The sequence below is a fragment of the Pseudomyrmex gracilis genome, unplaced genomic scaffold (genome assembly GCF_002006095.1).
Source record: "Pseudomyrmex gracilis isolate BER0280 unplaced genomic scaffold, ASM200609v1 scaffold_55, whole genome shotgun sequence".
Lineage (NCBI taxonomy): Eukaryota > Metazoa > Arthropoda > Insecta > Hymenoptera > Formicidae > Pseudomyrmex > Pseudomyrmex gracilis.
Window position 1 is genome coordinate 1 of NW_018020639.1, and position 56,749 is coordinate 56,749.

The 56,749-nt window shown below is 41.8% G+C and overlaps 4 protein-coding genes across 14 annotated transcripts; 2 read left to right on the top strand and 2 right to left on the bottom strand.

Moving 5' to 3' along the window:
• The first annotated feature begins 1,886 nt into the window (after nucleotides 1-1,886).
• LOC109853822 (eukaryotic translation initiation factor 3 subunit C) lies at nucleotides 1,887-7,087 on the top strand. Of its 4 annotated transcripts, none has more exons than XM_020426303.1 (15): nucleotides 1,887-1,992; nucleotides 2,607-2,712; nucleotides 2,784-2,916; nucleotides 3,004-3,288; nucleotides 3,372-3,469; nucleotides 3,590-3,717; nucleotides 3,809-4,225; nucleotides 4,335-4,544; nucleotides 4,630-4,783; nucleotides 4,866-5,081; nucleotides 5,150-5,429; nucleotides 5,532-5,725; nucleotides 5,839-6,042; nucleotides 6,137-6,275; nucleotides 6,385-7,087. In XM_020426303.1, exons 2-15 carry the CDS (start codon nucleotides 2,620-2,622, stop codon nucleotides 6,528-6,530), a joined length of 2,697 nt encoding a protein of 898 aa, XP_020281892.1. In that variant the 5' UTR covers nucleotides 1,887-1,992; nucleotides 2,607-2,619; the 3' UTR covers nucleotides 6,531-7,087. The 4 variants fall into 4 exon arrangements, with proteins under 4 accessions (XP_020281892.1, XP_020281895.1, XP_020281894.1 ...); XM_020426306.1 differs by lacking the exon at nucleotides 1,887-1,992 and adding an exon at nucleotides 2,164-2,196; XM_020426305.1 differs by lacking the exon at nucleotides 1,887-1,992 and adding an exon at nucleotides 2,211-2,255.
• On the bottom strand, nucleotides 7,066-21,230 carry LOC109853821 (phosphatidylinositol 4-phosphate 3-kinase C2 domain-containing subunit beta). 4 transcript variants are annotated; one of them, XM_020426301.1, is made up of 25 exons: nucleotides 20,213-21,230; nucleotides 19,338-19,573; nucleotides 18,978-19,190; nucleotides 18,628-18,868; nucleotides 17,887-18,142; nucleotides 16,549-16,769; nucleotides 16,349-16,457; nucleotides 16,099-16,254; nucleotides 15,780-16,009; nucleotides 15,610-15,709; nucleotides 15,098-15,517; nucleotides 14,822-15,023; nucleotides 14,553-14,726; nucleotides 14,152-14,433; nucleotides 13,863-14,051; nucleotides 13,552-13,777; nucleotides 13,282-13,428; nucleotides 12,959-13,207; nucleotides 12,444-12,880; nucleotides 12,167-12,323; nucleotides 11,090-11,325; nucleotides 10,766-10,966; nucleotides 8,575-8,771; nucleotides 8,120-8,370; nucleotides 7,066-8,037 (listed from the first exon to the last, which is right to left on the bottom strand). In XM_020426301.1, the coding sequence occupies exons 2-25, from the start codon at nucleotides 19,571-19,573 to the stop codon at nucleotides 7,864-7,866; spliced, it is 5,304 nt and encodes a 1,767-aa protein (XP_020281890.1). In that variant the 5' UTR covers nucleotides 20,213-21,230; the 3' UTR covers nucleotides 7,066-7,863. The 4 variants fall into 4 exon arrangements, with proteins under 4 accessions (XP_020281890.1, XP_020281887.1, XP_020281889.1 ...); XM_020426298.1 differs by having other exon boundaries at nucleotides 13,546-13,777; XM_020426300.1 differs by lacking the exon at nucleotides 20,213-21,230 and adding an exon at nucleotides 19,770-20,183 and having other exon boundaries at nucleotides 13,546-13,777.
• An 85-nt stretch (nucleotides 21,231-21,315) lies between these two features.
• Nucleotides 21,316-26,860, bottom strand: LOC109853823 (probable cytochrome P450 6a13). 5 transcript variants are annotated; one of them, XM_020426310.1, is made up of 7 exons: nucleotides 26,734-26,860; nucleotides 25,964-26,037; nucleotides 24,834-25,208; nucleotides 24,127-24,694; nucleotides 23,768-23,989; nucleotides 23,330-23,581; nucleotides 21,316-22,097 (listed from the first exon to the last, which is right to left on the bottom strand). In XM_020426310.1, exons 3-7 carry the CDS (start codon nucleotides 25,188-25,190, stop codon nucleotides 21,931-21,933), a joined length of 1,566 nt encoding a protein of 521 aa, XP_020281899.1. In that variant the 5' UTR covers nucleotides 25,191-25,208; nucleotides 25,964-26,037; nucleotides 26,734-26,860; the 3' UTR covers nucleotides 21,316-21,930. The 5 variants fall into 5 exon arrangements, with proteins under 5 accessions (XP_020281899.1, XP_020281900.1, XP_020281897.1 ...); XM_020426311.1 differs by lacking the exon at nucleotides 26,734-26,860 and adding an exon at nucleotides 26,338-26,685; XM_020426308.1 differs by lacking the exon at nucleotides 25,964-26,037 and having other exon boundaries at nucleotides 26,740-26,860.
• Nucleotides 26,861-29,260: 2,400 nt separating this feature from the next.
• On the top strand, nucleotides 29,261-37,887 carry LOC109853820. Its single transcript, XM_020426297.1, has 13 exons — nucleotides 29,261-31,344; nucleotides 31,772-31,960; nucleotides 32,258-32,493; nucleotides 32,756-32,967; nucleotides 33,092-33,168; nucleotides 33,320-33,516; nucleotides 33,615-33,775; nucleotides 33,928-34,096; nucleotides 34,174-34,367; nucleotides 34,470-34,599; nucleotides 34,675-34,864; nucleotides 35,126-35,268; nucleotides 35,499-37,887. Exons 1-13 carry the CDS (start codon nucleotides 29,589-29,591, stop codon nucleotides 37,479-37,481), a joined length of 5,637 nt encoding a protein of 1,878 aa, XP_020281886.1. The 5' UTR covers nucleotides 29,261-29,588; the 3' UTR covers nucleotides 37,482-37,887.
• Nucleotides 37,888-56,749: the final 18,862 nt, after the last annotated feature.

The following is a 56,749-nucleotide window of genomic DNA, read 5'->3' on the forward strand; positions in this document are numbered from 1 at the left end:
CGTGCGATTCCCTTTTGCGAGCGATTCCCATATGCGTGCGATTCCCTTTTGCGAGCGATTCCTACTTGCGTGCGATTCCCTTTTGCGAGCGATTCGTACTTGCGTGCGATTCCCATATGCGTGCGATTTCCTTTTGCGTGCGATTTTTACTTGCGTGCGATTCCCATATGCGTGCGATTTTCTTTTGCGAGCGATTCCTACTTGCGTGCGATTCCCATATGCGAGTGATGATTCTATGCGTGCGATTCCTACTTGCGTGCGATTCCCATATGCGAGCGATTCCCGAGGTTTTTTAGTGGGTTCGATTCCCACACTACCCTGATCTTTTTTCTGGGATATGGTGATCCCTCAGAAGAGATCAGGGTGTGCGCGGGCATTTTTCCTCGTAAAAAAAAAAAAAAAAAAAATTGCGGTTGTTTTATTTATGTGTAAAGGTTGTAGAAGTATATGTGGTGCAGCAGAAGCATATGTGCAATACGTGCATGCATTTTATGCACGATTGTGGTGGATGTAGTAGGTTTTAGTCGGTCGTGCACTATTCGAATGCGTGCATAAGGAGTACATATACGTACGCTCATGTGTAGTTGCGCATTCAGTTTATTGTGTGCGTGAAATAAGTATCTAATTTAAGAGTATGTTACTTAGAGGTTTTTTAGATCGGATATGTTACGTGACATATCAGTCACCTAGTCATGATGATAAGTTTTGTCTGTTCGCTTTCTTTGTAACGGTCTATTTTACAAATTTTGAAATATCGAGCATACAAGTTTAATATATTTCGTGGTTTAAAAGATAGTGATATATATGTAATAAAGATACACACATTGGAAATGCAAGGTGAAGTAATATAAATGTTTTTTTACAATAAGATTTTATAACAGGTAGTCTCAAAGTTTTCATTGAAAAGTAAAAAAGAAATAGGAAAGTTTGTATGTTTGGTGATAGTAAAATTAAAATTTTGAACAGTATGTTATATATCGAGAAAAAATGAATTTACCTAATTAGTTAGATTGTGAAAGTCACTTGTTCTCGATGTTTCAAATTCCATTAAAGCGACAGTTTTAGTTACCCTGTGTTCGTCAAAATTGACGCTTGAAGTGCGCCAGAAATTGCAAAGCTTTAGAATATCGTCATTATTGTGCGAAAGATAATAGACCTTAACTTTGTTTATTATCTTTAGTGTTTATTATATTATCTATTTTTTTCGTGTGTAGTATATTGTTTAGTTTGTTATATATATTTATTTGGTATTTTCTTTTCGTGTTTATTATAGTATCTATATCTTTTCGTGGTTAATTTTTTTTTGAGTTTGTATTTCAGCAGAGAGAAGACTGCGGAGAGCGGCTAGGGTCATTCATTCATGTCGTTGGACGTCACGCACACGGACACGGTTTCGTTTGTGTGTGTGCCTCCATCACCGATGCTCTTGATGGTTGGCAGTTCTAATTATCGACAGTAAAGTTCATGTAGCACGGATTCAAATTGAATGATAATGATCTTATCACAGACTCTAACCGAGATACATTTTTATCGTATGCGCCTGAAAGTGGAACTCGTTTCGTAGTTCTCGAGTTTCCACGCAAAGTGGAAGTCGGCGCTGAAAGTAGCGGCTGGAAACCGTCGTAAAAGCAACAATGGCATGGCCGCTCTTAGTCTTCTCTCTGCTCAGACTTCTCTCTGGCAAAAGTAAAGAAGTTCACTAGATTTTGTATGAGGTCATAGATGTCTAGTGTATTTTGAACGATCATCCATATTTGTTGCGCGTTCAGCAGAACAAGCTGCTTTCTAGCAATTGAACGTGATTGGGCTCATCCAGAAGCACGACCGCTCTGGATGCACCCATTGGTTCTTACATAGACAAGATGACAACTCAGCAATCGTTTTGCTGAACGCTTACCTGAGATTGGACGCGTGTTCTGCACGCCATCAACGCGGCTAACCATCATCCCCGTGGCATCTGGACGCGATCTGTTGTTTTATTAAAAAATATTGGTAAGAGGTTTTTAGTTTAAAAATTTTAATTTTTGACTACACAAGTGTCGTTCAACTCTGCCCTTCGGTAAACCTGATTTTTATTAACAATTATGTGCGCACTTTGCGTTAAATCGAAGGGATCGTTTACGTTACACGTGATCTGTGTGTAATGCCGGAAATTTTACGTCACGCACATTACTCGTTAAAGTAACAATATAGTTTGTAAGCGAGCTCGAAGCATTGTTATTTTTACATTTATTTTTACGGACTTGCATATTTACGTATGCTTATATATATATATAGTGTATTTCTATGTATACAAGTTTTAACCTTTAGAATACGAACTTTTAGAAGACGAACCGAGCAACACAACCGAGCGCTCTGTGAACGGCGAATGTTAAAAGTACAGTAATAAGAGTTGTAGCCGGAAGTTGCGGTAGCCTCTCGGCCATAGCGAACGTTCATTTCACACAAGCGAATATCTGTCTTTATGTCGTAGCGACGGTTTTTACAGACCGGATATATTCATTCACAGTATTCTAAAGGTTAATATTGTATAAACAATTATAGGTGATACACAATTGAGATTAACAGATGTAAATTTACAAACTTCAATATCTTACTTATTGCAGAAGATTTGCCATCATGAGTCGTTTCTTTGCAACCGGCTCAGACTCAGAGTCTGAAAGCGCATCGGAGGAGGAGCAGGTGCCAAGGGCGCCAGCAGCAACTTTTACTGTAGGTCTCACTGTACATGTGTTCTTTGGTTTTTTGTGAATCTGTAATATCGTAAACATTTATGTCGACAGTTCAGCGATGACGAAGAAGAAACAAAACGTGTTGTACGCTCTACAAAAGAAAAACGATATGAAGAGATAAGCAATTTAATTAAACTTATTAGAAATTACAAAAAGATCAAGGACATGAGCAGTATGTTGACTAGTAAGTGGCGTTTTGGTCTTGCAAAATTAAAAAACTCAAAGTTTGAATGTTTCTTTAAACATGTTTTCTTTTCAATTTTCTCTTTAGGTTTTGAAGATTTAATGCGAGCTTATCAGAAAGCTTTACCGGTTATTACTAAAGAAGAACTTGGACAAACTCCACGATTCTACATAAGATGTTTGGTAGAAATGGAGGATTTTATTAATGAGGTTTGGGAAGACAGAGAGGGACGTAAAAACATGTCCAAAAATAATTCAAAATCACTTTCAACTTTGCGTCAGAAGTTACGCAAATATAATAAGGATTTTGAATACGATATTATGAAATTCAGGGAAAATCCTGATTTGGATGATGATGAGGAAGAAGAAAAAGGTTCGATTACTGCAGGATTATCTGTCATAGATAATTCTTTAAATTTATAATTTGATCTTGAAACAATTCTTATTATTTTATAGCTGAAGAAATTATCGAATCTGAGGAAGAAGAGGACAGTGCGGTAGCTTTCAAGAAAGCAGGATCGGAAGCTAGTGAACCCGATGTTGCTAAGTTTAAGGTCTTTTATCATATATTGCTTATTAATAACATTAAAACTAACTGAACTTTTTAGTGGTTCAGAAACTTCAACAAATTGGCCCGATTTTTTTTCGTCACGTTTCTTTATATTACGTTACAGAAAGGTGCGACTGACGGTGAGGACGGCAGTGAGAGCGATTCTGATTGGGGCAGTGATTCCGAGAGTGAGAGCACAAGTAGCGACGACGAGGGACAGTATCAAAACATTCGTGAACGTTACATCAAAAAGTACAATCAATTTATACATTGCGATAAAAAAAGTGTCTTTTTTAAAAAAAACGGTATTTATATATATAATGTGATAAAATGTGTCAATTAGAGATAGACCCACAGCCCAGGAAGACGATGAAGATAAGGCTAAGAGGAAAGAACAGCGTAAAGAGCGAAAAGAAAAAGAGCGGAAGAAGAAACGCGATGAAGACGACGGCGAGGGAGAATGGGAAACGGTGAAAGGCGGCGTGGCGATACCGTCCGAAAAGCCGAAGATGTTCGCGAAAGACGCGGAGATCAACATTCCCGCGGTCAACAAGAAACTTTCCGAAATTATTGCGGCGCGCGGTAAGAAACGTACGGACAGACGCGAGCAGATCGAGTTGTTGCACGAGTTGCAGTCGATAGCCGACGCCCACAATCTTGGCTCGGCCATGGCCGTGAAGATCAAGTTTTCCATTGTGTCTTCCATATTCGATTATAATCCGAAAGTTTCCGACGCTATGAAGCCCGAGTATTGGTCCAAGTACGTATTTATTATTGATATGATAGATAACAAGCTTTTCCAACACACAAGACAATATTTATTTAAAAAACGTTAGATAAATGTTAAATGGACTCTAATTTGTTTCTAGAATATTGGAACGCATTACCGAGATGCTGGATATGCTGTTAGGAAACACCGATATGGTGATAGCGGAAACAATCGTGGAAGAAATGGAGGAGTTCGAAGTACCGCCTTATAAAATACACGGTTGCGTGTTAACATTGGTGGAGCGTCTTGACGAGGAGTTCACGAAATTATTGAAGGAATGCGATCCGCATAGCAACGACTATGTAGAAAGGTAACACGCGTGTTTTAAACAAATTTACGAATGATCGTGATTTGACTGTTGAATTCACGCGCAATGAAATTTCTGCCTGTCAAAGGTTAAAGGATGAGAAACAAGTTGCTGCCATAATTGACAAGGTACAAGAGTATTTGGAAAGGCAAGGAACCGTTTCCGAACTATGCCGCGTGTATCTACGCAAAATAGAACATTTGTATTACAAATTTGATCCGAATGTTCTCAAACAGAAGGAAGTAAGTTTTATCCACAAAGTACACGCGAGTGTGCAAAAAGATATTTCTTTGATTTTACATATTTGTCAAATGTACGCATTAGGGTGAACTAGGACCAGACGCGGTCACGTCGGTGCAAGTTATGGAGAAATTGTGCAAATACGTTTACGCGCACGACAATACCGATCGACTGAGAACACGCGCGATTCTCTCGCATATTTATCACCACGCGCTTCATGACAATTGGTTCCAAGCTCGCGACTTGATTCTGATGTCGCATCTTCAAGAAACCATTCAGCATTCCGATCCGGCTACACAGGTCTCAAATCTGCAGACAAATTTATCTTATTTAAAAAAAACACAGAATTAACCGTCGCGTCGTTTTAGATTTTGTACAATCGCACGATAGCTCATCTAGGGTTGTGCGCGTTCCGTCACGCGAATATAAAAGATGCTCACAATTGCCTGGTCGATCTGATGATGACCGGTAAAGTGAAAGAGCTCTTGGCGCAAGGTTTGCTGCCTCAGCGCCAGCACGAGCGGAGCAAGGAGCAAGAAAAGATAGAGAGACAGAGGCAAATGCCGTTCCACACGCATATTAATCTGGAACTTTTGGAATGTGTATATCTAGTCTCAGCTATGCTCATCGAAATTCCATACATGGCTGGTACATTTTACGTTTTTGACACAATTTTTTTTTATGTATATACATTCAATATTTTTCGCTTGTCAAGTTACTTCAGAGATTGTTACATGTTCAATTCTCTAGCGCACGAATTTGACGCAAGACGAAGAATGATTTCTAAGACGTTCTATCAACAACTAAGATCCAGCGAACGTCAGTCACTGGTAGGCCCGCCCGAATCCATGAGGGAGCACGTTGTGGCCGCCGCTAAAGCTATGCGAAATGGCAATTGGTCTGCCTGTAATTCATTTATTATCAATGAAAAGATGAACGCAAAGGTATAAAAAACAAAAGCAATAGTTTTATATTAGCAACTTTCAATAAAACTTTCAATTAAAAAAATTTAAAAAACCGAGAATGCAAGATAACAATCACTTGAAATATACGATAGGTGTGGGACCTATTCTATCAAGCAGATAAAGTGCGCGCTATGCTAACGCGATTGATCAAAGAGGAAGCTCTGCGAACGTATCTGTTCACGTACTCGCACGTTTACGACTCGATCTCGATGCCGAAACTGGCTGACATGTTTCAGTTGAAGCGACCAGTAGTTCATTCCATTATTAGCAAAATGATAATCAATGAAGAGCTTATGGTACGGTCGTATTATGTGTAAATGATGAAAAAGAAATGAATCTAATCTATAACTTCATGCGCTATTTTATAATTTTTGTTTACAAAAAATTCAGGCATCTTTAGACGATCCAACAGGAACTGTGGTTATGCACCGAAGCGAACCGAGTCGCCTTCAATCTTTGGCTCTGCAACTCACTGATAAAGTAAACAACTTTGTTGATTCGAACGAACGCATCTTTGAAATGAAACAAGGTAACGTATATCTTCTATGTACTTGTTTACATGATAGAGTGCAATACAGCGTGATTTGTTTTATAATAAAAAAAAAAAAAAAAAAAAAAATACAAATTCTTTTTTTCAGGTAACTTCTTCTCGAGAGGTAACCAAGGTAATTTCCGCGACCGTCAAAATTACAATCGACAAGGACAGGACTGGGGTCGGCAGAGGCGCGACCGTGACCGCGATCGCGATCGCGATCGTAATCGCGAAGAGAATCGAAATTATTAAATAAAGAAAAGTATTACTTATTGAACTGTAATCAGTGTTGACACGCATCTGTAAACATATAATATTAATTATATACTGATATACGATATTGGTATACAATTTTCTCTATATGCGCAATATTCGCGTATTATATTTGCACGTGTAAATAAGTAAAAAACAAAACATTTCTTATCCTAATATATAAGAAAATGAAAGCATATTTTATTCTCGAGAGAGAGATTCTTTATGTTTCTTTTTGCCTTTTTTACTACATACAAAAAATGCATAAAAAGCGTATCTTTCAAACTATATATAGGAGTATGATATGTGAAGAAAAGACATTCTCTTCTTGCAATTCAAAATAAAAATGGATTTATTACATATAATAAATCGTGTGTGTATATTTACATAATTTTATTATGTCGGTTTATCATAAATGACATTATACAAACAAGTAATTTTATGTAAATTCTCTTCTAATGAAATAACGTTATAAAAAGTTCTGATTCCCTCGCAAACATGGTTTTATAATATGTATATATAAAAGATTCAACTGTTTTTTTTTTTTTTTTTGTAAGTAGATATATATATATATGATAAGAAACTGCACAGTTCTGTTTTCGAATCAGAAATTGCTCTATAGATGAGAGTGAGACGGTCGATTAAAAATAAATTTCGTTTTTACCGCGCACATATACATATGATTATAAAATACATTCAATCTATATATACAATTTTTGTGGTCAATAGACGATAAAACGTGTGATATAAATAAATTATAAAGTGTACAAAATTTATATAAAAGAGTTAACTTCCAATTTATAAATCCATCGAAGTTGTGTGTTGAAATTTTTTCAATATTTTAACACTGTTAAAAAATATACACAAATATATGTATATAATTTAAAAATTTTGTAGCATATTTGCGTATCTTTTTTCTACTATTTACCGTTATGCAGATTGCTGTACATAGGCGTCTTTTTTTTTTTTTTTTTTTTAGATAATCGTGTATACCGTTAATCTCTTTATCTATTTCTGCTGAAGTTGACTCTCTTTCTACATGTACTTTTATTTCGTTTGATATCACAATAGGTTTAAGTGCTTATCATATATTGAAATTCGTAGAAAAAAAGAAAAAAAAATTGAACTACTAGAGATGCATAAAAACTATATAAATAAAATATTAGACTTTTATATGCCGTGAGAGAGAACAAGCGATAATTATTGCACTTGAATTGTGCAGAATGAAGAAGCTTTGATATTGTGCGCTAGCATTACGTTCCCTATGTATCTTAGTAATATATCTATGAGCATTGAGAGACTTTATGTTTCAAGGCAGTCTTTGTTAATCGTTTTACCGTACACTACCTAATGGGAACCATTCGCTGGTTTCGTTCGTCAAGTCGAGCCGTCCGAGCGGTAAACTTATACCACCTAGAAATTCATTCTCCTGTAAGGTATCGTGATTCCATATTGTCGCTTCGAGCGTTCTCTCTTTGATAACTTCCAACGGCATTCTGTACTCCAACTGGTGCAAAAAAAAATTGTGTTAACTAATGCGTCGTTTTTTTTTTTTTGTTTTGTAATAAATCCGAGAAACTCTATTTTACCATCTCCATGAATGACGGATGACAATTCTTCTTTATCACTTTTGTCTTCCGTTTTGTTGCCTTTGTGGGGTCAGGTTTGAGATACACCTTCACGTATGTATTAGGCTCTTGAGCGTTGGCCACCTTAGGCAGTGCTCGGGCGTGACAAACCATGACAGACAGAGTGCCGCGGGTATAATGAAGAGACAACTTGATCTGACCACTCTGTACGTTCTCTCTGACTCTTTTCTCGGCCCACCAATTATTTCCAACTATCGCACACGAATATTATACGATTACTCGTATAATCGACTTCGTTATCACTTGCATAAATACTCGAAAAAAAAAAAAAAAAAAAAAACTAAGCATTTAACGAGACAAACCTACATGTCGCACAAATACAAATTGTGTCGAAGCGCGAAAAACACGCTTTTTCGTGCAATTTTTAAAAAGAATTAAACTGTGCGTGTTTGTACCTTTGACTTTACGTAGATGAATATCGGGATTTTGCTGATCGCGTAACAGCGGATGGAAGAAAGTGTACACGAGATCGCTCTGGGATATCTCCGATGCCATCTTAAACAGACTCACAAGGAACTTCTCTATGTCCGAGCGCCGTTTATCGGCCACCTGTTTGATGTTGGAGCGTCCCACGCTTATGCCGCTCGGTAAACTGCGGAAACAAGAAAAAGTTACGTATATTTCTGAGAGAAGCACGCCGATTAACGGAACCGTTCTCCGTAATCATAAACATCCCTATTCGCATTCCCACTCGCATTCCCCCTCCCGAAGGATTAATGTATATATTTTTCCTTCTTCCTCTCACAACACATTGCCCGATAAGGTGTAATTACATCCACGTATGTTACCACTAGTAGTCGACGCATGAAGCAGATAGTAGAAAATATTGTGTCGAAGACAGAAGAAGATAAAAAATCAATTCGAAAAAGTTTTTAATGTGAGAAGAAGAAACGCTAATTAATTAATTTTGTTTCCTCGCGATATATTTGTGTCAAACAAATTTTACGCTCGCTATAATTAATGAGTGACTAAGATCGTTAAATATAAGGTCTGAGTAATATATATCGGATAATCTGAAGATAACACGTATCAAAAGGTGCGACATTTGTGCGCGTCGAGAGTATTTTGTGTTTGAAGATCTCTTCTTGCGTGACTGAGATACATGCCGGTATTCTTAGAGCGTATCGCGAAAAGTTTCTGTTTCGAATTGGATTCGAAGAAAGAGACGCGATCGTTTGCTTCTTCAACTCTGTGTGTTGTGATTTATTTATTTTTCGTGATTTAAAGTTTTTTTCGGTTAAAAAGAGAAAAAAAAAAATAAGAGTGACAGTTCGTTTTCCCAACAATCGCACAGAGTGAGTACAAATCACATTTCTTTGGTAGTGTAGTAATTTATATAAGAAATCTATTATTTTCGTAGACACACTTTTTGTTTATAAGAATTAAATAGGTAATTGATATTACAAGAAAAAAATACATAATACATTATTACATTATTTAAGATGTACATTGTACATTTGTTATGTAAATATGTTATTCAATATATAATTATTTCACTACGAAGCAACATCTTATCAATCAAATACAACCACAAGTGGTTGTATTTTCGTAAACAGTAATAAACAAAATTAAAAAAAAATTTCTTTTACAATATACATTTGGACTGTAATATTCTTAATATTATCAGCAAAGTGCGATAATATTGTGTTATCTGCAGAGATAATTAAGGAATTTATTTAAAATTGTTCGAATTGTTAAATGTAAAATAATCTGTTTTTTTTCTTCAAGGTCTAAAGATCTCTCGGAAGAAAATGGGTCTAAAGTCGTTTCGAGCACGTCTGTCGATGAACAACAAGAAGTCAAAAGTTCCGGAACTGACGGGCTTGTATCGGAGAGTCTCGTATTCCGAATCGGACGTGTCAACAATACAGAAGAACGCGCCTCTTTTCAGAAGAAATATCTTGGCAAAGGAAATTCATAATAATAACGAAACATCGCAAAACGACAGCTCGAAATCAGACGTTACGGATAAATTGTCGTCGTCGACGATTAACGAAATGGAAGAACGTGCTAACCAGACGGTCGAAAATGCGAAACTTTCCATCGATGATTCGAACGCACTTGAACAATCATTGACAGACGATAAGGAATTGAACAAAATAAATGAGAATCAAGACGATCACGCATCAGATACAAAGAATCGTATCTCTTCGGACAACGAGATGCTAATTTAACAAGAGAGAGAAATATTGAAGAAAAAAACTCCTAAGATATTTCGAACTTTGAAAATGAAGAGAAATGTGTTTGTGTCTCTCTTTCTTTGTTCAAATACTTTTTTGTAATGTGCATACTCTATCCTGTATTTTTACACAGCAAATAACACATGGTCCACACATATTACATATGTTCGTGTGTGTAAAGAATAATTTAGTATAAAAATGTACTAATAATCTATATTTATTTTGTAGCAAAAAAAGTATTTTTAGAGAAACATATATATATATATATAACTTATAATTTATATATTAATAATAAGAATTATTTGAGGTTCCTTACAAAAAGCATTTTGTAAAAAAGAAAATAATGATACTCAAACAACAGAGGGAGAAAGAATGCGCGTGCAACTACGCGCGTAATGTTTATTACCTGGCTACTTTAGCGAGTGGGAAGAGTATGCACAATTTCTGATAGAACTCGCAAAACTCTTTGTAAGTTCGGAACAGATACGTCGGATCCGCTTGGCCTTTTCGCTGCACCCGTAAGATGTACATGTAATACTTTTCCGGATCGTAACGCTTTTGATATCCGTAAACCTGCACGCTCGTTAACTGACCTTCCTGTTGCATTCTGTAAAACATATAATTGCAAAACTACAACACTTATCGTATATATCTTATATTGCAAAATGGAATTTCGCGTGACGCGAAAATCGTGTATTGCGAGACATTTTATCAATATAAAAGAACTCACGTGTATGTGCGCGGAATGAAGGACAACAGTTCCCCGTCGCTGTGGTCCCCGGAAAATCTGAGCTGCGCCAGATTGTGCAGAAAGAAATTGAACTGCGTGAACCAACTCTTCAGCGAGCTTTCGATCATGCGGGCGAAGGTAGCCGCCGCTTCGGGATTCGTTTGTCCGGGAAGCAGAGCCTTCTGTACGTAACTGACCGCGTCCATGGTCACTCCAGGAATACCGGACGAGGTCATCTGCGAAGTCGTGTACTCGTTCATTCTTGCCATATTCACGTGATCTTTTATCTCGATATCGTGCAGCTTTCGCGCTATAACGCTCTGTTTGTGCAAATCACTGAGCAGATTCTTTTGCAAAATTAAATCGTCCATCGTGATCCTTTATCTCTCCCTCTCTCTCCCTCTCTCTCTCTCTCGTGTTCGTTAAAAGATACTTGTCACACGATCTTTCTGAGAATACGTGCCCGTTGACCACTTCACAACAATTTCTCAGAGCTCAGTATTTACTGCCAACGATACTTTACTCTTAACATGATTGACTCAGACTGTTTGTAGCGCAAGATATTAGAGCGAGGGCGATAATACTAATTAACTACATCGTATATAGTTTCGTGCGATAGTGGTCCGCGATAGTATACTTTCTGATAATGATACGCGGATACGACCGGTTCCGTTGTGGTTTGTTGTTTTCGTAACGTAAAATGATAGAAAATACATAACGCGTCGTAAATTCTTTTATTTCAAACGCATTCGACATCTATGTTAAAAAAAAAAAAATTTAACATTTGCATGTCTGAACTTTTTGATTTGCATTTGCCGCTAATAATTAATGCGAATAACATACGTAAGCGTATGTTAAAAAAAAATGCATATGTGCGCAATCTTTTTCCGAAATAATTTATCTTTTAGCGTATGCGTAGATTTAGATTAAAAAAGTAACTGATTTTGAAAAATGCACTGCTGGTTTTTATAAAATACTCTTAAGTGTCCCTTAATCGAAGATTGTTCGCAAGAAGTATGAGTTGCGTGTAAAAAAAATTGTTTTCCCTTTTCGCAACATAAATGATGTAAGACTTACCAATCCAAACAGATGAAGAATGAGATTTCCATGTTTTCGCACTATGTTAAACGCTTGGCAGCACAAATCCACGAAATAGTGAAACTTCGCCGATGGTTTATCTCCACCGTTTATAACATACGCCATATCCGACGTCAAGACAAATGGCGTTCTGTCCCTAATTGAGAATTACAACCCACGAGATCACCACATACTTGTACATTACCGAAAAAAAAAAAAATAAAAATAAAAATGGATATTCGTAAATATAGTAATAAAATGTCAACACATTGCTTGCCTCTTAAAGTTTCCAAACATTTGTGCGTCACCCAGGAATTTTCCGAAGTCGATATGAAACAAATGACCGGATGTTTTCAACATAATGTTATCGTTGTGCCTGTCACAAATACCTAGGATGTAAGTGGCTACGCTGTAACCGGCGCAAGACGCGGTGAAATTTTCAACCGCTCTCTCGTACTCAAGCTCCGACGGATTGTGCTTCTGCAACCATTCTGCGATCGGTCGGTCTTTAAATGACCCGGTCAGTCCAAACTCGACTTGGATCTTTCGCAACGTCTCGGCGTTCGTGACCATTTCTATCATTCCGCGTTTGTGTCCGGTTGGCACACAGGCGAAGGTAACCATTTTTAAGTCAAGACCTTCCTTCAACCAGAGTTTGTCCATAATGCGTACCATTTGAAGAGTCAACATATCCTGCTGCAAGTCATCACCAACCTGGAAAAGAAAGTCCGAACATTTTGTTTGCTAAAAAATTTCGCGCGAGATGGAAAAATTACTTCGGGGGAAACGTACCTTGAAGATCGCCGGACATATAACGTTGTCGCAGCTGATGAAGTTAATTTTCAACGGGAGAGTGAACGACGGGAAGTAAGAACAAGTTTGTACATTGATGCCGAACACCAGTTTACTGGGAGACAACGGCAGACACGTACCGTTGTCCTCCATCAGCTGGCAGTGTATATTTTGTAAAGCACTTTTGAGGGTTTCCATCCGTAACGATTCTTTCGTGACTTTGACACTTTCGGCCACCTCGTGCAGATTCTGCATATAAAAAAATTCTTATAATATACGACCTATTTGAAGTAAAACTGTAACACATGAGAATTAAAACGTACTTTAACTAGCAATTGTTGAGTGAGGAAACTTTTTCTCAACGCGTCTCCAATCACTGCCAACAATGCTCTTAGCATTAATTGTAATCTTCGATGATAACGAGCACAGCTGATAGCTTTGTCATCTTCCGCGGCAATTTCCGAAGAATTCTAAGAAACAAATACATTACATACAATATATGTATAAAACTAATATTTTGTTATAAATAGCACTTTCGGTATAGGTGCGCGCGAGCAATGTAATTAGTACAATGCTAATCACCGAACCTGTACCTGGGGACTCTGTCCCGGCAGCGCTTGAGTCAACAGCCAGTAAATATGATGGGCCACTCTCGGTGAAAGTAAGGCACGCTCTAGTAGGAAACGAGTCAGAGGTGAAGCTTCGTACGTCTCATGTTTCATCGCTTGTAGAAGTTGCGGCAAATAATCGATAAGTTCGTCATTACTGAGCTCGCGAATCCACTCGACTGCTTTCTCTCTGACTTTCATGTCCGGGAAACTGTGAACAAACAAAACAACATGCCCCGAAAACGTATCTCTCACATAGGAATTAGAATAAAAATAATCTTTGTCAAGGTATATACCATGGCAAGAGTAATTGCAGAGCTTGTACCGGAGGCAGGGGACACCAAACTCTGAGCGACGCGTGTAAATCCGGTAAACACGCCCAGTCCCAACTGTGAGCAGCTAATAATACTTTAGGTAAAGCTTCAGGCCTGTCGTGCAAGTAGTGCCTTTTCTCCCACAAAATTTCTCTCTCCTCGATGGGCGGTCTAAAGAAAAAACACATATTGTCCTTTTACAGAACATCGGCACAAAATTGTGTTTTTTGTTTTTTGTGCTAAATCTGTTAAAACACCGTTTGAAACATACCTCGAGAACGTGTCTTGCTGCGTAATGTCTATTAACAATTCTTGCGTATATTGATCTAAGGAACTGAAGTCCAGCGAGTCCATGTCGTAGTCTCGCAATTCCATATCGTAATCCCGAGACTCGGTGGGAAACAACACCTTTCCACCATAATCAGGTAATTCTAATCCTATGATAGGATGAGTGTCACCGCGCGGATGAATTCCAGGCGCCGGCGCCGGACCTAATCTTTTGTCTGCGATGGCCGGCCAAAGAGACAGAAAAAAACTGCCTTGGCTCATAACGCTACAATTCGAACAGAGTGAACGATGTGAAGGAAATGTATATTGAAGATAAAAGAGAGCTAAGTAAGGAAACCATTTTTGAGAGATGCGGTATAATTTTGTTACATGTGTTACACTTACCCATCGTAATTGAAGAACTGTATAGCTCCCCATCCGAGTTCTTCTTTTTGCATCGCGTTCTCTGAGGACGAGTTTGATTCGTGCTCGGCTGGTTGCAAGGTACGACCGTAAAGAACTAACACAAGTCTGGCTTCTCTCGGCAATTGACACACACTTGTTCCGTGAAATTCCAACCTGATTTTTTTTTAAATTCGCGTAATTTTCATCATCATTGGTTTCCGATTAAACATGGGGAAAAATCTAAGATATGTCATTTTCACTTGGCTTACCACGAATTGAAGAGAATTCTCGGATAAAGGTTCGAGCTCACTGTCATGGGTTCCGAGACGACTGTGTGTCCCACCGGTCTGGTACCGTGAAAGATTTGAGCTGCCACTATGTAATCGTCGTGCTTCCACATTGTCGGTAGTCTGTGCAGAGATCCAACGCGTACCAAAATAGTGTCGATTACTTCTGACGATATTAGCGTATCTGTTGAATAATAATATATTATAGAATCGCGTATATCGATTTTGCACATATAATACGAAATATTTCTTTTTTACTTGTCGAAAATTCTCCTTTGCTGCTCAGTTGGAAGTCGACTCTGAACGCGTGGCAGTACATCTCGACGAGTTCCTGAATAGCGTCGCGGATTTTGTTGCAATGAGAAGAGATCACGTCGGGAAACTTCTTTCTCAGAGTGACCACGGCGTAATCGCCGTCCTCGTGTATGATCTCGGGTTTTTTGCACTCTATGTTGGTTGTGTGAGCTTGCGGCAGAAACTTGCAACAAGCGTTCACGAAGTTGTCGATGGCTTCCGTGATCTCGAAGGTCTCGATGCTTCCCATTAAGGCACACACCGCTTTCACTGCCTGTACCACGCCGTGCGGCTGAAGCTGAGGTAGCAGAACAGAACCCTGATTTGTAGTGGCCAATTGTTGCGCTGCGCTCTCCACGCGTTCCATTTCTTTTTCAACGGTTTCTGCAATGAGTCAAATAAAACGAGAACGTCGTAATTAGCGTCGATACAAATATCTTACAAACACACGCGAGAATTCTTTCACAAATAAATACCTAGTAAAATGAGTAAGGTGTCGTACGAAATAGGATGTGCGGGTTCGTTCGGTAAGATATCCTCCAATCTTAAACACTGATCGCGATTATCATCTTGCAGCTAGAAAATAAAACAAGTGGTTGGGTACAAACGACTCTTTTTTTTTACACAAAACTGAAATGATACTGACTGTTCGAGAAATGGATTGTTTAATTTGTGCTCTGTTTATTATAGCTAATTCGATGTCCTTCTCTAACTTAATGCACTGATGTACGTATTCGTACTGTGCCAAGGTTGTGTTAGGCGCAAGATATTCAGCAAGTCCCCACACTCTCAAACAATATTTTTCTACGTTCACCGTATCTTCATCCTCTAGAGAACAGGCAACGTTCAAGATAACGTGCTCGACGCTACAATTCACTGAAAAAACACAAATGTTCAACGAATGTGATGATGTAACACGCGCAACACAGAAGTAATTTTTACGATAAATTCTCTCTTTAACTTACCGTTGCAAGTGAAAGAAATAGAAGGAACATCTTTGTCGTTAGGTAATTGCGGATAAACTACTAATTTTATACTTGTGCCGTCGGGATACAAATTCTCCATCATCGGACTGACAACGTATCCGATATTCGTATTGGGATTATTGAATGGAAATTCGTCTAAAGTGTGAGATTTTTAATTAAATCAAATTACATAGAGAAAATAAAGAGAAATTGTCAAAAATATATACGTAACAAATATTTGTTTACTAACGTCGTATGGACTTGATCATTTCGTGAAATGCCTTCAGATCACAGTCGTGCAACGACGATCTAGTTTTTTTGACTGTTACATTTTCATACAACCGTGTTTGTCGTTTTTGCTGAAGATAACGTTAAAACAATGTGAACAATTATTTTACACCTAAACAAACAAAGAGAAGAGAAACACGTTTCTTTTTCATCAGAACTTACTCGGCGATCTAAAGAGGTCTTTCGTCTTTCTATGGTATTCCATGCGGATGAATTTCGCGGAGGCAGCGGAGGTGGTGCGGCTGGTGACACAGCTGGCGACTTCGCCGACTTTTCCACAGCAGCATAAACCGGATCGGAATTAACGCTTTCATTTGTGCTGTACATGTAATCAAACGGATCGAACGGATCGTATACACTGCCGCTAACTTGCGATTGCGTATCTGTAAAATAATCAAAACGCGATAATAGGCGATAATATTTTTATCCATTTACAATTTTTGCACATACAACTAGTCAAGACTTTGTCATTTTCTACACTACGATGTTATTTAACTTATCGAGAAACTATATTAGATGATTCTCTGTGAACGCGTAAATTTCAACTTTCATTTTTGATAAAAAAAATAATTATTATTAAACTAACGGATAGCGATGTGAATTATGTTTTTTTTTTCATACCATTTTTTATTTTTATCACCATTCGTAATATGAATACGTAACTATGCGGTATAAAAAAACTTGTCTATGTTTTTTATGTCAATATACCAACACAGGAGATTACAGTTTACGGAGATTACAAAATTAATTATTTTTTAATTATTTTAAAATGAGTAACATTTAAAATAAATGCACTTACTTATGAATAGATTGAGATGAAGAACTTGTAAGTTAAGCCCAGAAACGAACTTTTAGTACTAACCGTTCGGGAGGCAAATGACACGCGGAGTTTACTACTTAATACTTTAATATACGCGATATACATCGTCAGTTAAAATATTACGGTATTGTCAATATGCGTGTAGTTTTGACCTCTGCGCGAAAGACCTCTTTTCGTAATAGTAATATGTTTAGGAACCGTACATAAAGTCGCCGAGCATTCCGACGTTCACAAGATCGACTATTATTTATACAATTTATGAAAAATTAGGAGACATAATTTAATACTTTATTATATCGAGCCGTATGCGATATGTTACTCTTTTTCCACGTAATATATTACTTATTTTGGTACACGTAAAATTATGACTGCACAGAACTAATGATGATTTTAATAAATAAGTTAAAAAATAATAATTTGAAAAATAATTTAAAAGGCGTCTCCACGCTAAAGATAATCTCCACGGAGATTACACAATTTAATGCTAAACTTGTACAAAATTACTTATGTAATGATTTTTAAAACCTTTTATAGTTAAATAGTGTAAAAAAGAGTATTCTTTTGTTCTAATAGAACCGGTCGGGAAATAAAATTGTATTATACAAAAAAGTTATATTGAAAGAACACAAATAAATGCATGTTTTTTGAGAGAATCACCCATATATTACCGATTAACTTACCATTTTTTTGTTCTTGCGTGGAATCGCTTCCAGTCTTGATAAGCAGTGGATCAAACGCTTCCAATACGCTAACGCGAACATTCGTTTTGTCATCCACTTGATCGGAGCTATTCAAATCTATAAGATTGCTATTTGGTTTTTTTTCCATCACTTTCAGTATATTCAGTTGTTCGTCATCCATGCAGAATGACGATATTGACGGACCACTCACGGCAGGTGCAACGGTCGGTCTATAGTTCATAGGCAAGGGAGGAATCTAAAAACGGAAATAGATAATCTTTAAAAGAACGTTTCTCGATTCATTTCATCATGCATCAGTGAATGTTTCTCGCTTGAAAAACAAAAACAAAAACTAGCACTAGCGATCTAATGCAAACAACTGCATTCACTAGCAAAAGGACAAGATGTAAACCTAATTCATTGGTGTGTGATTGACAGTGTAATGTAATAGAAGGAGATAAATTGTTTTCTTTCTAGTTTTTTTTTATAAAGAGAAGTAATTATGCGCTATTGTCTAGAAAATAAACCTTTTTCAAACCTTCAAGAAATGATATACCTGCTTAAAGAAAATATGGTTAAATATAATATATTTCCATGCAGGCTGTAAAAAATACTATCTTTTAAAACTGCTTTGTAGAGTACAATGCGTACGCGTATAAATTATATCAATAAAAAAAAAAAAAAGAAAAAATAGACAAAGACCAGTTAGAATAAAGAGACTTCTATGAACATCTTCGTTACCTGTGGTGCAATATCAGGTACATTGTTGCTAACACTACTAGCTCTTGACATAACAGGACTAATTTTCGGTGTTCCTGGTGTACATGGTGCGGTGGAGGCTCGTGGACCTGGCGAAAGAGAATGATATCTGAAATCCCTGGAATGATACGACGCACCTACTGAGCTATTGCTTCGAGACACTCTTGGCTGTTTCTTCATTAGAGACGGATGGGTGTCCCATTTAGGTTCTACCGGTGCTTTTCTGTAATAAAAGAACACGTCATGTTTCATATGTGAAAAGAATAAATCTTAAAATAAGTTCAAAAATACACATAAGTGAAATAAAATTAATATAAATTATGAAGAGTTACGGAGGTGGTGGAGGTGGAGCTGAACAATATTCCACAAGATCATCTTGCTTCACGGGACTTGTGAAATTTATTAGATCAGTAGAAGAATCTCGAGTTGCTGCGGTAGTTGTGGAGTTTCTTCTACATGGTATTGGAGGCGGTGGCGCCAATATTATGTTGTTCTTTTGATTTGTGTTAATACATCCTGGTCTTGGTCGACTTCTGCCTTGAAATCTGCGCATCATTTAACAGATCATTTAACTTCACTTTGAACACACAGTTACACTTCTAGATCAATTAGTCCTGATTAAAAAAAAAAAAATATGTAATAATATAAGTAAAAATAAAAATTTCTGAATGTTGAAGAAGAAAGCAATTGACCTTTCTCCCTGGGATCCATTTGTTTCTGATGCCGCGCTGTTTGTATTGCACACATTGTTCTGCGCAACTTGCTGCACAGTGCTAAATTCAGATTGTAATTTTTGCAATCTAAATTTTTCTAGAGCCAAACTTTCCAAGCTGAGAGCCTGAGCCCGTTCCAAGTCCTCTTGAAATTGTTTCTCATGATCAATCACCGCAGTCCTCTGATTGCAGGTATTTCTACTATAGTGTGACATCTAGAGAGACAGCATTGAATGACATGCTTAATTAATTAACAAGCTCGTAATGTTGAACAACAATTATTTCTAAATTGCAACGATTGTGCACAATTGTTACACAGACGACGTGTGACGTCACACACAAATATAAACATCCAATTGTACACATAGTAGAGACGAAAACAAAAAATTATACACGTATAAACCTTCTAACCTATGTATTAAATAAAAGCCAACAAGAGAAAACAACAATTGAGAGACTTTTATTTGTTTGACAATGTGTGGACAACCACGCAGTCTCAAAAAATAAAATTCGTTCCTATAACGCGTCTATCGATTTTATTTTGTTCCGCAACAATTCACCACTATTTCACGTCAGAGACTTGGTGTCGAACTTTGGGATCTACTTTCACACTTTGCGAACCTCGACGCGCGTGCAAGCAACACGCTACTGACTGTCAGTGATGTATGTATGTTGCGTGTGCATGTTAAAATGCAAACACGCGCGCGGAGCGATAAAGTGCCAGCAGAAGCCAGCCTACGTGCGATAACGAGCGCGACGAGCGCTCTTTAAAGGGCCGCGTTATCGCTTCCGACTCGTAGCAACCGCCGCGCAGCGCTTACGAGAAACCAGCTGGCAGCCGAGGGCTCTCTTACCGTGGCATTATTTCTGGAAAGGTGTCTCGCCGACAATCACTGACAGTCGCTTTCGAAATGCGTCCTGTACTTCTGTCTTCGTTTTTCTCTTGCTCTCCGTTTCGCTTGCTCTCGCTCGAGACTGTAACGGACGATCCACCGACGCAGCTCCGTGACCGTATCAGGAAAGTAACATCCTCGTCCAGCGCTCCGTTCTTATCCGGTTTTTCGAAGAACGAAAAGAGAAGCCCCGATTACAAATGTTTCGGAGATCCGATTTCTCGTTGTCAGTCGCGTCGATGATAATACGTGAAAACAATCATTCTCACGTCGACGTATGGGAAATTCTTCACAAAGATTCTTACAAAGAGAGCGCACCGACTCGACGTGTTGTTGTCGCGCGATGACGACGGCCACAGCGAGACGGTCACGAACGGCCGAAAGGAACGGAGCGCACAATGCACAGCAGGACGGCACTGTGGCGAAAAGACGCGACCGTATCTAATTGCAGAGCGACGATGCGGTCACGTAAGAAGAAAAGAAGAAGGCCTTCGTCGTGTTCCTTGTAATTGGAAGTAGCCTACCGACAGGCGAGTGCGCGAGTGTCCGGCGCGCTCCGATCAGCCGCTCCTCCGCCTTATTTGATTACCGCCGATTCAATTTATGGAGTGCGTAGGATCGCGAACAGTTACTAGTTCCGCTTTTGTATATATGTATACACGTACGTACGTACGTACACACACACACACACATTACATACATTACACACCGTCTTCGTATGTACGAGCGCGTATATAATACGACGCATCGTTACATTGTGCTTATAGTCTATACGCCTTTCTGTTTGCGCTAGGTGATTCACAGAAGAAGCAATTTGTATTCGCACTGATCCGATTTGTTTTGTCATCTGCGTCTTCGACGAATCAATTCTCGTCAAAAGAGTTTAATTAAAAAAAAATTTAATAGGACAGAGAAAAGGAGACAGCGAATGTGTGGTGATACATCAGATGTTCGCACGTGTGTGAGTGTGTTTTACATGTAAAATTTCAAGTTCTAGTAATATCGTAACAGTTTTTTTTATTCACATAATTCTGTTATATAAATTCTATTATATTAATTCTATAAATGTATTTTAAAATACAAAAAAAATATATATATATGTATTTATGTGTAAATATGCTCAAGTTGTTTTCAAAATCTAATCAGTAATTAAAAAAAGAAAACTTAATTATAAGTAAACGAGCCGATACGAAGCGCGTGAAAATGAGTAAGTACAAGCACAGCGCATTATACAAAAATATGTATCTTGCAATTAATATATAAATGAACTTCTTGGATGTAAACTTTTTATCAATCAAAGATATAAATTTTGTGAGACACGTTGCATTAAAGCTGTTATTTATACGCGCGCATAAATAAATGTCTAATGCAATTGTCATTATGCACACATGGATCGACCGTGAAATAAATCAGCGTTATTGTCGACAATATCGCGATTATTTTCTCGCCGAGTCCGTTTTGATAATTTTGCACGTTTCTTTTTTTCTTTTTTTTTTTTTATATATACGATCCTACCGCGTATCTAATTACACACTTTTGCAGTTTTTTAAACACGTCTTGTAATCGAAATGACGTTAAATAAAAATACGCTCTCTCAAAAAATACGTGTCACAATATTAAAATAATCGCATTGCTTCTGAAAAAGAAGATGATTCAAAAGAAACGATCGTTCTACAGATCTAGGAAATCGGTGAAACGTTGAGCCAAAATCCCGCCTCGCTCGTGGTCACGAGACTCCGTCTGCTGAATTTGATTGGCACGATTGTTTTGCGGCATATCTCGACTCGGTGATTCGTGAGAAACGCAATTAATCCCATCTTGATTTGCAGCAACGCAAACCGCATTCCTGCAAGATTGCAAAATCGTCATCAGCGATTGCGACCGTATGGTGATTATTACGTTTAAATAAAACAAGTTACAGAGAGTTTTGCATAGATATCATATGTCGAATCGAGACGGACGGTTTTTTTTTTTAACGCGCATATAAGGCATATCATCGGCGAATAATTATTCCGCGTAAATTTACATGCTTAAAAGTGCGTTGCTCTCTTTTTTTTGTTTTTTTTTTTCTACGACCGAATTATCAGATAAGTACATTGCGCGAAACTTTCGTCACTTACAAATGACGTACTTTTTACGCAATTTTTACCAGTTAGATTATGTAATTAGTCAAAAAAAAAAAAAGAAGTCAAATGTTTATTAGTAAACATCATTCAACAATTTCTCACTTTTGAAGTGATAACAAAATTGTGACAAAATAAGAGATAAAGGCGCTAAGAGAAAAGATGCACGAATCGATAAGGATTATCAAGAGTGCGAGGATTATACGTGGCGTTTGCGCATTTTTTAGATATAGATATTTCTTATCCACGACACATCTCGTAAAGGTAAAAGAATTCCATCGCCGCGTTTTTTTTCGACTGTTCGCGAAATCAATAAGCCGCTTTCGTATAGCATACGTGAGGTGAGCTGTAGATTTTTTTTCTTTTACAGACGGCGAATTGTTTAGAACACAATTGACGCAAGCACGTCTGACGTAACAAGTCAGCGTTGACTCAGCAGATTATGAAGTCTGGATGGGTCTGGTTGCCTAATTCGCGAGTCACAATTAAGCGCGATGTGATTATACGCGTGCGGGCATCCAGCGAAACACTCGTAAATCGTTCTAACGAACGGTTTCGCGACGGAACAACGCAAAAGCGTCTTCCCCGTTCGAAGCACATTTGTGAGTGAGATAAGAGCGAGATTGACCTAACTTTCTCCGAATCTCTCAGATAACACATTCTTGAAGTTTACGACGTTTTTTTACACATTTACGATGTTTTGCTCGGAAGAATGTTGTATATTTTACGATTATTCTTAGCAAGAGGAAAACACTTACGTAATTTATTAATTAAAAGAAAAAAAAAACTCAGCGCGACATCAAACATAAAGTGCGCGAGAGATGCGCGAACGAATTTTTTTTTCGATCCCGTCCGATCGGTGAAATCGACGTATGTACGCCAAAAAAAAAAACCTGAAATACGCACTTGCGAGGGAGAAGTAAAAATATGCAAAAAAAAAAAAAAAAAAATATACCTATGCAATTTCGCGGGCCTTCACCGAACGGGAGATACGTGTAAGGATGTCTCCTGCGTTTATTCTCCTCCGTGAATCTCTCGGGATCGAACGTCATCGGGTCGGGATAATAATTCGGATCGTGATGAAACCCATAAATCGGCACGATCACCCGCATGCCGGCCGGCAGTTCCACCTTGCTGTTCGGTATACGATAGTTGTACTCGGATTTTCGAGAGACCAGCGGGGCTGGCGGATACTTTCTCAAAGTTTCTAAATGAATAAAATATAAAATCAGTGTTTGCGCAATAATAACATAAAAAAAATTCACAAATATTTTTATGTGTATATTGCGTTATTGTTACGATAAAAAAAAACAAAATGTGTTCTCGACAAAAATGTTCTGTAAAAAATCCCGGAAATTTTTCTTATCGAGAACGTTATCGAGGGAACTCGCACCTAGTATCACCATGTCGAGATACTTCATTTCCTTTACCGCTTCGTAAGTCAATCTTCCGTCCCGTTTCTCCATGACGACGCGCATCTCTCGCCTCGCTGTCTCCTGGATCTCCGGGTTCAACGCCAATTCGTAGAGGCAGAACGCGATTGTGTTCGAGGCCGTTTCGTAACCAGCGGCGAAAAACATAAACGCCTGTGCCGCGATAGTGTTCTCGTCCAATTCTATAAAAAAAAAACACACAGATATGATTTAGTCTTGTGAATTTATAAATAACAATAACAAACTATCATCAGTCATCGCAAATGCCGCGGTGCAATGTTCTGAGCTTTAGCACGCGCAGATGCGATCAAGGTTTTACCGATGTCCTTCTCGACGTCCTCGTTGCCGCAGATCCGCGCGCTTTCGCCCTCGTTCTTCGGAGCGGTTTTGTTCTTTATCTCGATCAGCAGGTCCATGAAATCGTGTCTTGTCGCGCCGGCGCTCTCCCTCTGGTCGATCATCTGGGACACCACGTCCTTGAAGAACGCGGTGACGCTCGGATCGACAAGCTGCACACCCAGCAACCGATACAGTCCCGGCATGGCTGTTCGCAGCATTCTCCATAGGGTGATTTTGTAACTCGGTTTCGTGAGCCTCTTCGCCGCCCTGTGAAACTCGGACTCGTTGTTGGTGAGCGAGTTTATTTGTATGCCGAAGGCGCAGCTGCCGATGACGTCGATGGTGAATTTTGCCGCCAGTTCCCGCACCTCGACCACCGTGCTTGAGCTGCAGCTCGCGTCTATGAGCTTCTGCAATTCCTCGCCACATTCCGCCAGCAGGTAAAACATTTGCTTCAGCTTGCCCGACGAGAACGCCGGGGTCAGCTTCGATCTGAGACTCTTCCACTTGCGTCCTTCTTGGTTGAACAGATGCGCGGACAGCGGATCCTGATATTTGTGTTTTTTTTTAAATAATAAAATTATTTAAAAAACTGAATAAAAAAATTAAACGTTAAATTTTAGCGAACTCTGAAAAAAAGGATTGTTTTGTTTCTAACAAACAATCGTTGAGAGAATTTTGGCGTACCTTGGCGTTATTGACCGGAATTCCGCGATTCACGAAGAAAGCGAAATCCTTGACGAACACGGACTTCACCAAATCGGGATCGCGCAGGATCAGCACGGGCGATCTCACGCGAAACGCGCCGAAGAATTTTTCGTTCTCGAACCATTGGTACATCTCTTTGACGCCTTCCGGTTGCGACTTGCGGAACAGAAGCAGAGAAGCGAAGTTTCCGACGAGCACGGTCGGCTTTTTGTACGGCACACCGCGACATTTCCAAAAATCAAATGTCGCCGTGAGATAATAGTACAGAATGCCGAAAAAGAGTCCGATAAGAAGGAAGGGATCGAGCAATATCGTTAGAACGGTGAGCATTTTCATCTTCCGTTCGACGTGCCTCTGAAAATAAGTTTGTCGCAAATAAAATTTACACCACCTCTATTATATAAATAACAAATAAAAATAATATTAAAAAACTGAAAATTAAAAAAAAAAAGCTAATAAAAACTAATAATAATAAAATCATCTCAGCAATTAATGTAGTTTGTTGTAATTAATTTTTAAACACAAATTTACACAAGACTGAATGAGATCGATATTATCGCATTAACATTCGATCGAATATCTTTCTAGCGTAATGCGATCGTTCGATTATTGGCTATATACATTTAAATGTGTGTTCTCCAAATTATTTTAACAGCGCTAAAACAAGCACTCGGAAGAAAGATTATAACATTTAGTCTCGCGCTATATTTACATTGACCGATCAGATTAGCCACACTCGTAATGTATTACTCATGTGTACGCAAACGTTCGCAAACCAGTTCGGTGCAAATGACCACACTTTTTGAGAACTCGCGGTTTTGATAACACTGTTTTTTTTTTTTTTTTTTTAACGTCACTTAATTTCTTGTAGTGCAATAGAAGCGTACGCGAAAGATATCTTTAAGTATTTTAACAAATGTCTTTTACAACAAAAAATATTCTAAAGACCTTGGCAAAGTATTAAAAAAAAAAAAAATTTTTTTTTCGAAAAGATTCGTTTTAAATTCTCTGCAATTTTTTTTTTTCGACGTCTTTGTGTTCCACGTCGTATTCTTCTGCAGGCAATAATAAATCCAAGATAAAGATGGGTATTGTTGATTGATTCATACCGGTTTTCGGGAATTTCCGACGCATTCACTTTTATTGTATCCCCCGGCTCAGTCTTTGAGTCGTAATCTATTACCTTTTTGTAAAATCCATACAATTTTATATCTTTTCTACATAAAATGATATATGAGAAAAAAAGACTGGAAATTAATTATATAAAATGTTTTTCGACAGGTTTGACGCAGCAAAGCAAAGTGTAAAGTGTGCGCGCGCACGCGTGCGCTTACTTTTTTATTTTAAATCTATTAGAGTTTCTCTGTTTAATATATGCCGAGATGGCATAATTACGATCAAAACGCTTTGTGAAAGCTTCGCTCCAGTTCTCGCGCAATCCGAGGCAATACTTCAAATTCTACGTATTTAGATAAGCGATTACTTTTACTCAGCTGTTGCGCGCAGTTCGATCCGACCGAGCCGTGTGTCGAGATAACAATTTGCTTTAGCTCTGTTTTAAATGTTTTTCCGTTCTTTCGTCGAAGACAAGACGCACATTCACTCACTGACCGATCGCGTTCGACCGTCGCATGTGATTCGCCGTGACGATTTGACGCGAAGAAAAGAGCGCACGGTGGAAACTCGTGTCGACGCACTAGAAAACATTTCGCGGCATGGATTTCGTTTGAATTTAGTTTGGAGCGATTTTTCACGGTAAAAAAAATGTGTGTGCGAATGTGTGTAGCGCGCGAAAAAGAGCGAAAGAGGACGGTGGGAGAAAAAAATAGCGGAGAGAACGATAAAACGGAAAAGGAAAGAAAAACGGCGTTGTACATACATACACACGCGCGCGTATGTATGTGGCTGTTCGTCGTCGTATCGTTCTCGCCGAAAGGCTGACCTCCCACCGACTGGAAGTCATGAACGAACGCCACGCGCATTTATAGAGGAGATCGTCGTCGTCGTCGTCGTCGTCGTCGTCGTCGCTCGCGCAAAGCCGATTCTCACAAAAGATCGGGAGAGACCCGAGCCGATATATATCCCCCCGTATTATTATCTTCCCGCGGAGAAAATCCCGCGGGCGCGTATCTCCGTAACTTATACACGCGCGCGGACAAGCAAAAAACGCATCGCAAAATAATCGCGCGAATGACATCACGCCGATGTCAACGAATTTACAAGTTACAAGAAGTAAAAGGACGAAGCCTTCTCTTTCCTTTCCTTTTAAACAAATCGATCGCACCGCCAAGAACAGAGAGCCAGAAGAACGGACACGTTCTTTTTCGCGTGTGTTCTTATACGAGCGCGGACTCGACGCGGCTTTTGTTCTCTTCGCCAATCAATCGCGTCAATTGAAATATTGTTGTTCACCTTCGCCAATTGTATCAATTGAATTGTGTACACAATGAGACGAGTGTGCGTATGATAATATATGCATCATAATCAATATGCGCATCGAGAGATTTTACGTAACGGATTTTAAAAGGTGGTGCGAGCCTAAAAGAGCGCGGCGTGAACTTGTCATTGAAACGGTCGGATTTCCCGTCAAACGTATCATTTATCATTCATTCGAAACGTCGAATTTTTCGTCAAACGCGCTGTGTGTGAGTCACGTTGCTAATCTAATCTTTACGAGATGTTGTTAGTGTCGTTGTTTAGTCTTCTCAAAAAAAGAACGTGACCGATCGTGCGGATTATTATATTTCGAAAATTATAATCTATACGTTCTGATAATTACGACACTCTCATTAAAAAGCATTTCCTTCTGGCGTGTAAATAAAACGATAAGCTTGTTGCGAAATGGTTTTTTTAATCAGATATCATATTAACGCAAAACTGTGTGAAACCGCGACACATTGTTGTGGCTAAGGAAAGAGATGCGCATCTTGTGAGCGAGCGGGTCGAAGAACGCGTCTCCAACCTCATAAATGGCTAATTTATTGTTCTACGATCTTGTAGACAGATCTTGTTGAGAAAAGATCGTTGCTAAAAATATCTACTCGCGACCTGGACTCGAACCTCTGAACCTCTGAACCTCTCTTACTAGGATCATACGAACCGCCACATCCTCCGATCAACTGCTGATAACTAGCCGACAATAGATCGTGCTGGTAGCTACAAGAGTGACTGACTTTTGCTGCTGGCGAAAGTGTTTCACTGGTTACGCAACACGCGGTGCATTTATTGTATTGTAAATGTTCAATATTGAGACACATTTAAATAAATATAATTTTTATTACACATATTTATTGTACACATTTTTATTACGCATGTGTGATTTTGTGCGTATATTTGTTAATAAAAAAAATTTCGGCAAACACACTTTGACTTTTTTTTACAGAGCGAGTAACAAGTTAACTAAATTCTGTGAGAGAATATTATATTTGCAAACATATATAGTCTCTTAAGCTTTTGTGACATCAATAGCGAGTAATTCCGAATATGTGTCGGATTTTGCTGGTGGCGAAATTTCGCGCGCGAGTTTTGCGTACAAATTAACGCGATGTACTAATGAGATTGATTAAATTCACAGTAAGCCGATCAACGTGTCCGTTTATCGCCATTCTATGGGACAAACAAAACTATGAATAAATAATGATAATTATCAAGCTTAAATTGCACTTATTTGAATGCAATCACTGAGCCACGTGAAAGTCACATTAAAATATTTTAATAAAAATATGTTGCTTCAAAAAAAAAAAAAAAAAAAAAAATTATAATTGCTCATATTTTCGAGCGCGCTTGTGAGAACATAAAAAATGCGAAACAAATCTCTCAAGTTTAATCCAAACTTTATTACAGTAATTTATTAATTTTTTAAATTTAATTATTACAAATGTTCTCAAAAGAGAAAGAGAGATAGAGAGAGAGAGAAATAGATCTACCACTTCGAGTGTATCTCTTTCACAGATAACATTTGCAAATATATTTAGAGCTTGGAAATTATAGCCAACTACTTGAACTGTTTCTTTGTCTTGCCGCGGAGCAATAAGAATTGAAATTTGAAACGTCAATGTGACTGTCGACTCAAAATTCGTTCTCGACTATCTTTTCTCACAACGTGCTGTTCTGTAAATATCAAATCGTAAAATTGATCCCACAAACAGCAACGAAACCGTAAAGCTTATTTTTGCGCGACTACGTTACGGGAAATTGTACGCATACCGAAATTACCGCACGGACCCGCGCGCGCCGCGGAATCCTCCATTATCTTGCGCAATAAATCCGCGCTGGCCGGACCACATGGCGGGCTCGATAGCGTCGACGCAGTCGCGGCCGCGGCAAGAAGAGGCCGCTGCCGCTCGCTGGTGGTCGACCGCCTCGAAATGTTGATGCTAAATAAAACTCCTAGCTGCTTGGGCCGATGCCACACGTTCTAATTTCCTTGAAAGCACGGGCGGCTGTGGACGTGGCGGCCCGGGGTTCGCCACGTTGGAAGACGGACTATCGCGATAGATCGCCGATCGATTCTCTTCGTGATCGCGCGACGGAAACCGAGGACCGGAGGCGGAAAAGCCGTCGAAAAGTCGCGGGGCCGGTCACCCTGGGCAGCCTTCTGGAGGAGAAATTGTTTCCGCTGCCGCGCGCCGACAGATCGACGACACAGCATCAGCAACGAACGACGGCGGATGGTCGAGCTTCGCGTGCAACGTCGTCCGGTCCTCGCCACTTCCATGTGAAGGCTGCCCTGTCATGGCTGTCGCCCTTCTGGGCAAGTGCGTCGCTCTCCTGGGCTTCGTCGCCGTGCTGTTTTACGCCACCTGCTATGGATTCCGAATACGCGACGCAACCGCGCCGCAGACGCACTCGGCCGTCTGCGTTCCCGCGCACGGTAAATCTTGTCCCGCGGACAAAACGGTGACGACCACCACGACGACCGGGGGACCAACGTACTCGCCCCGGAAATGGCAAGAATTGCGAACCGCCGCTGGTGGTGGTCGGAAACCACCTGCCGAGCCGACGTCAGCCACGGAAACGGAGAAAACCCGGATCGAGAGGAGCACCGAACATCTGAAAGACAAGAGTGTGACTGGACCAACATCGAGAGGTTCCAGAAAAACAAGCGTCAAAGTGGATGACGATGAAGATGAAGAGACGCTGGTGGAGGTAGAAGATGAAGAATCGGTGGGGGAGACTGAGAGAGATCAGATAGATGAGACGGAAGAGGACGATGAAGAAGACGAAGAAGAGCTGTCTGAGATCGAAATATCAGATCGCGATGTTAAAAATAAAAAAGATAAAATGAAAAAGTTTGTTCGCGATGGAAGTAAAGACGATGATGACGACGAAGATGATGACGATGACGATGACGACGACGATGACGATGACGATGAAGGTGACGACGACGATGACGATGACGATGAAGGTGATGATGATGATGATGATAATGATGATGATGAAGATAGTGGTAAAAAAGTCGCTAAGACGAGTTTAAAGAAAGAAGAAAAGAAAAAACAAGAAACGCAAACTAGTAAAGTAAAAAAATTAGTGAAACACAGTAAAACCAAAGCTGTTGATAAAGATGATGATGATGATGATAATGACGACGACGACGACGACGACGATGAAGATAAAGAAGAGGCAACAGCCAAGACAGTCAAACGGAAAGTGACAGAAGTTAAAAAACAAAAAATACATAAGAAACCAGGTAAAAGTCAGAGTAGCGATAAAGACGATGAAGACGATAAAGAAGATGACGATGACGATGATGATGATGATGATGATGACAATGACGACGACGACGACGACGACGACGACGAAGATGAAAAAAAAAAAGAAGCAACAGCCAAGACAGTTAAACGGAAAGTAACAGAAGTTAAAAAACAAAAAATACATAAAAAACCAGGTAAAAGTCAGAGTGACGATAAAGACGACGAAGACGATGAGGAAGACGAAGAAGATGACGATGCAGAAAAAACCACTCCCGCGCCCAGAAAATTGGAGAAAGTGAGGCTCGCCGATAAAGATAAGGCAAAAATTTTGCCTAAACGCGACGCGGAGAAACAACCGAAACAAGAAGATAAAAAGTCAGCGGATATTACGAGGCCGGCGATTGACAGTTTGAAAAAGACGAGCGAAAGCACGAAGAAACGCGAACCAATTGAAAGCGCGTCGAAACAAACCGTCGAGATCAAGAAGAAGAAATCGGACGAGGCGAAGAAACCAATTGAAAGTGCCGATAAATCACCTGAGAGTGCAAAAAAAGTCGAATTAGTTAAAACCACTTCGAAGCCTAAGGCCGCCGAAGCGCCTCCTAAGACTGAAACGAAAACGGACGAAAAATCAAAGACGCGCGTGAAACCGGAAACTTCATCGACACCTGCGACACCGAAGAAGACCAAAGAAGAAAAGACGAAACAAACGGAGAAGAAGACGGATGCCAAGAAAGTAACGGCGAAACCACCAACTTCGAAACCAACTTCCTCAAAGGAAGTTTCGCGAGCTGGGAGTGAGTATTATGTAGAAATGATTCAATATAACGAAAAGCACAAGATTATTCGAAAGATGTTCCACGTGAATAGATTTCGCCGTGTATATATTTGAGAGCAATGTATATACCTCAAGTAATATAATCTTATCGCGAAGTCAAATGTGTCTAACAGAGTCAAGTACATTTTACTTCGAGTCTTTCACTAATTGAGATTCTTTTTTGAAAAAAAAAAAAAAAAAAACAGCGTGTAAAAAATAACAGAAAAATATAATATAAATAGAAAAGTTTCAAAAATACATTTCCTCATTATTCTTTTTCTACGATAAAAAAAAAAAACATTGTAAATCGCGCGCGATTTAACATTTAATTTAAATTTTATCATTAAGAATGAAGAAACAAAAATTCAATCTCTCTAATTACGCACGACATATATATATTTTTGTAGAGCAAGAGACGAAACCGAAAACGAGGAAACGCACAGACGCATCTATTACATTGTCCGAACTGAATGATGCAATTCTGCATGCGCCGACCTTCGTGCCAAATTATACGAACGTTGAAAATTCCGAGTGTCAGCAACATGGCAAGATATTCCTGCGACAATTGAGAGGTTACAAGTTGTGGGCGCTGCAAAGTGAGTCGATTGACAGAAATAACTGGTTTCATTCTATTTTCGCATTGACGAGTCAAAGTCATTTATGCCAAAAGGTGGTTTTCTTTAGCGTTCGCGTGCGAATCGATTTTCTAATCACCGAGAGAGAAATATATATACGTATAGATCTCTTTTTATTTGCGCTCTTAAAGTTTTTTTGACGAAAAATGCGAACTGCGTTCGCATTTTTAATTGTGTAATTTTTTTAAATTTTTCTTGCATCAAACAATCAGCCAAATCGTTGGAGACTTAAAGAGATGATGATTTCAATTTTCGCAGTGTTAGATTCAAGCGCGAAGATTCCGTCAAGCTTGTTGCGAGGAAACGTGAATCAATTCGGGGATTTCGATCAATGTTTGGGTGTGTTGGCGCAAGTTAAAGTGGACGAGAAGACAATAAGAATTCAAGGGAAATATTGCTTGGCTAGTGTCGACCTGTACGCTTCTCATCCGGATATGAAACTGCCGGTCAACCTAATGCAAGCCCGTGCATTTATACGAGGAAACATGCACGACGTAAGAGACATGCGCGTTCTGTGTGTTTAAGAAAAATAAAATAATAAATTTATAGGATATTAATTATATTGTTTTTTTTATCACAGACAAATTTAAAAACAAAAGTTAAAAATATTTTTTTTTTTAACAGACAATTAATTTTTCTCTCGATATTGTCGCGTGTTTAAAAATTTATATAAATTTGTTGTTTCAAGTTCGCTTTGTCGCGAATTGTAAATTTGAACAAATTGAACACTTTTCAACAATTCATTCGATGTTTCAGCCAGGTCATTTCATTCCAAAATTCACGACAATAAATTGGGCGCTGTGCGTGCCAGCGGCGTGTTCCGCCGAGGACGCTGAACGTACGCTGGAAAGCGCCCTGGAAGATTACAATCAAACTCTCGGAATTAGATTTTCAGTGAACGTGGATCCGAACATGTGCTACGTCAAACAAAAATCTCAGACTTACTCGAAGGAGACGATCGGCGTTTTGTACGTACATCGCTCTCTCTCTCTCTCTCTCTCTCTCTCTCTCTCTCTCTCTCTCTCTCTCTGTGTTACATCGTCCACCGCGCGCTCCGATCAATGCGAATAATCTTCGTTTTTTACTTCGTAGATATTTTTACGCCATGATCGTGTGTCTCGTTATCGTAGCGACTGTGAGGGATTACCTGGTGGAAACGCAGGGGAAAGGTAAATAAAACACGATTTTTTTTTTATCAATTAATTTCCTTATACTTTTAAACACGCGTGTTTACACACAGGAAAATATTTCGAGCTTTAAATATTTAAAGCGCGCGCGGCGATTATCGCGGGCATAATGCGTCATGTCTCTCTTTCGCAGGAAATTATTCTGAAAGGATAATCATGTCATTTTCCTTACGGAGAACGATTAAAGCCCTATTGAAGGAAGCGACGGGCGCTGCGGATATTACGTGTATCCACGGAATAAGAGCGCTCTCTACGATCGCTCTTTACGTCGCTCACCAGCTTATAACAATTTCCCGAATACCGTTTAACAACCGCATTTCTCTCACCGAGGTAAGGATCGCGGAGAGAAATCCGCCTGCGGTTTTTGTACGTAATATTCCGGGCGCGTGCCCGCCTCATCGATTAAACATCCGTTTAAAAAAAAACAGATCGCCAACAATCCAGCCAGTTCCGTTCTGCGAGGTTCGCTGGTGTACACGGACACTTTTCTCCTGTTGAGCGGCGTACTGACTGCCTACAACATGACGCACGAACTGACGAGTCGCGGCGAGATTCGCTGGTTCTGCCGTTTCATCGCCAGATTTATCAGGTGCGACGTTTCCCGCGAAAACGAGGTTTGCGATAAAAAAAAAAAAAAAAGCGTTTTTGTTTTTGCTGTAATTTTTAGCTTAAAAATTTTTATAATTTAATTTCTAAGTAATTTAAATTTTAACTTTTTTGTTTTTTACCAACGGCGTTCAGACTCTCACCGGCGTTGCTCGCGGTGGTGTTCTGGTACGCCTTCGTCATGGAACACATCGGCTCGGGTCCGCAGTGGAACAGCATCATCACCGCGAACGCGGACCTTTGCAAGTCCAACGCCTGGACGAATCTGTTGTACGTGCAGAATTTCTTTCCCTTCGAGGAAATGGTGAGAACGACGACGTTCGGAGACGAGTCGAGAGTCTCATTACGCACAGGTATAAAAAATCTTTCGATTTTTTTTAGTGCGCCACGCACACGCATCAGCTGGCCTTGGACATGCAGCTGTCGCTCTCGGCGCCCGTCCTGGTCTTCTTTCTGCAATACAAACCTCTCGTCGGAATTCTTCTGATGATCTTCCTCCTTCTCGTGTCCGCCACGCTTCGTTACATAGCGACGACGAGCAATTACCTGTCTCTCGTCATCTTCCACGGGATTTCGTGAGTACACGACGAGATTCAGCAATTATTGTATACGCGGAAGACAGATCGGACACTTGTTTTTTATTCGTGTTCTGTTTTCCCTCTCTTCCCCGATTTCAGATTAAAACGCCTTTACAAGACTGCCAACTTGACTTACATGTTGCCGCTGCACAGAGCCACGCCGTATATTGCCGGCGTCGGTCTCGGTGTGCTTCTCCATTACACCGGCAAAAACGTCAGGATCTACAAGGTAAACTTCCGGCCCGTGAGCGCGAAGCCCTTTGCAGAGTTGTTTTACACGTGATCGCGACGTTCCCAATTTCAGGTGTTAGTGATCTTGGGCTGGTTGATCGCGACGGCAATGGGTTCATGGTCGTTATTTTCACCTTGGCGCCAGGCCAGGCGCGACTACGTATACGACGTTGAGGAGGCCGCAAACTACGCGGTAATCGGGCCGGTGCTGTGGGCCGTGGCGCTTTGCTGGTCAATATTTGCCTGCTTCACGGAGCACGGAGGTCTGTTTCTAAAACCTGTTCTACAATACGGTCGTAAGTCGTAAGAAATTGACCAGTCACAGACCAAATCACAGAAGAATAATCGCGCGATTGCGATTGGTCAATTTCTCACGACTTACAGCTTGCGACTGTATTGAAAGAACAGGTTCTAAACCGAACGATAACACACAGCCGGTCAGACGACGCGCGCAATTAGAAAACGAACGGAACACATTAACTGACGCGATTGATTTTCACACGTCGTATCTCTTCTTTTCGTAGGTGTCGTTAACAGATTTCTCTCCGACCACCGGCTGGTGATCTTCAGCAGGATATCGTACGCCGTGTATCTGACGCAGTTCGCGGTGTTTTTCTACAATACGGGGACCACGAGATTTTCATCTGAATTTCACATTTACAGAGCGGTGAGTCTCGCGTGCGATGTTTTAAAATTTTTGAGTTTTACCTAGCTGCGGGTTTTTCATCGGTAAGTATTATATATTTTAACGCGAGAAATGCGTTTACTTTTTTCTCACAGCTTTTTTGTGTAAGTTTTTAGGAAAAATTAAAGATAAGAGGGAACAGTCACGTTTAAAAAAATAATGATTCGATAAAGAGAAACACGTAAATTATATTGATTTTACGTATTTTGCAGATCGATCCTCTGGAAGTAGCGACGGTATTGGCCGCGTCGGTCGTTCTGACGCTGCTGTTCGATCTTCCGATGCAGGAGGTGAAAAGCGTCATAATGGAAAGCACGGATGTTCTGACGCTCGAGGCTTCCGACGAGAAAAAGACAAGCGAGGACAAAGATGTCGCGGAATCCGCGAAAGCGAAGGCGAGCGAGCAAACGAACGTTTTCGAGGACGACGAGATCGCGTCGACCGGTTGGGACTGGCAGAAGGACATAACTCACGGAGCGACCGGAGTTCTTGAAGGACACGAGACGGAAGAGGAAGCGGTAGACGTGCCGACGCTGAAGAAAGCGAACGGGAGACGAATGTCGTTCATCGAGACACACGATTACGAGGAAGTGCCGAGCAGAGGTCGAGCAACATCCAGAAATTCATACGTGGACGATTCCGAGGAAGAAATTATCGAATATCTGAGAAGTAAACGGGAACATGAATTGGTGGCTTCGCGCAACAGACGATCGCTGTCCAGGACCAAGGACGGTAAGAGAGTGTCGTCGAGGGAGAGCGAGAGCGAAGAAGACCGGCAACGCAGAAGAGATAGCGACGATGACGCGAGACAGTTCAGAAGATCCGAGTCCAGAGGCAGAGCCAAGGACGCGGACGATCATTCGTGGGAGTTCGTCGGTAAGGAAGCCCCATTCGTCAGAGAGCAGCAACACGAGCCGAAACCATTCCTCGCGAGATCCTCGGCGAACGTCGCGAGAAGAACCTTCTCTTCTGAGAGCGAGGAGGACTCGTCGGTTCGTGGAAGATCGAAGCCGGAGCGCGTCCCGAGCTCGGACGCGAGGACAAGCGACGAGGAGGATTGGGAGCGCGAGTTGAAGGTGCGAAGGAAGCAGTTCATGGAAAAGCTGAGTGGATCCCAGCAGAGCGAGTCGTTGACCGAGGAGAAGAGCGAAGCCAACGAGGAGACCTTGAAACGCAGATCCTCCGCGGAGGGCAGAATAGCCATGCTGAAGGACGATCTCCCGGGCGAGGACAGCATGGACTCGTGGACCGTGAGCGTTGGGCCGCGTATCGAGCTGCTCGGTTCCTCGCAGGAGCCGAGCGAGCCCGAGGAGGACGTCATTTACATGCGACGCAGGGAGTACCGCGAACAGGGTCCGCCCTCGCGAGAGGAGAGCCAGAGCGAGGAGGAGAGCAGCCAGGAAACGTCGAGGAGACCGTCTTACACCAGCACCAGCCGGAAGACATCGATGGAAGAGGAGGAGGAGGACGTTAACAGCTACAACTTCGTGCTCACGAAAGACAGCAAGAGGGAATCGTTGCAGGATCTGTCGAAACTGTCGCAGGAGGAATTGGTGAACGCAGGGTGGAACGTGGTGAAGAAAGAGGGTGGAGATGTTTTGGTCAAACCGACGTCGACCGGACTGTTCAAACGGGAATCCATCATAAAGAGCCAGGCCAGCGAGGAAGATCCCGAGTATCTCTTACCGGAGCGACCGAAACTTGTTCAACAGGAGCGCGAACATCCGTTCAAGAAGGCCTGGCAAGTGCAAAAGTCCAGATCGGAGGAGGAGGGCTCTTCGGCTTACGTCATACGCGAGCCGAAAGATTCCAAGGAACAGCAATCCGAGACGAAACCGAAAGAACAAGATTCGACGATCAAACGCGAGCCGAGCGGCGAGCAGTCGAGCGAGGGCGACGTCGAGTCGCTCGCGGATGACGAAGCTACGGCGACGCCGAGAGACGTGAGCACAGACACGGACGATAACAGGACCAGTTCGAAATCCGGCACGGACGAGACGGACTCGGTTTCGACAGAGTACAGCAGAGCCACGCAGGAAGAGAATCAACGACGGAGCTCGAAATCCGAAACCGACGAGAACTCGGAGAGATTTAATTGGCTCGTAGAAGAGGAGAACGGAAGAGAGATCCATGGGATCGGACGTAGAGGAAGATCGGAGGAAGCGGACTGGGAATGGGAGCAGGAAGAGACTTGACGAAAATGATCTTAGACAATTGCGCAGAGAGTGACTATATATGTATATTTCCTTCGAGCCTTCTCCCTCTCCGATTTGAGGACGGAGGGAAGCGACGGTCGCGGATAATGGCGGACGCGGAGTGTTTGAATTTGCGAGAAGAAGACACGCGACGATGATGATGACGACGACGTCCGAAGGAAAAAATATGTGACCGAGATTTATATTAATCGCTGCACGTTAATAAATTACAAAGAAAATAATCTGTCTACAATGTACAAATGTTTTTTCCTCGCCGCGTCAATTTAACGAATATTTTATTGTGACTGCGCGAAAAACAATTTTTTCCGCGTTGAGAAAATGCACAAGTGCACAATCGGGAATTGTTATTTGTACAAAATATATAAACAACAAATATTTACATATACGCTTCTTGTCTGAGAATATACGCAACCTTCAACTAATATATATGTTTATACGCTGCAATTAATATCCTGTTGCGACAACTGCTTGTGAAAATTCTTTGCGATGTGCAACACATTGATATAATGTGTTTCAAGAGCGCATAAATTTATATATTTATTGTTACATCTACTTTCGACGTGAATAACATTGCGATCTCATTTTATTCTTCACATTCGACTCTTCGATCGCGTATTTACACGTTCAATTTTTTCACAGATGAAAGCTAGATCCGTTTCTTTTTTTTTTTGCGCGCGCAAAGAAAGAGGGAAGAACGTTAGAGCGGGGCAAAAGAAGAGGAATTGCCTCGCGGTCGTTATTGTACTTTACGAGACACAAAATCTCGTAAAGACCTCATGCGCGAATAACGCATAATGTTCGCCGGCTCGGCAATCCTCGACCGGACGGTTTATCCACGTGAGGTGATCTACGCTCGCGTTTACGGGCGCCACGGGGATTACTTCCGTTCACCGTGCCCCTACGATCCGCGGCGGTTGCCGCGCTCGCTACGGCGGTTTTCATTGCTTCCGCTCGAACCGACCGGCCGCCGCGCGGTCGGTGGTTTGCGCAACGTTTATGCTTGTCACACAAGACACGAGGGCTAAACGAAGGTTTTACACACCCCTACGCGTACACAACAACGCATTCCGCGGATATCGTTTCCCGGCAAACACGCGCCGCGTAAACCTGATGAAAAGATCGCGCGGATCATATTTCACGCTTACGATCGCTTTATTTATCGCCGCCCCGGCCCCAACTAATTACCAAGGTTTTACTGTATCGATTGCGAACGCTCGCACGACACGCTTCTATGGACGCGCGCGCTCGTTTGTTTATTGCGTTATTAAATTATGGTTGTTGAGAGAGTTACCTCCGTGACCCTACCTGCACTCCGGTTCGCGAACGCACTGTCGCGCGTCCATCATTGTCAGTCGAAGATATCGTCGGAAAATGACGACTGACCGAGCTGACCGAATAATTTTTATGTTGCAACGTGTTTGTTTTTTTTTTTCATAGAATATACGATATGCAAAAAAAAATAGAACGGTGTGAAAAATGTCCTTGTTAAATGTGCTTAAAAAATAAATAAATTTCAAATTCAGACGTTTATTTCTCTCGCGCGCAAAAAGCTTCTCTTCTACAGTTTCACTTCAATTAAAACTTTAGAACGCACACAGAACAAGCGTAATTGTTTATATCTCTCCCAAAATGCGTTTGCGTTTATATGTGCAAATACATAAAGGACATAAAATTACAATTAAATTGCGTCCCGCTAGAAACCTGGGGTTTTCGCTAAATTGCGTTAGTTCAGAATATTTCGTGCCGCGGAGAGCGAGAGACAGATGTTGTCGTATTATCAAGCGGCGAAGCGGAAGCCGATATTACCGCGGCCGGGAATCCTCACGTGAAATATATACGAATATCCGGGGACTTCGACAAGTGCTTCCGGTTTCCGCGCTTTCTCTAGCATGAAGCCGCAAAATTGCATAGTCAACGTGATCCCGAACGTCCGAGGAATCCGAAACGGTTGAAGCGCGAGCGTTACGGAACTGCCACGGATCACTTCGTACCAATTTGGACTACGATGCCCCGCGAGATCGTGGCCGAGAGCGAAAGCCTTGGAACGGGACCCTTGAAATTCTAGGCTTCAACATCTCGAACTCCACGAACCTTCATAACCCAAGAATGCGAGGAGCGGTCTCGAGTCGCGCGGGTTGTCCCGCATCCATGACATCTCCGTCAAGAACGCGAATTTCTATCTTACGCATTTTAGTGCCGTGAGTAAAGTTTTCGAACTTTACTTTATTAAATCGCAATATCGCGACACACGGTTTTTTGCAAAGGATGACTCTATGAAGAAGGATACTATAAAAATCAATTATATAATTTGTCATTACAAAAGTTGCACACACTGTATTTTAAATTTTCTTAAATCGATGGAAACGTTGATGAACGTTTGTTGTAAAAACTGGGGAACTCTATTGTCAACTATTGTTAACTATTAAAACTTACAATTTGTTTTGAATAAAGCCAACTTCATTTCGGTGTACATACACGTGTGAGAGTCCCAATGTGCTCGGCCGGTCCGCATGCTGATATCGCGAGAAAATGTGATAAAAAGCGGCGGTAACGCGGGACAAAAAAAAAGAAGAACGACGAAAACGAGGCAACCTGAGAAGAGGCAACATCGAAAGAGGAGAATACAATAGAAAATATTCGCGAAGCCGTCCGTTATTGCCTCGCACGTACACGCGATGTACGTGTCGGTACGTTCTTATTTACCTTATCGAGAAGGCGAATCGCGAAGGCGAAGAGAAGAGCGCCCCCGCGCTTCTTTTTCTCTCTCTCTCTCTCTCTCTCTCCCCGGTTTCTTTCTTTTCCTTCAACTCTTTACCTTCGCCGCCGTTCGTGGATCGCGAGACGCGCCGCGTCTCTTCCTCCACCGTTTTTCTCTCTCCGGGAAACGGGCCGTCGCGCGCACCGGACGTGATCTCTTCGTGTATCGTCTCGTTAGTATGGCTGCTTATCTGCTTTTCTCATCCCCGAGAACGCGCGCAACGTGAATGCCGTTGCGTTTCTCTCTATTGTCGGTGATTTCGGCCCGGTCCACGTGCGACGTGTGCACACGACGACGACGACGACGAAGACGACGACGCGTGTCCATACGAGCGCACACCCCGCACGACGGAGTCCGCCTATCTCTCTCTCTCTCTCTTTCTCTCTCTCTCTCTATCACCGTGAGACGTGTCCGGACTATCGAGAGACTCTATCCCGATTTCCAGGATGCGTTTCCCGCTCTCTCGGTGCGCGTTCCAACGAGATGCCACCGCGTCGCGGCGAAGAACCGAGGCACCGAAAGAACGACACGCCAACATAAATACAGAATCAAAGCGCAACTCGTCGTTTGTACAACGAACGTTTAACGCCAAAGAAATACTTATTTCTCGTAATACTTGTTTCGAGATAATGAATTATTTTATTGTGTGATATATAATTTATATTAATTGCAAATTATTTTATAATACAATATAAACGATGTGAACAGTGATGTATCATCACCTTATGGCTATAGTTTTCTATCGTCTACGGAAATGAATATGCAGAACACTACAGCCTTCGCGGATAGCCTTATTTCGGATGATATTTCAGTAAAAAAAAAACGTGAATCGTCAGTTTTGACGTGTATCATATTAATCATTGCTCGGGATGATTTATGACTGAATGCCACTGTCTTTTTCAATAATAATTATTTATTAATGCGGTATCATGGACGAGTTCTCGGGCAACTCGATGAGTCTCGCATCGAGAGGGAAGATATAGAGAAAGAGAGAAAACAACCCCCCGACAACAAGAACTCTCTCGAGTGATGCTCGAAGGCGAGGAGAGAAACGTCTAACGGTACGCGGAGACATTTGCATACTTGGGTATTCATGCAGGGAAAGCTTTCGTCGGCACATTACAGGATCCGGGATTGTTGCACGTGAATACGCGACACTGTCTGGGAAGCGACTGTGAGAACAGCAAAGAGACGGCGAGCGGAGAGAGAGAGAGAGAGAGACATTGTTAATGCGAATATACGTATGGGTGTATATACGTCGGGGGTATTGTGCGACTGCGCCCGCGATCTGCAGGGAGAATTCGATGTAAGTAAATTATGAGATGTACATAGATACGTCTCGCTGGGAGAGAATGTATGTGTGTGTGTGTGATTAGAATCTTACTGAATCTTTCACGCGCCGAATATTCTGATGAACGCTATTATCCGCGCGCGCGCGTTTCAAAACAATCAACAACGTCGCGCGCGTCAATTCCGATCGTCCGCTCGATGAGTCTTAAAAATCCCCTAGCCCCTTCTCGACCTCTTCGCAAAGTCGCTCGTTTCGACTCGCGCGCACGACGTATTGCTAATCGATTCGTCGTCGTGCTCAATGAAATGAAGTATCCTCTTTTTCTTCTCCGTCGCGTAGGAAAGTTGCGCCGATCTCTTTACAGGATCGTCGTCGTCGTCGTCGTCGTCGTCGTCGTCGTCTCTTCGTGCCACCGAGCCGGATAATTGCTTCGATTATTTACAAGATTTCCTTCGTGGCAGATTAAAGTGATACCGGCGCTCTCCCCCCCCGTCTCTCCCGCGTGACGCGATACTTTCCCGCTTTGAGAAATTTCCCGCTTCCTTTTTCACACGAGAGACCCACTCACCGCGCGCGTCTTCCTTGCGCGCGCGCGCACATCTTCCTTGCCTCCTATAAAGCCTAATCCGATCACGATGAAACGAGGTGTCCGTTCGAGTGTAATTCCGCGATAATGGATATTGCTATTCAAAGTATCTCTCTCTCTCTTTCTCGCATTAAATGACAAGTCTCATAGTGATTCGATGGGCGAGAAGGAAGAGGGTGGTAAGAAACGCGGGTCACGCGACGCGGAAACAATTTGGTCAAGTTTCATTCCATATAACGCACAAAAAAATCAAATAAATTAAAATACACTTAATAAAAAATGCGTAACAGAACAGAGAGAGAGAGAGAGAGAGAGAGGCACGAACACGTAATGCGACGGAACAATCTTTGTTCCCGAAGCGGACCATCGCGGACTTAAAGCAAGCTTGCGTTCCTGCGAAAACGTTTAATTTCTTACCGTATTGTCGAGAAGAAATGCTCTCGTTTAATTTATTTACGTTTATCCTTATTACGTTCCCGTGGAAAGTAAGCTATCCGCTCCAATTGCCCCTTTCCCTATTCCACAATCAATAGGGATAAGGAAAGGAGCCTTCCTCCAGCCGTCGTCCAGCTGAAATAAATCGGATCCGTGTGTAATTTCGCAAGCTCTCTCGCGGCTCGCGAGATGAGAGAAAGAGAGCGAGGCATTCGATATTGAATTATGAATGCGTCAGGCGCGTGATGGGGATTGGCGATGTGATGAGCCCGGCGCGCGGTAGAGGTGGGTGTCAATGGGGATCGTCAGGGCTCTTGCAGCGCGCGAAACGTGCCGCAACCGATCCCACCCTCCCTCCCTCCCCCCCTCCTCCACATCGTAGGTATTATAAGTTCAGTCGAATCCTTCGTGGGAATGAGCGGCTTGCGCCCGCGAGACTCACCTTTGCATTACTACTAGCTCGCCTCCAAGTGTAATCTCTAAGCTCCTAAAAGGTATTCGCCCCTTTCAGCCCGACCGCCGCAGCGCGCGCGCGTTGCTCCCTTATGTACTCCGCTCCGTTTCTGTACTTTCGTCTCCTCTTAACGCAGACCCCCCCTCTCCCCTTGAAACTTGACGTCGGCGAAACCTCGACGACGAAGCATTCCTGTAAAAAAAAACAAAAAAAACAAAAACGCAGGGTTTTTGAATCGAGTAATTAATCGATTGTTATATAATTGTGTATTTTTTTTTTTTTTTAAGAGAAAGAACGCACTTAAAACTTTTAAGTTTTATGAAAAAAAAGATATGATTTTTGGCAATGTAACACATGCATTAAGAAACGTATTATCTCGGTGTTCTCATCGAATATTCATTTCGTGAGTTGCATCATGGATTTCTTTTTCTGCCGCGTGTAAAAATTTCATCGTTATCGAAGAGAAGTTGCGGGGAAAACACAACGCACAATGATAAATTATCTACGATAATAGCGCGGAAGCTCTAAAGTACTCTGATGACGCGCGCATGAAATAAATCTGGGAACGATGACTCTCGAATATATTTCGGTTGAAAGCCTGTCAAATCAATATTTAATCATTTCTGATATACATCTGTAAAAGAGAGAGAGAGAGAGAGAGAGAGGGAGGGAGGAAGGGAGAAACAGGAGGAGCTATCTACTTAATGTTATTTTTTTTATGCGTCATTTGCACACGATCAATCTGTCGAATGATTAGTCGCACGCATAAAATACCATGTAAAATTTGATCTTTCCGTACCCGCAACATACCCGTAACATGCTTTCTTCGTTTTTTCTTTTCTCTCTCGCGGTTTATTTAATTTTTGCAATTGTGCGGTTGAAACAATAACATCTCGTTCTAAATTTCTGACACAATATCTCTCGGGAAACGCATTTCAACTTTCGATCGCCGTTCGTATCCCGGAAATTCCTTGTCAATCGTTTCTTCCGCATTAGAGGAGCAACCGCGGTCGCAACGTGCGTCCTCTCGTGCGTAAGTACGCACGTGGTCGCGCGTACGCGTTACATACGCGCGCGCGCGCGCGCATCTGCGGTCGCATTTTATTACACGGTGAAAGGGCCGCGCCATCAATAATTGCGCGATCGGCACGCAATCAAACGCGCTCGGCGATGCACATTGAATAATATTCGTATCATATCAAACGGCGAGCCGTTCGCGGGATGCACGGCAAAATTTTCAAGCAAATAATGGCCGATTGCGTAAAGCAATTTCGCGGCTCATTGCTATTGAAACGTACGCCTATCCACTCCCCCTCTCCTCCTTCCCCTTCTATCTCTCTTCCCTTTCCCCCACGGTCATTCCGCGGCCCGTCGAAAACGGACGTGCCGGTCAGGAGCGAACAATTTTTCCGACGAATATTTCGAATATCGCAGCCAGAAATTGTGAAAACGGAAACTCATGGAAAAGAGGAGAGACCATTCGCGGCGTTTCATTGTGAAATTAAATTTAAATTTGTGCTGGAATCAGCGGATTATTTCGATACCTCGTAATAACCACAGGACATATTCATCAATAAATATTTGCTAATTTATTACACGAGTTATATGGCGGTGTCGTTAATTTGTAAACTCGCGCGTGATATGATATCACGTATAGATGAGATATTGGTATGGATACACAATTACTAAATGTGTGTTTCAAAATCTCGAGGGAAATTAATTCTCGCGATATCTTATATCACAGCAAAAACGCGCATATAGATGTGTGCGCGCGCGCGCTTTGTTATTATAGTTTTGATAAAACTATAAAAATGGCGTATATCACGTGTATATACGCTCGTACATTTTAAAAATATAACAAAAACTATGTAATTCAATCGCGTCTATCATTAGCTATCCCATTTTCGGGCGTAATCTTTTAGAAAATCGGTGCACGCGGAGAGAAACAAAATTTTTCTAAATGTTTTTTTCCGGTATCTCTTTTTCGCGTCAAATTGAGAAGATAACATGGACGATTTTTTATTGCGATACGAAAAAAAAAAAAAAAAAGAAAAATTTTATTCCCGAGGCGTCTAGCTCGCGATATAAAAACAGTCAGTTTTACGAGCCGTGTACGAGCGTTTGCGCGCGATTCTATTGCAATTCGAATATATATATATATATCGATTTAATATAGTTCATTGTCGGCGAAGTGTTGATTGCCTCATTAAAATTTTTTTCTATTTTATTATTAAAAAGCTTTGCGCGCGCCCAGTGCGCGAATACGCGTGTGCGAAATACACCTTTCGCGGCATAAAAACGCGCGTACAATATTTTGCGTGCCGTTTAAAAAATCGGATTTATTTATTTTTTAAATATATATTTTGTTAAATCAGACTTTTTCTCTGTCTCTCGTTGCTCTCTATATCTCATGTTGTACGTCTTGTCTTTATTACAGCAAATTGCGACCGATTTCAAGCAACGCTTGCGCGATCACGTTAAATAAATAGAAAAAAGGACAATGGCTCCGAAGACACATCGCTATTGTATCTAACAATGAAATCAGATACCACGGCATATCTCGTTTTTTTTCGAGAGATATCAAATTTTTCGTCGGACAGATAAATATTCGGCTCGATTACCCCCGCGGTAACTTCTCTCTGTTAAACGAAAAATATGAGACAGATCAGCACAGTGAAAACTTACAGCACGCAACAGGTTGACGTATTGTACACTTCGGTCAAAATTCACGCATTTCTATCTAATATGATAATTACATTTTGGATAAAATAATTTGTTTTTTAAGTAATTTGTTTTTGTTACAATAACACGATAGCAAAATAGAAAATCGAATGCGCCCGATTCGCGCAACGTATCAATAATATTATTCCGATACGCGCGCGTAGTGACAAAAAATTCGGCTGAAAATAGTTTTCGGCGAGCGCGCGTTTTAAAATTTATACACGCGATCGGAATAAATTATCTAAAAATTTCAACTCGCGGTGTCTCGAATATAATCGTTCGAAATCGATCGCGCGTGCACACGTGAAATAAACCAGACGTGTTTTTCGGAACAAATTGAGCGTGTTCTTCCCGGAATGTAACGTTTCACGAACGACAATGGCCCACACGCGCGCACAGTACCCCTTTAGTCGCCCTTCTGGCATCTCATTGCCGAGCGCGGTACAGGTTGCATCGGGGAGCGTTACCATTATCATAGGTGGCACGAAGCGTCATTGGCCTAATTGGCGTTGGTCGGCCGAACGTTTTGCATTCGATGCGGCCGCGCAGTTGTGCGCAGCCACGCGTGATTTCCCTGTGCGCGACCATCTGCACGCATCACAAACCCCGAAAGGGTGCTCTTTCACCGGGACTACCGCCACCGCCGCCGCCGCCGCCATCCTCGAACAGGAGGATGAGGTCGCACATATACAGAGACACGATGGGTGGCGGTGGAAGATAGCGGCGGCGGTGTCGGCTACAGCCGGAGGGAACGAATACTCCCTCCATACGTACCTACGGTACGATAGTAGTGGAGAGAAAACGAGCACATTGCGGCTGTTCCAAAACAAACATACGACTTGGACAGGCCGAATCGTTTCCTGGTTGGAAGCTTGCCTGGAAATCGGCTACGTGGCTCGGTTGCGCAGAGGGCGCGAGTTATTGCCGGCGTTTCGGCCGACCGGTGCCGATCGATCGGTAACATCGTGAATCTCGTGCGCGAAGTTACACGACTGAAGATTATTCGAGACACCTCGCGAGTGTTTTAATCCCACGACGCATACGTGACGTAAAATATAACACAATTATTTTTTTATTGCATTTATTGTTTTTATAAATTTGTTTTTGAACGCACAAAATACTTGAGCGCACAGAAAATTCGTGTCAGAGAAAGAAAATAGACTCGATGACCGAACGATCGGTAACGGTTTGTCGCGAATTACATTACGTGAGGATGTCAGAAAGAGAGGGCAGGGGTCGACGACGACGGGTTTGGGAGGTTCAGGTCGAGCTGTGGCTCGACTTCTCGAACGGTTCTTCTTGGCTTCGCGCGCTCTGCGGAGAAGAGATAGCGCGGGGGTATTATCGGGGAACTAATTAAACTGAAGTATAAGAAATAAAACAAAAGGAGAGCGAGGTAAATGCCTCCCGTTCACCGCGTGAATAGACGGAGGGGGGCCGCCCGCCCGATCGGGCCAGGTACTCTCAACCCTGGAATACGTCTCTCGCGGTGCCTATCTCTTAGCTTTACCCATCTTACAACCGATGTTGGGTCGAAGATGACTCGCTAGGTGAGTCTCGATGGAAAGAGTATCGCCCTTATACTATATATCTTGTTCTCCTCTCCGTTGCCTCGTTGCTGCTGACGCCGCCGGAGGCCGGAAAGTAATTAGGCTGCGAGCGAGAGATGTGGCGGATATTGTAGCACGGTAGCTGTTTCCCTCCTTGCGACGACGGCGGGACGGGCTATATACAGTCATTGTTATCTAACTTAAATGAACCGCGTAATAATATCGTTAGAGGCGTTTCGGTATCGCCGACGTCCGGGCTTCTTCGTGGCTTTCAGGACATCGCAACCGGCCGGCTGGAAACTCCCTACTCCCGAGAAGAGAACGTCGCTTATAATCGTGCGCGCAATTAAGGCGCCGGTATTCAATCTGGAGTAAAATGTATCGCCGGTGTTTGTTTATTGTAATTTTTGAACACACAAAATATGACGCTTGCAAGAAAAAAACTCGGGGAACACGACAGATCGTTTATTACTTGGATTTGTTTGAGACTCGCAGAGATTCTGCGCGTTATCGCGACGAGTTTGTGAAATCAGAGATTGTGTCCCATTGTGCGTGAATTTCGACAACCTTCCTTCCTACTTCGAGCACCGAAACGTGGTTAACGAAAATGATAAATGTGTGAGTGTGAGAGATGTAATATAGAAAAAATATACGCGGGTAGGGGAAAAAGAGAGAAAGAGAAGAAGCACGCGAAGAACTCGCGGTAAAGGGAGTGCGAAAGGAGATGGGTTCTCAAGAAGAGGACATTCGTGACGTTATCAGGTACGGTCTCGAGAGTGGAAATTAAACGGGACTCGGCAGGAGCAGATGAAACAATTTTTCGACGAGGGGAGATACTCGACGAGAAAACGAAAGAGAAAGAGAGAGGGAGAGAGAGAGAGAGAGAAAGAGAGAGATACGGAAACGAGCGGGAAACCGGCTAAGTTAAGAAGAAAGAAAAAGAGAGAGGGAAAAAGCAAACGGGCGGGATTTCAGGGAGAGAGGCAGGGTGTCCGCTATCTCGACTTATTTTCACGGATCGGATTTCTTCGGGTTGGGGAGGGGAGTAACGGTATCAGCGGTTTTCACGTCCCGCGGCAATTACATTAAAAGTTTCTGTAAGGGGCGCGAGAATTGAGTAGGAAGACGAGGGCAAAAGAGAGAAAATGGGAGGAGCGTAGAGTGGGCAGGAAGACGACCGGCGAGAGAAGAGAGAAATATTCGACGAGGAGCGAAAGAGTCCATTTCGCATAGAAGGCGACGAAGGAGAACGAGAGAGCAAAGAGAGACAGGGTAAGAACAGAGAGAGAGAGAGAGAGAAAGAGAGAGAGAGAGAGAGAGAGAGAGAGATCGAGCAAAGAGAGAATAAGAAATGGCCGGGACGCCTCGCTAACGATCCACGAAGGTTTTTATCTCGTCATTCCTTAACGGTCGCCGCTGTTATTTAGTGCCTCGTCATTATAACCCCGGCTACCACCCCCGCGTTTTGCCACCCCAAACCTATCCCGGGGCTCGCTATGACGTTCGCATTGAATCAACCCCACCTGCTCTCGCTATTAATTGTTCATTCACCCTCATCGAAGGGCGGCGCGCCCTTTTTTTTTTAATTCTGTCGTCGCGAAACTGTGGAAAGCGAGACAGAGGGAAGGGATAAATTCGATATCGCGAGAAGAATCGCGAGATGAAAATCTTGGATCTTCTCTCTCTCTCTCTCTCTCATGCTCTCCAATGCTTCGCCGAATCATCGACGCTCCGACGCTAATTTGATTCAGCGGAAACAAACACGACGTCTCGTGACGTCGCTCTCAAATTTTCAGCGTGTATAAAAGGAGGAGTTTTTTTTTCGCCTCACGGATATGTCGAGATACAAAACATGCGAAACTCCGTAAGGGCAATCATCGCCAATCACGCGGTTACTATTAAGCACCGCGCGATTAAGAGAAAATTGTAATCAATATTGAACAATTGTTTGTACATCTTGAGTATTCTATAACAGATTATTCTCTCTCTCTCTACGTCGTTCGAAAGAACGACGCAATTTGAGATTCCACGATCTCAAACGGCATATTGCCTCGCCGCCGGCTCTCGACAATTCGATAAAAACGAAACCTCACCTGGTCCAGACTATTCCGATCGGAAGAGACTCCTAAGTAGGGATAAGATGTCTGGCTGGGACAGCTCTTGCGACGACTACGACGACGACGACGACGAGTCCACGGTAATCCGAGAGCGCTCGGGATATTTTAATCAGGCCGATACCGCGAGACAAGGATTCCACCTTGTATTTACATATCAAAATTATTGGAGCTCTCCTGGGAATTACCGTCGTCGTTGCGGGCTTGCCGTTCGTTCGCCGGAACAAAAGCAGCTTGTCGAGAGATCGTCTGCGATTCTCTAATGTCCGATACGAGGAAGAGGTGTTTCCGTAGATATCTCGCGGTCGTTGGCCGGTATCGGAACGGAAGGGAAATCGTTGTTCAAAGAAGATGATCTTTGCGTTTCCGCGCCTCGAGCTCCAGTAGAGAGAGATAGAGAGAGAAAAAGAGAAAGAGAGAACGCGGCTTTAATTACTCGGTCGTTGATACCTACCCCTTTTTTATCCGTCCTCAGTTTCTTTCCATCGAGTCGTACCGAGTGTCAATTACGTTTCGATTGTAACGCGCGATTCTACGGTCGCTTTGCCGCGCAAATTTTCCGAAAGGCGAAAGAACAAGTGGAAAACAAGATGTGCAAATGAAAGTATAAACATAAAAAGAGAGGAAGATTTGCAATTAAACGCATAGAAGATGATAGTAACGACACTTTGTTTGTTTCCGGGATCCTCGGCGTTCGGTTTTTTATAATCGGCGGGGCGAGGGGAGACGATTCGCGAAACGATTCTCTTCGAATTCGCGCTGCGTCGTCGTCGTCGTCGCGCGCAACTTTTTTTTTTTTTACCGGCCTTCTCTTCCCTCGCGTCGTCGCATCGTCCCTTCCTTTCCAGACCGATTAATACAACGGGACGGAACGGGAAGCGGTAATATCGCGAGGATATGAAAAATGCATTCCTTGCGGTGTAGTCGATGGCAGTGCGGCGCACAGCTGGGAAGGGGCTAAACTTTCGAGACTTCGGTTTCAGAGCGCGAGCACGAAGCTCTCCCGAAGCTCTGGAACGAGACGATGTTCCCGGCCGGGGGGAGTTGTGCACGGGAGGGAAGGGAGAGAGGAGTTAGGCGGCCCAGGAAAGAGTCGGCGGAAGGGTGAAAACGGGGGGGAGGGGGAGGGGGAAGGTGGCGGAGAATAGTGGCGACCGACAGGGAGATGAACGTGAAACGGAGACTGTACCACGCTGCGCACGACACGTCTCGTTCTTCCTCATAATAATATTTAATCCGATCCATTGCATGGTACAGCAGTTCGCTCTTACCCCAACCTCCGAAATCCTTCAGGGTTTTCTATCCGATGAAAGTCCACGACGAAGATTCGTCCTTTTCGCTGATACTTAGACGCTCGCGACGACAACGACAACGACGACGACGACGACGACGACGACGACGACGACGCTTCAAGGTATACGCAAATGCGCGTTTTATATGATTCGTTCAAAAAATGCGCGATTTAATAATCGAAATTGGGAAGAACGCGAGCAAACAGTTTTCTTCGCGTAAACACGAGCATCGCGTAATTATATACGTTGAGTTCATTTTCGATTGATATCTCCGTTATCGTTTATATTCATTATGAGATGTTTGTTTACATTCGACGACAGCCCCAACGTTTCGTTCGGAATATATTTGCGCGCCATTTGTATAAAAAAAAAAATAATGTTCTGAAATATTCGTGCGTTATACAGAAAAACACATTTGGAAAGAGGAATAGTAACATATGAGACAATCTCCATGACGTGAGATGATGATCCCAATTTAAAAGAGTAAAAAAAAGAAAAAAGAATCTCTTTAATCATTTTGCGGGAAATTTGGGCAAAAGTGCCGGCGAAAAAAAAGCAACTATGTACGACATCTCTCTAGTTGTCTGGTTTCTCTCTCGAAAATATTTCAAGACAAGCGTTCTCTCTCTCTTTCTCTCTCTCTCTCTCTCTCTCTCTCTCTCTCTCTCTCTCTCGTGAAGTCGAGATATCGTTTCAGACTTCAGAGCCGAATACGCGAACCGGAAGCGCGGTGTCGCTTTACGGGCCGGTGATTTCGCTTTGGTTGCTGCCTGTTGAATTCTCTGCCAATTATGCAGTGTTTGTGATGCGTATTTGGGCTGCGCGTCTTTGCCTCTCAGACACGAGATACGAGGTTTCAGTGACAAAGTTGCGGTGACGAAAGTTAGAATAACACGCGAGGGGGCGGGCGGGTAGGCGCGCACACATCAAACGCACATTTTAATTGCAATTACTATATTTTCGCGAAGAGAAGGAAAGACGCGCCCGCGTTTGTTTGTAACGCGAAAATAACGTCTTGTAACGTTCAAATTGTTCGTGAAGAACGTCGATGTATAAGAGAGAGAGAGGAAGGGAGTGGTCCTCCATTGTCGTAAAATTAATCACGTCAGCGGCGTTGTAGCGAGTGTAATGGGATGCTACGCCGCGAGAGAGAGAGAGTCACTTCCGTTCGATCTCGATCCAATTTGGTTCACGGACGCTCCATACCTTTCGTACGGACTTGCGAGTAATAAATAACGATTTCGAACGTCAACCAAGAATTCGCCGCGGCCAAATTGATACCATAGATCAAGCTATGGAAAAATGGCTCTGGCGTACCGAGCTGACTTTCTCCCGTTCAATAAGAGGGACTCTTTCTCGGACGCGGGAAAGAGAGCCGCGTGGAGAGAGCTCGATTCTTTGAAATTGATACTGTCTTCTAAATTTTCAGTTGACAGAGTTTCTTTTCGCCGGATATATTTTTCGCGATCTCCCGGCTTTGTCGCGAGGAAAATTCGCCTCTGCTTTTCGCGCGACGTTTTCGCGGCTTCCAAACCAAAAATGACGATATATATATCGTAGAGAAAATTACAAGAACAAAATCGAGAATATTATTCAGGTACATTCTCACTGTTGATTATTGTCAAAATAAATACGCCGCGAATTACGAATTAAGATATCAGATCCTTCAAAACCACCACCTCTCTTTTGAAAGCGATGACATTTGCAAGCAAATACGTCAAAATACAAATATCTCACAGTAAAAGAAAAAGGATATATATATATATATGTATGTATACATATGTATAGAGGAATATACTGTTTCATACATACTTTTATTTTAAGGAAAGGAGAAACACTCTTTACTTCCATCTCTTCAGCTAAGAGTATTTGGCTTCATCTTTTTATAGATGCAACGCAATATGTCTTTGACCTACTAAAATTAGATGTTACGGCACTTTTGGTCCATGTTTACGATTTGAATTTCATTAGTGTTTCAATGAGATACATGTATATATATATATATATATATATAAATGCAAAATTTATATATCTTGTTATAAAACTACCCTGCTAAAAAAAAATGGTCTTATTTCATAAAGTGACAGCGTGTAAAAAAATAGAAAATATTAACGTATCGCGTCTTTTGTTAAGCTGCCAGACGTGTGCTCGTCGGGAGGGGGGGGGGGCAACGGGCAATTAAAACATTTCGCGATAAAGAACGCGAATTTTATATATCGAGTCGCGACGTTATCGTTTCGCGACGCGATGCGTACAACGCGCTGTACCGCGTGCGAAATAACACCTTTGGCACTCGACGTGGCGCCAGTGTCGTGGTAAAAGCGAATTTGGGAACTCGTCCAAATGTTAGCTCATCGGTTAAATCCATGCAACCGGGAGAGAGAGAGAAAGAGAGACAGAGAGAAAGCAAGAGAGAGAGAGAGAGAGAGAGAGAGAGAAAGAGATAGGGAAGCCGGGAGTATTTGATATTGTGGCGCGCGGCATGAAGAGCGGTCGCGTTATAGGCGAGAGAGCCGTGAGCTATCAGCAGCCAGGACCCCTTCTGTTTACCATATAGATGACTCGTTAGCGAATGTTAAATCACTGTATTTGCCTAGTCGAGATTTATCATTCATACTGCGGGTCAATCTACCCCGCTTCTCGCGATAATAAGTCAGGCTGCATTCGTGCGTTTCCCGCACGCGCGCGCTTTCTATATTCTCGCTCGAGATTTACGATAATTGATTCGTTCGCTTGATTTGTGTTAACGATAACAAATTAATTCATTTATTAATTCATTCGAAAACTTCAGATTTCAGACTCCAATGTGTGCAATTAGCGGAAAAAAAGACAATAAAACACGCAATCAAAAATCAAAGAAGATTGATGACACACAAAAGATTTCAAATTTGATATATTTCTTTGATAATAAATTTTTAATATTTATTGAACGCGCACACACACACACGCGCACAAATTGAGTTGAAACTTACGCGCGTAAGAAAAGCGATATAGTTTCAAGTCTTGAATATGAGCGGGTGAGTATCGGTTACTTGGAAAATTTATGCACAATGGAGTGCGACGATAAAGTACGATGCAGATGCGGCGAACGAGCACAGAAACCGGGGCGAACTTGAGCAGTTCAGTGAATCTGTAGCGCGCGCGAACGCTATCGTTGCACGTTCATTGTACTTGGGCGATTGTACAGACGCTGCGCATCTCCCCTCCTCTCTTTCCCTTTCACGACCATCGTCTTGATTATCTTTACCTTCGCCGTCTCTATCTCAATTATAAATTACCTGTTTTGTGTCTACGGCAAAATAAAAAGGCGCGACGAGAGATAGAGCGGAACGGCGGCGCGCGGAATAAAAAAATCACTGTGATTAACGCAGGATGCAATTAGTCCGCGGAATAAAAGCGAGAGCGGTCTTCTTTTTTCCTTTCCCTCTGTGTAGCCCCTTTTCCCTCCACGCCCTTCTTCCCTCTTCGCCCCCATAAAAATGGAACTGGCTTCCGCCTGAAATTGAAATGTCGGCGTGAGAGAGCACTTATGGCTGCTTCGAGCGCCAACGTCGAAGGATGGAAATGTACGTATTTGCACTGCCAGTCGTATCTCCTTGGGCCTCTCGGACGAGTCGGTTAAAAAGAAAAAAAAAAAAAGAGAAAAAAGTCTTTGAAAGCAAATTAAAAGAAAAATAACCAAAGAGCCTGTGGTTCGAGTTAAAGGTGAACAATCAAAAAACAACTTAAGACGCAGTGTATTCCAAACGTTTCGATCAAATTTTATTTTGGTGGTCATCTTCAGCACTGAATACAAAATACAAACTAAACTAGAATAAAAAAAAAAACATCCGTTAGACAGAAAGATACAAAGTAACGTGTTGTTTTTCCTCTTCTCCCTGTCAAGTGACTTTAAGTTAGTCACGTTTTTTAAGACACTAGCGCAACACAAGCGCGCGCTATTGTTATTTTTATTTAACGTGTTGTCAGTGAACACAACCTGTCACCGCGCGATGACAGATAGTATATTCGTCTTATAAACCATATAATACACATATGAGAAATGTCAGAAATAACGCATGCAAATCAAACTCAAAAAATAGTGAGAGAGAGAAGTGGAAAAACAACACGTGACTAAAGTCAAGTGACAGGGAAAAGGGTAAAAAAGAGAATATTATATATATTATATGTAATATTCTATATCTATATATAATACACACACATACGCATATATGTATGTGTATATATATATATATACCGTAATCACGTGACCGAAGTCAGTAACACCGCCGCGGTCGCGCGGCCGAGGTCAGTGACTCCACCGCAGTCGCGCGACCGAGGTCATTGACCCCGCCCCCCACCAAGGCCGCGCGGCCGAGGTCAGTGACCTCGCCAAGGCCGCGCGGCCGAGGTCAATGACCCCGCCAAGGCCGCGCGGCTGAGGTCAATGACCCCGCCAAGGCCGCGCGGCCGAGGTCAGTGACCCCGCTAAAGTCGCGCGGCGGAGGTTAGTGACATTACTCTGTAGTATGTATATAATATATAAAATACAATAGAAAGTATAATATTATATAAATATATAATAAATTATATGTATAATATGTATTATTTAATGTTATATGTAATATAAATTACAGTCACGTTATTTTCACGTGTTGTTTTTCTACTCTTTCCTGTTACGTGACTTGGTATCTTTTTGTATGTATCTTGCTGTCTAACGGATGTTTTTTTAATTCTAGTTTAGTTTGTATTTTGTATTCAGTTCTGAAAATGATCACCAAGAAAATTTGATCGAATTGTCCGGAATACACTGCGTTTTAAGTTGTTTTTGATTATCCACCTTGAACCTGGACTCGTTGGTTATTTTTCTTTTAATTTGTTTCATCGAGACGGTATTGGAATACTATTTAATATTCGGAAAAAACTTTAATGAAGAAAAATAAAACCTCTCTTCAATGAGATTTTTATTTCGGTGTGTAAAAATTCGTTCGGGAATGTATTAAAAGCATTCGGTGCGGGAACAAAAATAACCCGAGTGACGTTTCTCTTGTTATAGTAGCTGTTCGAGTAATCAAACAGCGCACTTCATAAATGCGGTTTATAAAATGCGGAAATGCGCAGGAAATGGAAGGTTCGAAGTGCGAAAATAGGAGTGGAAAGCAGCCGCCGACGTACACTCACGCGCCGCGGATAGAGAAAAAAGCGTAAAATTCTTGCGACAAACTGTGACAGAAAAAAAAAACCAACCAAACAAAGATCGAAATAAAGATTTGCGAAGAAAAATATAATGTAATATGATATCTGTGATATGATTACATTTAATTGCATTATTAAGTAGCAAATACGCAGAGAGATGAGACGAGAGAGAGAGAGAGAGAGAGAGAGAGAGAGAGAGAGAGCAAATGTTCACTTTGTTAAATAAATTACAACTATGCCACGCAAGATACAACATATGCGGATACCAAATATTTTTCGACAGCATTTCGCGAACTGCATTCTCGCGCGGAGCAGCTTCACAGTATCTGTATCTCCGTTCCGTTTCTCTCGCCTCGCTTTTGCCCGTAGACGCAGTAAACAAAGCTCTAATGAAACTTCTAACGAGTCAAATCTTATTATCATTCAGAATAGAGCGAACGGGCGGAAGTAGAAGCAATGTGCCAGGAAGAGAGGCGGAGGAGAGAGAGAGAGGAGAGGGAGAGAGCGCGCGCTTGTTTCTGAAGAAGGTTGGGTTCGTTTGAGGAGTAGGTAAGTTTAGTTACTTCGCGTGCATAAACACACCCCATTACTTGAAATAACAGCAGCCCCGGTTCGGTTCAAGGAATCTTAAACCAGAGTCTCCCGGAAACATTTCTACGTGTTATCTTCACTACTTTCAGCCGTGATAAAAAATTAATCCTTGTCTCTCTCTCTAACGATTATGCTAAACAAACATCTCGTAATGTTACGCAAAGAGAGATTTTAAAATATAAAAGAGAAAAACAAAAAATAAAATAATTAATGCAAAAACTACAGTCTGTAAATCCGCGCGCACGTGCGTAGTGTAATTAAAAAAAAAAAAAAAAAAAAA

Bases quoted from the DNA above. Each gene is read 5' to 3' on its own strand.
- LOC109853821 (XM_020426298.1), bottom strand. From the start codon at position 19,573: ATGTCACACTATAGTAGAAATACCTGCAATCAGAGGACTGCGGTGATT. The intron at 19,191-19,337 runs GTCAATTGCTTT...AATGATGCGCAG, and splicing joins AATGGATCCCAGGGAGAAAG to ATTTCAAGGCAGAAGTCGAC. The intron at 14,434-14,552 runs GTAAGTGTAACA...TTCGAATTGTAG, and splicing joins CAGTTCTTCAATTACGATGG to CGTTATGAGCCAAGGCAGTT.
- LOC109853820 (XM_020426297.1), top strand. From the start codon at position 29,589: ATGGCTGTCGCCCTTCTGGGCAAGTGCGTCGCTCTCCTGGGCTTCGTC. The intron at 33,517-33,614 runs GTAAGGATCGCG...AAAAAAAAACAG, and splicing joins ACCGCATTTCTCTCACCGAG to ATCGCCAACAATCCAGCCAG. The intron at 34,600-34,674 runs GTAAACTTCCGG...TCCCAATTTCAG, and splicing joins AAAACGTCAGGATCTACAAG to GTGTTAGTGATCTTGGGCTG.
- LOC109853823 (XM_020426307.1), bottom strand. From the start codon at position 26,817: ATGACTTCCAGTCGGTGGGAGGTCAGCCTTTCGGCGAGAACGATACGA. The intron at 25,209-26,733 runs GTATGTACAACG...ACTTATTTTCAG, and splicing joins ACATACGCGCGCGTGTGTAT to AGGCACGTCGAACGGAAGAT. The intron at 24,695-24,833 runs GTACGCCAAAAT...CACAAATATCAG, and splicing joins TTCCGGTCAATAACGCCAAG to GATCCGCTGTCCGCGCATCT.
- LOC109853822 (XM_020426303.1), top strand. From the start codon at position 2,620: ATGAGTCGTTTCTTTGCAACCGGCTCAGACTCAGAGTCTGAAAGCGCA. The intron at 3,718-3,808 runs GTACAATCAATT...TGTGTCAATTAG, and splicing joins CGTGAACGTTACATCAAAAA to AGATAGACCCACAGCCCAGG. The intron at 4,226-4,334 runs GTACGTATTTAT...ATTTGTTTCTAG, and splicing joins AAGCCCGAGTATTGGTCCAA to AATATTGGAACGCATTACCG.